A 70,390-nucleotide genomic window follows, 5' to 3' on the forward strand; every position below is an offset into this window, starting at 1 on the left:
TAGTGAAAAAATTTGATTCAAGAATTTGATCGGTAAAAACTGTGTCAATAAAAATCGGATATTGATTTACTGGTAAAATTGTACTTTATTAAAATGAAAACAAAGAAATTAATTGAAGAGCTTAATTGTTACATAATCACTGACAAGTAAATTATTTAAAAAAATCATTGTCGTAGTTGTTGGTGTTGTTCCAGATAAAATCTTAGTACTGCTACAACTTCGTCGTATGTGTATGTACCATCTTCATCGGCTGAGTCGGTAGCTTGACTCTCGATAGATTCTGGTTCTCCTGAGTTATTGTCTCCTTTGTCTTCTTCTTCTGCATCATCATCATCTTGATCACTTTCAGTACCAACATTGTCGCTTTCTTGATCATTATCGCATTCTTCAACGTCTTCGTCACTATCGTTTTGGATATATTCTGAATGTTTTCTAGAAATATGCCTTTTTAAGTTGTAAGTGGTGGCAAGAGTGCTTGAGCAATGCGGACAGGTTACAGCCATTCTTTATCTTTACTCGTCACCGTTTGGAGTAGAACTGAGGTAGTATTATTCTGGAACTCCTTATTTATTACAATGATGCTTATGAAACCGAAGAATTGCTTGAAGCTCTTTATATGTATAACTTTGGGAGGTCTCTAAGAGTCCTATCGCGTAACATCCCGTTTCCAGTTGTAAAGTCTGTTTCGAACTGTTTTGTTTCATTTACTTTCAAAGTGTTTATTCGCTGGATATACAATCAAAGGTGGTCTGCCCAGACGTCTAACATTGCGGGATGCTCGAGGTCTAGGATCGATCCATACGTTTTCAGGAGTACCGTACAAATATTGTACTTCAGGTTTGGTTACGTTTACGTGTTTCTCGTAATGGTGAGAATATAAGTAGAAATGACTTATAAACACTTCACCGCATATTGGACACTTCATTTTTCTTCGTGGAGCGTTGTGGCATGTACAAAACCCAAAGTCCTATAATCTTTACAATTTTGTAAAGATTTTTATTTATATTAATATCCGTTCTCGCTACTGTGTCAACTGTACCATACCTTATCATTGACTGAATCATATCTAGCCGTAACATTTCATTTATAAACAAATCTCCGAGATACTTGGTTTTTGCAACCCTATTTAGTGTTACTCTGAGATTTCACTAGTTTAGGATAAAATATTTTAGCACAGACGAGTTCAGTTAAATGTTTCAACCCCAGGCCTATCACTCCGACGGCTGAATGCCAATTTTTGTTTCTTAGCCAATCAATGAGAAACGCTAAGATGGCCTTTTTGTCAGCATTGTGTACGTCATCACTAGTACAGGCAGCTTTGTAAGCTAAATCGTGTTCTTTCGCAATTAAGTCGTCACTATCAACCGGTGACCCATTATTCAATTCATTGCCTGGACCAAGATATCTGTGCCCCGGAAACAAGAATATGTTACCAAATGTCATTCTCATCAGTCTTTAGTAGTTGAAGCTTTCATTATCTTTAACACTTTTTGTGTTAGAAAATTATTTATCGAGACTTTTTTGTCAGAAAATTATTTTTTCAACATTTTTTTGACAGAAATTATTTTGTCAATATTTTTTTGTCAGAATTTTTTTTTTTCAACCATTTTTTTGTCAGATTTTCTTTTTTCAATATTTTTGTGTTTACTTTTCAACTCTTTTATGTCAAGTGAGAAGATTGCACCGCAATGAATAAACTACGTGTGTGTTGTACGCACACCGACGAATCACTCAGTAATGAGCTGCTAAATGATTGTAGCTCTTTATAAAATGAAACTTGTCCCCTTCCATCGTTGAAGAGGTCAAAGACCAACCCCGTCCCCCGACCAATAATATATACACGCTTCAGCCATGTGGACGGGGGACGGGGTTGGTCTTTGACCTCTTCAACGATGGAAGGGGACAAGTTTCATTTTATAAAGAGCTACAATCATTTAGCAGCTCATTACTGAGTGATTCGTCGGTGTGCGTACAACACACACGTAGTTTATTCATTGCGGTGCAATCTTCTCACTTGACATAAAAGAGTTGAAAAGTAAACACAAAAATATTGAAAAAAGAAAATCTGACAAAAAAATGGTTGAAAAAAAAAAATTCTGACAAAAAAATATTGACAAAATAATTTTCTGTCAAAAAAATGTTGAAAAAATAATTTTCTGACAAAAAAGTCTCGATAAATAATTTTCTAACACAAAAAGTGTTAAAGATAATGAAAGCTTCAACTACTAAAGACTGATGAGAATGACATTTGGTAACATATTCTTGTTTCCGGGGCACAGATATCTTGGTCCAGGCAATGAATTGAATAATGGGTCACCGGTTGATAGTGACGACTTAATTGCGAAAGAACACGATTTAGCTTACAAAGCTGCCTGTACTAGTGATGACGTACACAATGCTGACAAAAAGGCCATCTTAGCGTTTCTCATTGATTGGCTAAGAAACAAAAATTGGCATTCAGCCGTCGGAGTGATAGGCCTGGGGTTGAAACATTTAACTGAACTCGTCTGTGCTAAAATATTTTATCCTAAACTAGTGAAATCTCAGAGTAACACTAAATAGGGTTGCAAAAACCAAGTATCTCGGAGATTTGTTTATAAATGAAATGTTACGGCTAGATATGATTCAGTCAATGATAAGGTATGGTACAGTTGACACAGTAGCGAGAACGGATATTAATATAAATAAAAATCTTTACAAAATTGTGAAGATTATAGGACTTTGGGTTTTGTACATGCCACAACGCTCCACGAAGAAAAATGAAGTGTCCAATATGCGGTGAAGTGTTTATAAGTCATTTCTACTTATATTCTCACCATTACGAGAAACACGTAAACGTAACCAAACCTGAAGTACAATATTTGTACGGTACTCCTGAAAACGTATGGATCGATCCTAGACCTCGAGCATCCCGCAATGTTAGACGTCTGGGCAGACCACCTTTGATTGTATATCCAGCGAATAACACTTTGAAAGTAAATGAAACAAAACAGTTCGAAACAGACTTTACAACTGGAAACGGGATGTTACGCGATAGGACTCTTAGAGACCTCCAAAGTTATACATATAAAGAGCTTCAAGCAATTCTTCGGTTTCATAAGCATCATTGTAATAAATAAGGAGTTCCAGAATAATACTACCTCAGTTCTACTCCAAACGGTGACGAGTAAAGATAAAGAATGGCTGTAACCTGTCCGCATTGCTCAAGCACTCTTGCCACCACTTACAACTTAAAAAGGCATATTTCTAGAAAACATTCAGAATATATCCAAAACGATAGTGACGAAGACGTTGAAGAATGCGATAATGATCAAGAAAGCGACAATGTTGGTACTGAAAGTGATCAAGATGATGATGATGCAGAAGAAGAAGACAAAGGAGACAATAACTCAGGAGAACCAGAATCTATCGAGAGTCAAGCTACCGACTCAGCCGATGAAGATGGTACATACACATACGACGAAGTTGTAGCAGTACTAAGATTTTATCTGGAACAACACCAACAACTACGACAATGATTTTTTTAAATAATTTACTTGTCAGTGATTATGTAACAATTAAGCTCTTCAATTAATTTCTTTGTTTTCATTTTAATAAAGTACAATTTTACCAGTAAATCAATATCCGATTTTTTATTGACACAGTTTTACCGATCAAATTTCTTGAATCAAATTTTTTCACTACTTAAACCTTAAAAAGGCATATTTTGGCTTACGACCAAACTTCATCATCTTTTTCCTTAAGTTTTTTTTTTCTTGATCCGCTTTTTTTTGTGCCAAAAGGTTTCTGACAACGCAGTTTTGTATATAATAATTGAATTTTTTTTAATGAAAATGTCATTAAGATGTAAATTTAAAGAAAACTTGTCGATAAATGATTTCATTGAACCACCGTTTGACATATGTAGGACAAAACACGCAGCATACATACCACAAACTTTTGATTCAAGTTGCTCGTTTGATTCAAAAGTTGAACAATTTCTAATAAAAAAATCTGTCATGTCATAGATGTATGGGGGAAATCCAAAACTGTCGAAAAATGAACCTTTACGATTTTTATCCACATAAAATCCTACCCAGTGAGTACCGGGTGAATACGATGACGAAAGGTTGATTATGAAGCCGTACTCATCCTTTTCCGACAGTATAACATTCTCCAATTTGTCCATTGTGCAGACTTTAAATTTCCGATTTTTTGCTGAATTATTGATTTCCAAGATGGTATTCATTTTATCTTTGGCCAATTTCAACAAAGCGATTACAGTGGTTGACCACAGCTGTAGTACGGTCAAAGTGTAGGTCTAGAAAGATGTTCATTCATCAGTACCCCCATTTTACCGTTCTTCATAAAGTTTTACAACAGAAAATTTCTTCTTACCTTCCAAATTGTCACCTTGATTTCACCACTGATATTATTAGTTTCGTAAAAATGCAAACAACCTGCCTCTACGAACCCCAGAACAAAACTGTACTGATCTCACTTCACAGGGTCGTTTCATATTCAAATATGTCCATTTTAAAGACAGTTTCTCACAGTTTAAAAAAAAAGAACCATTATTTACTTGGAACTATGGACGATATCGGCGATGTGTACGAATCGCGATGTATGAAAAATACTAAAGAAATTGATCCTACAAAAATTTTGCAACTAAATGTCACTCCGCAAGCCTTGTCAGCTTATTTTTAATGACCTTCCACTTCCACTTGTCACAAAAACATAACAAGACAACAACAATTCTACAATCAAACGAGAAGGCAAGTAGAGCATGCCACAACAGAAATAGACTGTGCTGGTCCTTCTACATAGAGTCCGTTTTATGGCAAAATATTATCGAAATTGTGAGAAAGAACCATCGTTCCCATGGAAGTATTCATAAACTCAATTTTCCTTCACAGAACACAGAAATAGGCTGTGCTGTTCATACTGGACCGTCTCCTTTTTATACAGAAAATATCACAAAAAATCTAAGAAAGAACCAACATTCACAGACATTTTTTTTTCCTTCTAAGGCACATCTGAGAATATGTACCGAATTAAAAAAAACTGACATTCTCTCAAGAGTTATATTCAATACAAAAGACATTGAAGAAACACAGCTTATGCAAAACAGGATCTTCACTGATCGTCTGCATAGTAGTGCAGTTATATAGTATTTGCAATCAGAAAATTTGTCCTTACCTTCCAAATAGTCAGAATCGTACGCCTTGTTTTCACCACTTATTTTTTTTAGTTTGGTGAAAATGCAAACAGCCTGACTCTACGAACCCCAGAACAAAACTGTATCGATCTCACTACACAGGGTCGTTTTATATTCAAATATTTTTATTTTAAAGACAGTTTCTCACAGTTTGAGAAAAAGAACCATGGTTCTATGGACGATATCGGCGCTGCATACGAGTCACAATGATGTAGGAAAATACAATAGAAACTGATCCTATAAAATTTTTCCAACTAAATGTCACTTCTCCGCAAGCTTTGTCAGCTAATTTTTATTGGCTCTCCACTTGTCACAAAAAACATAGCAATACAACAACATTTATGAACTCAAACGAAAAGGCAAGTACAAATTGCCGCAACTGAAAAAGACTGTGCTGATCCTTCAACATAGAGGCCTTATTAAGACAAAATATAATTAAAACTGTGAGAAGGGACCATCGTTCCCATGGAACTATTCATAAACCAAATTTTCCTTCACAGAACACATCTAGAAGTAGGCCAAAGCACCTAGCAGGGTAATAGAAAAAAATAAAGTAGTACTTTAATCGAAGTATGCGAATACCTTTTTTTCATAATGTCATTGCAAAATTACCATTAAGGCTGTTAATGGTATTATTGGTATCAAAAATCTACTCTATTTGACATGTAAAATCCTCTATTACCCTGCTAGGTGCTTTGAATAGGAACTTCATACACTCGGTGCGGTACCTTTTTATACAGAAAATATCACAAAGACTATGAGAAAGAACAAACACTCACATGAACCTATTCTACAGGCAACTTTTCCTTCTAAGACACATCTGAGAATATGAACCGACTTTTAAAGAAAAAACCAACATTCTCTCATGAGGCATATTCAATACTCCTTGTCCGGGTATATATTGGCCAGTAGAAGGTGCACAATCGCAAAGATTACTCAACCACGCACCACTCGAATCTACAGCTGCATTCGTACTTACAACATTACCAGATTGGCCACTACCGTATTGTATACCAGAACCAGTCACCTCTCTCAGTGGGTGCATCGACCTCTTCACAAATAGGATGATCGTTCCGTGCATCCATTTTTTACAAAGTCAGCTGTTTCAACACAAATTAGGTTAAATAGTTTTCTGATGCGATTTTTTCTTTTCTTGTTAGAATCGTTTTGTGAGATTTTTTTCCACCCTAATTAGTTTTACTAATCCGATATTTTCTCTCAACGAATTAGATTTTATATTTTCATAAACCTTTTTCAGCTACCAGAAACTCTCAGCACCAGGTGTCACTCAAATATAGACAAAAACAATTTGATGACAGCAAGACAACACCGCAAAATATTCAAAAAATAATAATAACAACAAAAAAACCAAAACACAAGTACAACCTATCGTACCTCTATCCAGAAATAGACTGTGCTGTTCGTTCTGCACCGAGTCCTTTTTATACAGAAAATATCACCAAAAATGTGAGAAAAAATCAACGTTCACACGGATCTATTCCACAGACAATTTTTCCTTCTAGGAACACATCTGAGAATATACACCGACTTAAAAAGAAAAAAAACGATATTCTCACAAACTATTCAACACAAAGGACTTAACAGAAACACCGTTTATACACGGAGTATATGTGCGTATAGTTCAGCGCATAGTCTTTGCAAAGGATATACACCGCCTATAGTAAAAGGTACTGTGACTATACCGCCTAGAATAAGTGAAAATAACACAAAAGGATATGCGCCGCGTATATAAAGTGGTATCACTGATATATAAATGAAATACACCGCATATATAAAGTGGTGATATAAAGGAAATTTACCACTTATATAATGCGGTGATATAAAGAAAAGTTGGCGCTTATATAAAGTAATTAATGTGTGATAAAAAGCGGCAATCTCTTTATATAATGTGGTGATATAAAGTGAAATTTACCGCTTAAATAAGGCGGCGATATAAAGAAAATTTGATGCTTATATAAAGTAATTAATGTACAATAAAAAGCGGTAATCTCTTTAATATAAAGCGGTGATAAAAGGGAATTTACCGCTTATATAAAGCAATAAATTAATAAATGGGCAATAAAAGGCGGCAACCCTTTAATTAAAAGTTTGACAGCTAGGCCACTAATCCCCGTATTACTCTTCTAGTGTATCTATGGACGTCCAGGACATCCAACTTTTGTGCCAAAGATTTCTTGTCCTGTCGTTCATCATAACACAAATCCTACATTTTACGACGAGATCAAACTGCGGCTTCCACTAAACATTACCACCCAACATCACATTTTGTTCTCATTTGTACATGTTTCGTGTGATATGTCCAAGAAACGCGATACGGGTGCGTCATTCGAAAATCCAGTCGGCTACAGTTGGTTGCCGTTGTTGGCGAAAGGAAAAATTAACATTGACGAGCAATGTATACCTGTTGCTGCCACGTTGCCACCTGGATATCTAGCCATTCAACCGTTGGGGTTGGGAAAAGGGGTGAGTTCAATTTCCGCGTCACATATCTGTTCCGTCATTCATTTCATTTCGACAAAGATATTCAGAACAAACTCACTTAACCATCAACCTAACTAACTAACTCGTAATTTTTCATAAATTCCTTTCGGACGCTACACACTTAAATTTCTTAGCAGAACGCTGGACCGGACATTCAATGGATCGATAATCAAAAACCGCTGTTTTCCGTTACATTTAAACTGAATTCAACTGTTCTGACAACCGATCAGCATCTGCACAATTTGTTCTCGCACACAGAACGGATACTACAGCAGCCAAAGACATCTGCCATTCCTGCCGAAACGGAAACATGCAAAATTCTTAAAGCAGCACATGCGATTCATTTGTCAGCCGTCATAACATTTTTGCCAACCATCTTGAATCAACTCTTTACGTTGCTTGTTAACACGACAAGTGACGAGATTGGACTGAATGTTATTCGTTTGATCATCAATTTGATTCACACGATATCCGAGGAGGCATACCGCAAGGAGCTACTATCATCTTATGTAAAGTATGTCTTTCAAACGACATCTTTTGAGCAGAAGAATCAAGGCAGTCCCAATTCGATGAACACCGTGCATGGTGAACTATGCAAACACTTGCCTACTCTACTTCATCCAAACAACACCGACTTCTTGATCATCAACAAATTTATGAAATACTCGAGCACCTTCTTTGACATTATCATCAAAAGCATGGCCCAGCATTTAATTGGAACGGGTCGGATACGGATGCATCGAAACGAACGATTTCCGAAGGATTATTCCGCAAAAATTGAATCTCTGTTCCTCGTTCTCGTTCCATATTTGTTCTCCCGACACAAAGATTTGCCGCTGGAAACAGAACTGCTGAACAAAAGTCTATCGATATTCATCAAAAGGTGTCTGACCTTCATGGACAGAGGATTCGTTTTTAAACTGATGAGACTGTACATGAATCAGTTCTCAACTGGCGACCCTCGCACATTGTACGAGTACAAATTTTCATTTTTGCAAGAAATCTGTGCACATGAACACTATGTCCCGCTGAATTTGCCATTTTTATTGAGCCCACGGCGACCACCAGATGTTTTGCAACACTTCACACTGTCCGAAGAGTTTTGTCAGCAGCATTTCTTGACTGCCTTACTAATGCAAGAGGTTAAAAGTTCCTTGAATGAAGTCAGTCATATTCGACGTCTAGCGCTGCAAACGTTGAAAGAACTTATAGCCAAACATGATCTCGATGATCGCTATCAAAATAAGGGACAATTAGCTCGAATCGCAATGCTATACATTCCCTGGCTGGGAATAGTACTCGAAAATCTGAATCGAATCTCCGATGGTCGAGAAAACAAACGCACCGACTCTACATCAATCATGTCAAATCGAATATCTAGCAGCAGTAGCTACGTTTTTGCTCGAGATTCAACACCTGCCATAAGTCACCACAATTCAATTGTGTCGAATTCCAGTACGCCAAAGATTCGCAACCGTTTAACGTTGAACTTTGATCACCCCAGTCCCGTGCGCGCATCGTTACACTTAAAAGACAATGGTTATTTGGCTGTTATTGCCGGTCAAAAGTTAACCAACGGCCATTCGCACACATCCTTGGACTCGGAAAGTTCAAATCAATCGCAGGATACGACCATCATTCGGCGGAATCCTGACTATGATTCCAGTATACGTCCATCCCACAATCGTTCAATCAGTGTCACTCAACCGTCTGTCATACCAAGACTGGACAAATTCTCGCCGAGTGAAACGAAAGACATGCTGATTTGTTTCCTGTTTGTTATCAAGCATTTATCACCCGATCAAATGGCGATGTGGTGGCAGAACTGTACCGAAAGTGAAACGGTGTCCTTTTTCACCGTACTCGAGATGTGTCTTATCTATTTCCGATATGTTGGTAAGAAGAACATAGCCGTAAATGAAAAAAGTAATGACATCAAAACTCGAGCCACTAAAGCGAGTACATTACCTGCCCGAATGGTGCCACCGACGTCCGAGTCTGTAAATAATTTACACGACACTGGCACATTGACCCACGCTCAAAATCGACAATGTCTTCTGGAAGAAGCTTCAAGATCCTTTCAAGCGTTAAAAGAATCGAATTTCGCAACTGAAATGGGACTGACGATTTTGGATTGCATTGGTCTGTACACACTTCAGTTTCGCGACAAAATGCTCGATGGGATAGTGTTACCAAAACTCCTGCGAGTTTATTTAAAATTCCTTCAATTGGGACAATCGGAAACGTTGTCCAAACACGTTTTTGCATCGCTTCGCGCATTCATCAATAACTTCTCGCCGGCACTATTTAAAGGGAATGCAATTCTTTGTGGCCAGTTGGTATTCGAACTGTTGAAATGCTGTGATAGTCGGCTGGCGAGTCTTCGTCAGGAATCCTGTGCCGTTCTGTATCTTCTAATGCGAAGTAACTTCGAGTTCAGTGGACGAAAGGGTTTGACCAGAGTACATTTGCAAGTTATAATTTCGGTTTCACAGATGCTTGGCAACGTAATTGGCTTAAATAATGCCCGATTTCAGGAATCCCTATCTCTCATAAACAGGTAACGACGCGACATTTTTCTTGCTTCAAATTGACTCTGCTAATAATTTTCATTCTGACTCAGCTACGCAACAAGTGACAAAGCAATGAGAGGAACTGGTTTCCCGTTGGAAGTTAAAGATCTGACGAAACGCGTACGAACGGTTCTAATGGCTACCGCTCAGATGCAAGCTCACCATATGGACCAAGTAAAATTATTGGAGCTGCAATACTCACTGGCTAATTCATATGCCTCCACACCTGAACTACGTCACACCTGGCTAGTCACAATGGGTCGGAATCACGAACAGAATGGGAATATTTCGGAAGCAGCATGCTGTAATTTGCACATCGCCGCATTAATGGCAGAATATTTGAAATTACGCGGCGGTGGTTTCATAAAATGGGGTGCTGAGTCATTTGACCGGATTTCCAGTAATATTTCGCGAGACGAGAAAGGTTTAAAATTGGACAGTGGAGCACAGGATTCGAATCAGTACACCGAGCAAATGTTGCTCGATCAGTTGAAGGAATGTGCAGAGTATTTGGACCGTGCCGAACGATTGGAATGTTTAGGTGAACTGTATCGGTTGATCATTCCGATACTCGAGAATCGGCGTGACTACCTCGGCTTGGCACAATGCTATTCGCATTTGGAACAGGCCTACAACAAAGTGACCGAATTCAATAGATCGGGTAAACGGTTGCTTGGTCGATTCTATAGAGTCGTATTTTATGGGCAGGTTTGTTGATGCGAAACTAAATTTTGATGGGAGACCTTATCGAACTTTGTTCTCAATATTTCAGCTTTACTTCGAAGGCGACAGTGGCGTTGAGTATGTGTATAAAGAACCGAAAATTACGTCGTTAAGCGAAATTTCTGAGCGATTGCATAAACAATACCGCGACAAGTTTGGTGCGGAAAATGTGAAAATGATTATGGACTCGTCACCGGTAAGTTGTCTTGCAAGATCTCGTTTTTAAAGATCGAACACTAACACGACTCGTTCTCAGGTAAATCCGTCCTCGTTAGATCCATCGAAAGCTTATTTGCAAGTAACCCATGTCATACCATATTTCTGCAAGGACGAATTGGAGTCTCGTCAGAATGAGTTCGAGGTAAAATGTCAACAAAGTCAGTTTTGTGTAGGATATTCACTCTAATCAAATAATTGTCCTTAACTAACCAGCAAAACCATGATGTTGATACGTTCATGTTCGAAACACCATTCACTAAAAACGGTACAGCCCGTGGATCGGTTGAGGAACAATGGAAACGACGAACAATACTACGAAGTAACATCCGAATGACTTGACCAAAACTTTTCGTTTTCTGACCAAATCCATTTCACAATTTCAGCTCTGTACTCGTTTCCCTATGTTCTCCAACGTATTGCGATCAAAGACAAGCAGTTCATTGAACTGACACCGATTGAAGTAGCTGTTGATGAAATGCAAAATCGTGTGTCCGAGCTGGAAGAGGTGGTCCTTCCACCGATTGATGTGAAAAAGTTGCAGCTAAGATTGCAAGGAAGTGTTGCGGTTCAGGTCAATGCTGGACCGTTAGCATACGCAACAGCATTTCTGGAACCACAGCGATCGATGCAGTATCCCAGTGATAAAGTGGAAGATTTGAAGGAAGTCTTCAGGTATGTGTACACATGGCACACTTTGCGTGCTAGAGAGCAAATATGGCAAATTAATTTCATTTCCATCCACTCTCGTTTTACAGAGAATTTGTGAGCATCTGTAACACAGCTCTGCAAGTAAATGGTCGAATGATCTCGTCCGATCAACGTGAATATCATTCAGCCTTACAGGACAACTACAATAAACTGTGCAGTGCATTGACCGATTTACTGAACGAATCTTTTCTACCGGTCGATGAGTCCGGTATCAACGCACACCGCAACAGCATTGCATTGTTCAGTGCCATCAGCGGTGCTCCGAGTAACTCGAGTACAGCATAAGGCTTAGGATTAAAAAAGTTTACATTATGATAATGTGTATGGGTCATGGACTGAGATTTTTTGTTTTGTTATTATAACGATCGTTATACGGTGACCGATAGATAGCATAGTTAAACTATGGACATATTGTAGCTTATTATGATGTAGGTAAACGTTAATTGATTGACTAATTGAAAGAAAATTTGCGCATTTATAATAATCAACAGACCTCATTTACACGAAATAGATGTTTACATAAAAAGCTTGTGTGTCTACATAATACAATAATGTAGAATGTCCATGTGGGAATGATTGACAGTGGCAATTTGTGGTACAGAGCTTCAGACGTTCGATAAGTAAATAATTAAGAGTCAATTCGCCAATTTTTCGACCACTTGGAAAACAAGCTATCCCCGATATTATTGAGTTATAGCTCATTCGATTCGTCGTTCAATTCTAGCGAAGGGGTGTCTGTCATTTTTTTTTTTCTTCAAAAAAATCCATTTTGAGTGTAATGTGCCTAAATGTCATGTAATGTCAGAGGGTGGTCAAAACATTTTTTTAGCATTATAAAAGTTGACCTTTACGGCTGGTATAAAAGTGTAAATTTGAACCAAATTCTTGTCCAAAATAGTTTTTTTTTATTAGTAACATGTCTGGGGGACAATTCTAGCCCTGATGTTGTAGAGGTTCCGTACTATTTGAAAGTTCACCATACTTTGACTGATGGCTGGCCATGGGTGGTGAGTGCGGACGTCAGAGTGGGCTCAAACTGTCGGCCGTGGATAGGCCAACAAACCCACAAAGTTTCAACTTTTTGTGTTGCTCCTTCCTCAAGTTAATGCTAAAAAAATGTTTTGACCACCCTCTGACATCACATGACATTTAGACACATTACACTCAAAATGGATTTTTTTGAAAAAAAAAAAAAAAATGGCAGACACCCCTTTGCTAGAATTGAACGACGAATCGAATGAGCTATAACTCTATAGTATCGGGGATAGCTTGTTTCAAAAATTGAAAATTCGGCTGACGAATTGGCGAATTGACTCTTAAACTGAAAACAGGTGCTTCATCATCATCCTTCGGTTGAATGACCTGGAAGTTACCGTTTTAGTAGCGGCATCCCATTCCACAATTCGTAACTTGAAAAGTTCTTCCTGATTAACGTGAGAATCATTTCAATTCTATTGCTCCTAAAATTTTCACAATAAATTCGGAGAAGACTCAAAATACAATTTTCGAAAATTAGAAGGATTTGTAAAGCATCGGCACCCTGAAGCCTCACTACGATTACTTGTTGTATGGAAATGCAAGATTTCCACAGGTTCAATATTCCTACAAGGTTCCTCTATTGGGGTTGGGTGTGTATGCCATTGTGAATTCGAGGAAAAATGTAAAAATTCTAAAGCGTCCATTAGAAAGAGCTTTGGACTTCGTTCACATTTACATTTTTTGATTGCAAATGTTTATTTTTGCATTTAAATGAAAGTGAAATGATTCATCGCCTGAGGCAATTCATCCAGATGATTTGTGTATTTGGGCAATCGAAACTATGGCATTCACTTCAACTACATCACCACAATATGCGATTACGTCTTATCACAACCGCACATTTACTGTTTGTCAATCAGCTCGAAACTAGAATTATGCAAAATTTATACAAACAAAAAAATAATCGAAAATTTTTAGACAATTTTTACCAGCTGAATTATGTGAAATTAGCTAGAAATATAGTTGTTTCGATCGTACTGCAAATGATATTATGGTATTTTGTACCCAAAAACTAGGAGATGAATAAAGAAAATCAGTAAAAATCACAAAAGAAATGTGTCTTTTAAGTGTGGATGGAGACCGTAGCGGTGCCAAAATTCAAGTGAGATCGGGTGCAACGAGAATCTGTCTTTCTTTATTTCTAATTACATTAAAACGTGAGAAAAAACTATACCAAAAAATACAATCCGTAAAAGGAAAAGTTAGGTTGCGTAGCTTCAATACGCAATTTTAACCATTCAAAGAAGCTACGAAACTTTATCGAAACTTTATACATTTTGGCACTAAACGATGACACCAGCTTTGTTCAAATACAGATAGAAAGGGCAGCGCCGGGTTTTTTACGTTACGATTTAGCGACGGACTAAATGCCACAGTAGAACTCACCCACAGCGCGAGGCTATTAGACTAAAAACTTTGAAAAGATCTTTGAAGACTCGAAAAATCAAATTAACACAGCTGAAATGCCTACAAATTTAAGGTACTAAAAGGGTGGCGTAATGCCTACAAATCCAAGAAGCTGAAATGCCTATAAATTTAAGCAACTTTAAGCTGAAATGCCTACGAATAAACTCTTAAGAAATCAGTCAAAACATTTACAAACGAAAAGCGAAAATGAAACACGAATTTTCAAGCAAAATATCTACAAATGCGATGGCAAAGCGTCTACAAATTCAAAGGTGAAATGCTTACAAATTCAAAGGCAAAAGTCTACAAATTCAAAGGTGAAATGCTTACAAATTGAAAGGCAAAAGTCTACAAATTCACAGAACCAACAGAGCAAGAAAGCTCTTCCCTTACCCTCACGGATCACGTGAAGTGAAAACAATGAAGCAAAGACGCTGTTTCGACCTCGGGATTAAGTGGCGGTCTGAGACTAGCGTGATCTAACCATCATCAGTTGTTTCCACTGATCCCTTCCCAAGACAGCCGTGAGTTTGCAACGTTGAACGAGTTGCTGACAAACTCACTAAAAATTGTCATCTACTGATGGAAAGTTCGGAAATACGTGGGAAAACTGCTCAGAAAATCAACCTAAAAAACGCAGCGAAAACAAACATTCAAGTAAAAATCACAAATTCAGACAAAATCAACGCAACGATTTGATCTACACGGGATCTTCGATCAACAGTATAAGGGCTAGTTGAATTCCAGACGTCATATTCATATGTACGATCAATTCTCAATTGGGTGGTTGATGGCGATGAAATTACTGAGCTGCATTTCTTTTGGTTCAAAATTGGATTGATCGGAGGTGCATTAAGAAAATGAATTGTCATGTTTTCAGTAGCAACGCAGTTCCGTCGTTTTTGGTGGTCGATCAGTGCTCATCCTGGCGTTTCCAAACTTTTTTTTTATAATTGTTATTCAGCTGTGGTGTCATTTATGAAAACTCGTTTGAGCATTTGCTGTGAAAGTGGAGATTTAATAAAGCGGTACAAGTCTTCGGTATGCGGTTCCTGTGTATGGCTGTGAAACAAGTGACGAAGGATGAATTGAGATGACTGACCTATGGCATGTGTATACGTGAGCTTAATTTGTTGTTTTGATTTTGTCTGAATTTGTGATTTTTACTTGAATGTTTGTTTTCGCTGCGTTTTTTGGGTTGATTTTCTGAGCAGTTTTCCCACGTATTTCCGAACTTTCCATCAGTAGATGGCAATTTTTAGTGAGTTTGTCAGCAACTCGTTCAACGTTGCAAACTCACGGCTGTCTTGGGAAGGGATCAGTGGAAACAACTGATGATGGTTAGATCACGCTAGTCTCAGACCGCCACTTAATCCCGAGGTCGAAACAGCGTCTTTGCTTCATTGTTTTCACTTCACGTGATCCGTGAGGGTAAGGGAAGAGCTTTCTTGCTCTGTTGGTTCTGTGAATTTGTAGACTTTTGCCTTTGAATTTGTAAGCATTTCACCTTTGAATTTGTAGACTTTTGCCTTTGAATTTGTAAGCATTTCACCTTTGAATTTGTAGACGCTTTGCCATCGCATTTGTAGACATTTTGCTTGAAAATTCGTGTTTCATTTTCGCTTTTTGTTTGTAAATGTTTTGACTGATTTCTTAAGAGTTTATTCGTAGGCATTTCAGCTTAAAGTTGCTTAAATTTATAGGCATTTCAGCTTCTTGGATTTGTAGGCATTACGCCACCCTTTTAGTACCTTAAATTTGTAGGCATTTCAGCTGTGTTAATTTGATTTTTCGAGTCTTCAAAGATCTTTTCAAAGTTTTTAGTCTAAAAGCCTCGCGCTGTGGGTGAGTTCTACTGTTGCATTTAGTCCGTTGCTAAATCGTAACGTAAAAAAACCCGGCGCTGCCCTTTCTATCGGTTTTTCAAACGAAAGTTGGTAAAAATGAATTCGAATGGTCCAGATGACGGTGCGAAATCAGTTGTTGCAAGAAGTGAGTGTCCTTTAGATAAGTTGAAGAGTTTTTTCCTTGTGTTTCTGCCCTCGTTGTTTTCGACTCTGTGTTAGCAAATAGTTTTTCAAAGTTACGTAGAGGCAAGACACGCCTCGGTTAAAAGTGTCACCTTCGTTGATTCCTACGTGCTAGATACCTAGCAAATTGTTTCAGAATGTTACATATCACTTCGTTCAAGAGGTAATATTCGCTGTCTTGTGAACGAATATGGTGGCAACAACTGACGATGGGTTGGCCTATACTGCCCTGTGACCACCACCATATTCGGAGGTCGAAACAGCTTCTCATCTTCGTTGGCTCGTTCCATCAAAGCGACGTCGCAAGACGTGATTATTGGTTCTCAGTCTCTTCCCTTTTCGTTCTTACTTTGTAGAAGACTTCTTGTACGTTTTGTGATATTGGTGGTTTGGTTCGTTGCAAAATTGTGAAAATATATTTTTATAATGGGTCCAGAGTATAGATTGTTCCTAAATTCACGCCGTAAGTGCGGTCGAAATTCAAAATGGAAAGTGCGGAGGTCTTTCTAACGTAGCGTCATTTTCATACAATGAAGCGTTGAAATATATTTTTCGGTTCACTTTTTCATCAAATCGTTCACTTTTTCATCGAATCGTTCACTTAAAATTCAAATTTTAGTCACACTTGCGGCGTCAATAGGGATCAGTTAGATTTAATAAAATTTGTGATCAAATCAACCCATACTTCAAGCAAAATTGCTTCGAGTGACAGCTGCCAAATAGAGTACACGTACGGAATTTTGAAAATCAACACATTTTCTGTTTTGTGATTTACTGGTGAATTTTGCATGTTTTTCATATGGAGAAATCAATAACTTAAGTAAAACACAGACTCAGCGAATCTTTTTTCAAATGTAGCACTGAAACTAGTTTAAACCGTGACCAGTTTAATTCCTGACTTATTATACTATTCATTGGAATCAAGCAATTCAACTCAAAGGCTGCGGCATGGTGTTAACAATATTAACAATGGAATCGGTAGTTTACCGTCTTATCTAGCAACCTTTCGAAAATTTGTAGTAAATAACCTTATCGCACCAGGCTGACGCCTTCCGATATGATATGATATCAATATTATGGAACAACAACTCATGAGAGGCTAAGCCTGAACTAAGGGCTAATGGATGTTAACGATTTCATAGTGCATTTTGAGCCTACAGAGGTCTTGAAAAAAAAAGTTGGTGCCAAAATGCAGATTTTTTCCTTCTTTCTGGGGGCTCTATACCTGGAACAGCATGTGGAACGGTACAACTGCAGTCATTTTTTTATCGTCTACTATTCTTTTACCTTATTATGTCGTTACAACAGATCCAGCGTTCGTAAAATATAAGGAGAAAAATTATTTCATTTTTCTCGGATGATTTTAGTCAAAGCGTATGATCTTAGGCAACGCACTTCAAGCAAAAGTGGTATTCTAAATAGGGTACTGACACTTGACAGTGCTCCTGCTCCATACAAAATTTTACACTGTAAAAAGAGTGGGGATAAAATATCATACAAAATAGTACCCTATTTGGCAGCTGTCATTAATAGCACTTTTGCTTGAAGTGCGTTGTCTTAGGACTTCTGAACAGTTATTTGTTTTTCAATTGGACCAATATTTTCTACGTGATAGGAGTTTGGAAAACCGTTTGTTCCCACTTGATCATATCAGCTGAATCGAAATAGTGCACAAACTTGAAAGACGGCCACTGTAATTTATGCAGAATTTAATTCATTCATCAAAAGTGTATTTGTTTATTCGCATATTCGTATGGTTGGTATCATTGGAAAGCCGAGACATGTAACTGGAGAAAATTGTGTTAGAACAGTGCATGTTTTTGGTTTTTGATCACCTTCGACCAGCCACACAAGCTTCGAAGAATTTTTTTGAAAGTGGTTTTGACTCCTAAGATCGAGTACCTTTCTGGGCACAAATAAAAAATTCTACCGATTTCGGTCGGCCGTTTTTCAAAATGTGAACGTTTTTCATCGCTGATAAATTTACCTCAACATACTCAGCAATATTCATGCAACTCTCTGTGTTTTTCTTAGTCCTAAACTTTTCCCTTTGTACTCGGCCTTACTTACTGCTGACACCGCGCACTTGGCGAGTGAAACAACTGGCACAATATGCATAGAATGTATGCTTGTGTGTAACTATTTTGAGGTGAGTGTAACTCGACGATAAACTGCAAAAAAAACCTCGACTGTCAAATAAACGCTGACGGAAACACACCTGCTGAAATGATCGTTATTTATTGTCTGTGATATTTGGAGCATTTTTTCCGTCCATCATTTTGAAGACTACAGGCAAATCAATTCTTTATTAATCAATTCCAGATTCCACCCTGGCTGATCTCCAATTAACATATGTCCAGCGTTTCGTATTAGATACAACGTCAAGTTGGTCACCTCTTTCTTGTACCCAATAACTCGACCGTTTGCACCTTTCCATATAGTTCGATGCGACCGATTCCATTCATTTTGTCCGCTCCAAACCAAATGATTTAACATTTTCTCGACACCGTTGTGTAAAACCGTTAAATCTAACTGACCGGTAGCAACGACAACTTTATATTTCTTAGCATCAAGCAATTGCTCAATGTGGTCAGACTTCGAAGCCATAAATTCTTCAGTCATTGAATTTTGTATGGCTGCACTCACTAATGTGTACGTAAGATTTCCTACATGTATAGCCTGACGAAATTCAGGCAATTCAACGTAATTTGCGAACAGATAACTGCTCAGATCCAATTCATCTTCTAGTAAGGTGAAGGCAGTTGTAAACCCACTAGCTGCATTAAATGTAGAGTCAGGATTTAGAAGCATGTCCGCCCAAACCTAAAACTCCGTACTAAATCACTTGACACATTTCACTCAGTGGCTGATGCTAATGCATCTAATGCTTGTTAAGCTGTACTTACATCCTTTGCTTCAACGTATTTCCTTTCGGTTATAAGCTTTTTAATAAATTCTTGGTTTACAACGAAATCATCTCTTGCCATCTCGTCGATAAGTCCTGTTTGATACATATAGTCTGCATACGAGTCTACTTGAGCGAATGGATTTGTCCATGGCGCGATCAGTAACATTCCTTGGAAGTTTATACGAGTTTCCCGCTTACATTCGTTTCTTTGGTGTAGCGCAGTGCCTACAGCTGGAGCAAAATGTCCTCCATAAGATTGTCCAGCTAAGTAGAACGGATTGGTAATATACTCAGGAAATAGCAGAAAGAATTGCCGCAGAAACTCTACGGTATCTTCTGCAGCCTCTTCACTCGTTTTTGGTAATCCGGCAGGATTGGAAGAGAAGCTGAATCCTGTAACCATCATTCAATTACCAAGCGGACACATTAAAGTAAACATATCGAGCTACTATACCAACATCAACAGGACTTTCCAAATAGATGATGGATCGATTAACTGTCCAATCTTCCAGTCGGGGCTCCAGACTGAAAATGCCATCTACATTGGATTTAACCGAAAAAGGTCCATTTTGGGTGAAAATGCTCAAAAAATTTGACACACCCGGTCCACCATCCAACCATAAAACGATGGGTGCGTTATCGTCTTCTCTGCATTTCGCCGTTGCAGGAAAGAACCAAAAGAACAGATTGGAGTTGTTAGTTTCGTTCACCGTAATAAGGCCTGAGTAACTGGATCGGCTTGGAATGTCCGGTGACGAATTTGGAAGTGGCAGCACCAGAGATAAATTCCTAGCAAGGGAAATATTCCCAGATGCTATCAATGGAGTCAAAAATAACGCTTCACTTTGGCCATGCACGATTGTTGTGCAGAACAGTGTGAATGTTGTCAGGAGAAATATTGAGCCACACATTACAGTGAGTGTTGTTCGATCTACGAATCTATTGACAGTACTGACACGAACTTTTGATTGATATTTGGATAGACGTTAAACGTAAGAAATTATCAGTTTTATAGGCGTGTGTAACGAAAACCTTGTCATTATCTTATTTCAATTTTAATCTAATTGTTCAGATTATCCGTCCGGTAATGTTCATTTCTAGCTTTTAGAGGTACATTTTTAACTTTAACAATTGAAAAAGTAATTTTATAAACTCAGCCGAGTGAAGAGACTATACAGTTTCCCATTTTTTTATATTTTCACATTTCCCCTTATTTTCCCAATGAGTGTCTCATACTGAGAGCGATACATTTTAGAAAACTCAAACAAAAATTAAAAATTTGACAAAATCAAATGTACTAACACTCGTTCCGCTGCACTCGTTATAAATATTGTTTGTTTTGTGGTCTGCTAAAGTACATGTGTCAAGTCAACTATGATAGCCAAAGAGGGATTCTTTTGAAAAACGCCGACTGAAATCGGATGCATTTTCCAGTGGGCTTTTTATATGTGCCCAGAAAGGTATTCAACCCTAATAGCCAAAACGACTTTTTAAAAAATTATTCGAAGCTTGTGTGGCTTGTGGGAGGTGATCAAAAACCGATAACCTGCACTTTTCTTACAGAAATTTCTCCAGTTACACTAGCCGTACAGGGTCGTGTGGGGTGTCATTAGAAAGGTAATTGCATGTTCTTCCGGGGCAAATAGGGTCTTAATGGGTTTAAAATTCATCCACACTGAGATGGGTGTAGTTGAAGTTTTCTACCGAAAAGGCAGAAAATTTTCACTTTTCTCACTGCAATTTCTCGAGAGACACGAAACGTATATAGTCGTGTGGGGCCACTGTTTCGATCTATGAGAGACAGTGCAATGCAATTTCATAATTCTGCAAAAGTTTTAAAGAAATATTTTTGTCAACATCTCATCAGGCCATGGCGACAGTGGCAACAAGCTTCGAAGAATTGGCTTATAGGGTCGAACACCTTTCTCGAACACTCATAAAAAATTCCACTGGAAAATGCATCCGATTTCGGTAGACTGTTTTTCACCACAATCCTTTAAAGTAGCTTCAAACTGGTGACAATTGGATGGTTTATTCGGCTCGCGTCGAGAATTTTATAACAAAACATTAATGGAGTTAATTTTTCCGGAAGAAACCGAACCAAAAATGTATAAGGAAATCTGCACTCTTCCAGACATGGATGATTTTTCCAGTACACTTTTTGACGAACCCCGATAAGGATAAAAGAAATTTTTCTAAAAGTTCTTGTACAATTATTAAACGTAAAACTTGGGCAGAATCAGCAACAGCTGATCAACAGACACAATCTATTTGTATAATATACAATCGAAACACCTTTGGCTTTGTCGACCAGCTGGAGACGTTCAGCTGTTGCTGATTCTGCACACGCTTTACGTTTAATAATTGTAGTTTGGAGATTAGACTAAAGGTTTTCATATGAATGGCTTTAGTAAGTGTTAGATTCCAACACTTTTTTACTTTCATTCACTTGCTCATGTAAAATCACTCTCTAAATTATTGGTAAATCTACTACATCAAAGTGTTCTTTTGAATCGAACGGTGATTTTGCCTATAAATACAATGTAATGCAGGAAATAAACTCATTCAAAAACGAATAATCAAAATGTTCACATCTTGGTATAAGTAGAACATTGGGTAGAAGTAAGAGTCTGGTGCTTGAAAGCGGGGACAATATCACACCAGACATATACGTCTTTGAGGTTTGTGCTCGACCTGTAAGGAACATAGTCCTTGTGGTTCGTGTTCGACCTGTAAGGAGCATAGTCTTTGAGGTTCGTGTTCGACTTGTAAGAAACACTGCTAGAGAAAAAGCCGTTCATACTTTTACGAGGAGGTAAATTTTCCTGAACGCAACAGTAAGAATCATTGAATGTGGATGTGTGTAATCAAGTAATTAGTAAATTATATTTGTAACGCTCATCATTATGTACAACTGTTTTAATTCGAAAAAACTTGTAGGTTTTCGAAAGAAAATTTACTTGAGTTCTCCCTCTGTTAAGCATCAACAAAACTTTTGTTTGCTTATAATTTTCTTAAGTTTGCGGACACGACTCAATGATAACATTCATCGTTTGAAATCCATCCTCGCATATAACACTGTCAATATTCAACTTTTCCGAATACACTTCAACCAAACGAAGAAAATCACTACCACATTCACATACCAACGGATTGGATTGGATGAACAAATACTTCAATTTTCCAGCATTGTCGTTTAATCGATTCAGAATACGGTCATCAATGGTTTTTAGGTTGTTGCCATTGAGTCGCAACCATATAAGTTGCTCCGGCAGAATATCTAGACAGAAAGATCATTAGCGAAAAAAGACCTCTGATTGAAATCCGCTCAGCATACCGTTCGATATTCGCTGAATTTTGTTGAATTCCAAATTCAAATCCGTTAATTCTTCGTTGGATGCAAACAAATTGACTGGTATGGTTTGTAGTGCATTGTATCCAAGATTGAGTTTTTTAAGTTTTTTATTTGCTTTGAAAATAGTCGCAGGCAACGATTCAAGTGAGTCGTAGCTTAAATTCAATTCCATTAATTCAATTTGATCTGTAAAAATGTTACTAGATACCGTGGTCATTTCAATGTGAGTCATTGAAATCATTTTTATGTTTGATGATCCAGTGAATAGATGCTCTGGCATCGGTAATTCACATAGACTAATGTCCACTGTACTGAGTGACGTTAAATTCTTCAGGAGATCGTTAGACATCAATGCATTACTCTTCGAATAAAAATCTTTCAATTTTCGATTCTGCCGGAAAATATTATCGGGCAACGTTGTCAAACGAGTAAAGTAGAATTTGATTGTCGTCAGTTCTGTTAAATTATCGAATGCATCGGTGGTTATTAACTCAATCATGCTATATCGAAATTCCAGATTCATCAACGATGATGCACCACCAAATATTTCGTTGCTTAATTTTCGAATTACAACATCGGCCAGCTGAACAGTTTTCAATTTACTCTGATTGCGAAAAATGCCACTTTCTATCATTGTCGATCCACTTCCATCTTGCGATTTAAAGTGGAACGATTCCAAATTCGGTAACAAACTCAACAAATGCGTTGGAAAAAACTCAATTCCGTTTTGCGCCAAAATCACTTCCAGCTTTGTTATGTTGAGAGCGTCTTTAAACAAATCTCTAAATAGTTGTTCCGTTGTAATCGTAAGATGATCGAAACTATTGATTCCCATGCGATCGGTAATGTTTTTAATTGTCGTTTCGTAGTCCATTGGACAATTTATGATTACAGCCGGTATGACGTCAACGTTCAGTTCTGGTATCAAATGATACAGACTTTCTCTTTCGACACTCGTACACGTAACCGACACTTCATTTCGTTCGTTTTTGATTGAAACGAGCTTTCTGTAATCGTTTCCTTGAACACATTCAAGTTCGACAAACGATCGAAAAGATCCAACCATAAATTCGTGCAGAAATGAACATTCACAATTCACATTCACCACTGTAGAACAATTGATGCGAGGTACGAATTCCGTTGACGTAAAATTACACACAACTGTCAATGTCATATGAAACAATGGAATAATGAACTTTATTAACATTATACCCGAAACGCAACAAAAAGTGTACATTCAAATACTCCTCTAAAATGACGACTGAATTTCATTTGGAGTTTACTAGTTACGATAAGACGAGCTACAAAAAAAATCTGTTAAATGATTTGTAATTAATTTTGCTCTGAGTATGGTGTCATAGGTTACCTTGAAAAAAAAAACTGAGCTACATAACAGTTGTATTTTTCTGTAAAACATATTTGGATTATCGCATCGATCGATCAACTTCTATTTTCTGATGAGAGTTTTTTTTTCGCAATGTGGATCGTCAATGTTCTTGCTGCCGAAACTAAAGAAGACATCACAATATGTTCTTGAAAACTTTGTTGAACTAGTGCAGGAACCTGCTTTGCTCGGCAATATTTCAATGACAATAGTATATTTCAACATACCCCAATACACACAAGATGTGTGTGAACGCGCGGGCGAAGCCCAAGCGAAAACACATATCTTGTGTGTATTGTGGTATTTTGATAGTTATTTGTCTGTAATAGTGAGAGTGTGTTGGTTCCTTCCCAACCGTTACTTTCCTTCTCGACCGTTTACTTTCCCTACCAACCGATTCATATCATAGCTCACCAATATACTCTCACGTATACAAAAAAATATTTTCACGCGCAAAAAAAAAATTTTCCCCAAAAGTAATTTCACACGGTGAAAATATTTTGATGAAAATATTTTCGCCATCTGAAGTTCTTCCGGACCATAATCTAAAACGTGGTTTTCGCCAACACGCCGTCGTCCGTTTTGCATCCGTTTACGTCATCTTGAATCCTGTTTGAAACATCACACATCACGAAAGATTAGCAAAAGAATTTAAATTAAAGGAAGTTCCTATTAAGATTTTTGGTCCTCATACTTATGCTGTTTAGGCTTTAGTTTATGTGACAGTTCGTTCAAACAATGAAAATTACGCCTTTTTTCTATTTTTTGAACGAATGTCACGTGAACGGAGAGCTAAACTACGTCAGTGTGCAGAGGCGTTAAAATTTATCAGTAAATGCAACGCACTTCAAGCAAAAGTGGTACTCTAAATAGCAGGGCCTATTTTCGAGAAAGTATTTTCTTGAAATTTCTCGAAATTTCTTGATTTTCTCGAAATTTCTCGAAAATGCTTTTCGAGAAATTCGAGAATGTTTTCAAGAAATTTCGAGAAAATCAAGAAATTTCAAGAAAATACTTTCTCGAAAATAGGCGCTGCTAAATAGGGTACTGAAACTTGACAGTGCTCCATACAACATTTTACACTGTAAAAAGAGTGGGGATAAAATTTCATACAAAATAGTACTATATTTGGCAGCTGTCATTAATAGCACTTTTGCTTGAAGTGCGTTGATAAATGTGATTTTGACGTTTCATAAAAATGAAAAAGAAGTTGAAAACAAAAGAGACGTTAATTTTGAATTGCTATCTAAACCAGTAGTATTGTTGTTGTTAATGATCAAACTCAAAATTGTCTTTGTTTTGTTTAAAAAAATAATCTCACTTTATCACTGTCTATATCGTGAATTTAAATACGAATAGAAATACCCTTATTATGATGTCATAATAAATCTTTACGTAAATATGTAAAAAAGAATCTCTTTAAATATAGTAGGGCTATTAGAAGAAATATTTTCTTTTTCAGAAAGATTGGTTTCATTTTGTTGCCATAAACATTTCATTTCTAATATTCAATGACATACTGTAGCCGTTAAGCAAAAACAATCGCAACTGCACAATGATATTTCTATGCTTCTAGTGTCTTCGAAAGTTTTGAAATTTCCCAGGCCTATGAACAAAAACAAAACCTTCCAAATAAATAGATAAATATTGATGGAATTGTTCATTGATCAAAACTTAGTTGATGATCATGCCTGCTCTTTTTAGATATAGGAATCATCTTCAAACTTGTAGGGCTCTATAATTTTGACAGTTTTACGACAGTCACTCGACTGCCACTCTGGACTTCTGGGATTATTGTGGTGTGAGGTGATAGTGGGTTGGTTCCAACAATTACATCACTCCACAATGCCCAAAATCTTCTCTATTGTAGAACTTCAGTTATTTAAGGGATTATTTAGATTTTGGACTCCCTTTTCTGGATTTCTTGAATTATTGAGACGGTAGTTGGTTGTTTCCCACACAGCAGTTGATTCAAATGGTAATGCAACTGTTGTGGTAATAACGAATCAAGTGGGAGCCATTTCTTACTTTTAAGGTTTTATTAAATGAAGAATCACACAGCCCATCTGAAACAACATACATCCGTCAAAAGCCCCTAATAAGGGAAATGTGATGCAAGTCGTTGTGTAAATATACACATTTAGAGTCATCGATAAAAATCAATCAAAACCTTTGACAAAGCATATGTGATGCACGTCACTGGTATACTTAGAACTAATATCATTTTCGATGATGCAACTCGATGAAAGGACCAAGTTTTTATCCTGCTAGGGTCTAATTGATTGGATCAGAGTTTTAAAAAATCGATTCAGATTTCCGGTTTTATTTTGTTCCATCGTACGATAAAGATGATTTTTGACAAGCTGAAAACGAACGATAGCGTCCACAGAGCCATAACCTCAACGCTTTTGCAACTTCTCTTCAACATAGTTTTTATGTCTCTATTATCTATGGATAACGTTTTAACAGCTGAAATAAGAACTTCTGAAGGATATATCTGACGTTTCCTTGGGTTCCCTTCTGAACTTTTGGGATTATTAGGGTGATAATGTTAGTTCCTTAAATTCCACCTCTTCACAATCAGAGCCGATGATTCCTGTTTCAGGCATGCCATTTGACAAACAATTACTAGTCGACTGTCGACATGAATACGGTAGCTAAACGGTCATACCAATACAATGTGCCTTAAAAATTATATTCGACCAGCTGAATAAATATGAGAAAAGTTCTGTGGCTCAAAAGTGTAGTTATGTTCCACAATCGTCCGTTTAATTGTAACACATTCGGTTTTCGTAAAACCGGCGATGCAAATACAGCAAGAACTATACTTTTCACAAAATTTTACCTCCTTACCTGCCTTACCTTCTTATCCTTTATGTCAGCCGCATCATTGCAACGTTGCATGTGTGTTCCAACAATTTTTGTTATGATACAGTCGAGAGGTCAGTGAAATTTAGACCTGAATTTGAATATCAACTGTTTTTCAGTTGGTCCAAAGTGCTTTTGCTTTCAACTTGACAATTTTGTAAAAGTTCTAAATGTTGCTGTGTTCTTCTTCAGTTTTTGATTTCTCTGTTTAAAGTTGGATTCCGTTTTGCCTTCACAACCTCTGCTGTCGCTCCGACTATGATAAAGGCCAGTGTCGACAGTTAATCTTATCACTTTTGTTTACAAAATGGTATATAGAAAGTTAAATCGATCGCAGTTCGCCTGACTTTCTGTATCATTATATATATGTTCAAGCATATTTTGTGATCAACAACAGAGAAATACGGAACGATGACTGTAACATTTTCTTTGTTTTACATTCTGTTAATTCCACACATAATTTGTAGCGAATTGAATGTCGTCTACGATGAGTCCACGGATAATTATTCGTTGCTTGAGGGCATTGGAAATGACGTTAATCGAGTGGGATGGGCTTCATTTGTGGACAATATAACTGAAACTGGATGGTCAACACTTGAAAGTAAGATAACATTATCAAAATTGCTTTCATCTATGTGGGACCGTTGCAGTTCACACGAATCCACATTTTCCGGATTCGATTCAAGCATATTATGCTGGCTTAATGGAAGGTGCGATCACCCGCAACCTGATCAAAGATCACTATGAGAATACCATTGGCGATTATTGTAAAGATAAGTCAACGTATTGTGATAAGCTAAAGAAGTTTTTGGAAGAGAATGTTTCGTACATGAATGGAAAAGGTAAGAAAAATGTTGTTTGTTAAGGCGAATGACAAATAACGTTGACAACAAAGTTGATAAAAAGCAACACAAGTGCTCCTTCTGGTACCATGTTGGATTGATTCTTCAACAAGCTGCCGGTCTCGAGGATGGTTTTTTGGGACGAAACAATTTGAAACCGCATAGAAACATATCAGTTTTTGGACTTTATTTAATTGGAATATCAGGAGATATGGAAGGTACTTCTAAAGTGTTCATTCCACTCAACAAAAAGTACTCCATGAGAGAGCCGTGAGAGAGCGAGCTGTCAAATAAACAAAGGAAAAATTGAAAAAAATCAATTTTATCTCTCACACGGAGTACTTTTTTGGTAAGAGGAAACTAAGCATAACTACATGGTCTAAACAGACCGTGGCTTGTCATTTGGTGGCAATATTTGACTGAAATGACTGGTGATTTACAGATCTAGAAGTAGTTCTCGATAAACCAGCCGATTTAAAACGTATATTGGGAGTTGGTAAATGCTCTGCTCTTATAAAAGGTACAAATTTGCTCTTTAAAATACAATTGCACCAATCTGCTCCGCAGCAGAACACTCGCTTTAGCATCTCATGGATGTGATTGCTTCTAGTCTTACCAAATTACCAGGATATTTACACGTCACAAGTAACATGGAGCGATCTGGTTTCAATGCTACGCATTTTAAAACATTACAATCTTGGATACCACGTGCTACCGACGAAAACTGCTGACCTGATTCCCGGCCGTTCGACGTCGTTTTCTTCGTACCCCGGCACATTACAATCGGGCGATGATTTTTACATCATTTCATCGGGTTTGGTAACACTCGAAACAACAATTGGCAACAGCAACAATAGGTAGGTGAGTCGAGGGGGAAACAGGAACGAAAAATCCTGTACCACCATTCGCATTCGCATGTCATTCGCTCATATTCTCCATGCACTCGCTCATATTTTCCCGTCGTTCGCTCTATGCATTCGTTGATATTTTCCGTTCACTCGACCATGTTTTCCATTCATTCGCTCATCAATTTGCCTTCGTTCCACTCATTTGGTCATATTTCCCTTCATTCGCAATGGCAAATGCAGGCTGTCCCACCATTCGCTCTTGTTTCCCGCTCGAGGTGAGTGCAGAAATTTTCCGAATCGTCTACTAAAAGCCAATCGATCGCAGTTTATATAGTTCAATCAAAGCAAATGGAATAGTTCTCGAATGGATTCGTTCTATAGTTGCAAATCGTCTAGCCACAAATGGTTCATCGTGGTCATCATTGTTTTCAAAATTCAACAGCGGAACTTACAATAATCAATGGATGATCGTTGATTATAACATGGTAATTAAGATGTCCTTCATTTTCAATAGGGATGATCCATAAATCGCGAACTTTTTGTAAGGATTTATGGTTGTTCCTTCGAATTCACACGTATCTTGCCTTAAGAAAAATCTTCTCCCAAAGTTTGTTCCTGGACAACCGATTCCTGAGTCCGGAATTTTGACTGTAGTGGAACAAATACCAACACTTATCGTGACTGCTGATAAAACGGATGTCCTCAGAAATCAAGGCTATTGGCCTTCGTACAACGTTCCATATTTCAAATCTGTTTTCGATTTGAGTGGAAATCAAGAGAGTGTTGACACCTATGGAGATTGGTTTACATATGATTACAATCCACGAGCAAACATTTTTCGGCGAGATCAAAGTAAAGTGACTGATATTGAGTCAATGATCAAACTGATGCGCTACAACAACTACAAAAACGACGAATTATCGAAATGTAACTGTACACCACCATATTCGGCCGAAAATAGTATTGCTGCGCGAAGTGATCTCAATCCGCCTGATGGTATTTATCCGTTTGGAGCACTCGGTCATCGATCGCACGCCGCTACTGATGCCAAGATAACGAACTATGAAATGTTTAAGCAAAGACAATTTATCGCCGTCGCCGGGCCACCACATGACAATGTTCCACCGTTTCAATGGTCTACATCTGATTATCGAAATTCAAGCCATAAAGGTCATCCGGACCTGTGGCTTTTTCAGCCAGTTGTTCAAATTTGGAACACAACTGGAAACTTTTGATTCGAAATCTCCCATTTTTAGTTTAGTTGAAATGCATACCCTGTAAAATAAACATGACTTGATGCCACGGTAAGCTTGAAATAAGCTTAACGCGAAAAAAAACTCTTCAAAAAATAAAGTCAGTTTTTGTATTAAAAAAATCCTCGGTGCTACTGTGTGCTACCAATGCAGCCGGTCGTCATTCCACCAAGGGCTGTGAATTTCCACTAAGACGAACGTGAAAGTTTCCTATATACGAGTGGATATCAAGCAGATATTTTTGTGACAAGAACAAGAAATGTGCAAAAGCGACCAAAGAAACTCAAACAAAGGGAAACTTAAGGAGAAATTGCGAATGTTCGTTTAATGAACGCACTTCAAGCATGAGTGTTATTCTAAATAGAGTATTGAAATTTGACAGTATGTCATACAACTGTAGAACACCATTTCATACAAAATAGTAATCCATTTAACAGCTGTCGACTAGTCTGATAATCCCGAGCCATATAGAGGTCTATTCCAACGCCATACGAATTGTCACGTTACTGTCAAACGTCATCCATAGAGATATAACCTCATCAATATTTATATGCGAACCTATCGCTGTCTGTGGATGAAATCATGTTCATTCGGCCAGTGAAAGTACTTGGAACAAACCTATTAAATGATGAGTCATTTTATTGACTGTCATAGACCCGCAATACCGTGTTCGACAGTTCGGCTATTACTTTCGAAGATATAGGTGCGTTGACTATAACTAATGTTCTCCTACGACAACTCGATGTCGGTTTAATTCGCTTTTGTTTTTTCATATTTTCAGTTACAGGGTCAGAAAAGTGAAACTCGACATGTTTTATGATTTGGGACGTTTTGTAGTCAATGATTCTACACAAAATTTGTTTAACAAATGAAAATCTAGATTTTTGATTTTAGTATTTCATTCCTGTGAAGAGCTCGTGCCTGTCAAAAATGTAAAAGATTTTCATTTGAACAACAAAATTCTTGCGGAATCAATTACAAACCCCAATAACTCCCAAATCAGAAAACATGTCGAATTTCACTTTTCTCTTCTTGTAACTCAATATCGCAGTGAGACTGCACTTTGAAACTCAACCGCAACACAAATAATTCGCTTCATCAGGTTGTTGTCCACAATGATGGCTGTTGTGAATGCAACAGCCCAGGCAGAGGAGTTGTAATGTTTCGATAGCAAAAATCCGAGATTTGAATTTTTTGTTGATTTATTCAAAACGGAATTGATAAGCTTCAAATTTCCTAAATTAAATACAAAACAAATTTAGTAAATTTTCTCGATTCTAATTGACATTAGTTTCTTACATTTAGTCCTCAACCGGACTTCTAATTAACTTTCGAGCGGATGTGTGTGTGAAACGTTTCGGACGAGATTCCTTTGAAAATAAACAATTTTTTTCTAAATAACTCTTTCAGCGGTAAAGTACATTTTTCCTTACTCTAATGTAATACGTCCAACTTATATCGATGTCGTTGGGACACGTATTCTGAATGACTGATGGATTCGAATCTAAATGAACCAAATTTGAGGTTAGAATAGCGACACCTCGAAAATTCATGAAATTTTTCTTACTCTAAATATTTACGCCTCCTGTACAAGCGTAACGATGAATCGGATCTTGATTTTACGTAACAGAGCCGACCTGAATAAATTTAATGATCGAATTGTACAAATTGCCGGTTTCGTTATCTGAGCAACGTGAATTTACCTTATTTCGAAACCAACCGTTAAATCTATGTCCGAAACTTGAAATAAATATTTGTCTACTGTAGCAAACACAACCGTGATCCTAATTTACAATTTTTGGCAAATTTTCTTGCCGATGAATCAAATTATTTGCAAATTTAAAATCTACTCGCGACAGATGATGCGACATTGACAAAAACTGAACTCTTTGTTTATAAAGGCTTCCGGGAATTCATTTAGGTCACTCAAGCATGACAACTTAACTAATGAAAAAAATATGAGAAAAAAATTACAGCAGCTCAGTGGTGACATAATTAATCAAATTACAACAATGACATATGATTAAATCTGTTATTAGCTTGCGTCTTGGATTTAGTTCCGATACATGTAATTGTTCGTTGGTAATGTCATTCAGTCAGTTAGGCGAAAAGTCTTTTTCATACCTAGAACCCGAAAAGTGCGACTTCGTCGCACTTTTTCTCTGTCCAATATAAAAAATACTATTCGTACTTTCGACTAAAAGACTTTCTTTAGCGTATTCGATTCCAGACCTCGTCTTCGGCTCTGTCTGGAAACTTCTCAAACGCTAAAAAAGACTTTTAGTCCTGGGTACGAAATGTACCACATCCTCACGAAAAATGAATTTGTCAAAGGAAAAGAAACCCAAAATGACTCAGTGCACTTTTTACAGGAGATGTTTCTTTATCACATGCGGGATTCTTGTTTCAACAATGAATTGACAATTTTATGCAAAGACAACTTATTGAAAGCACGGCAGAGTGAAATAAACCAGGCAGGAGCGGTTCATTTTCGAAACGTCAAATAAGGGACCTAATACACTGTATGAAAATGAACTCAAATGAACAGTGACATAAATTGAAAATTTTTATTCGCAAAATATCAAGGGCTACTAGATTATTCAGGTCCCTAGTCAAACAAGCGCTCCTGCCTCGTTAACTTGGCAAAAAAAAAAAAAATTATTGGAGAATTGAGAATCTGTGGAGAATTGATGGAAGTTTCTAATTTGAGTTTGAGGTCTTACCATTCTAAAAACACTAAACTTGTCCTATTCGCTATATGACTTACATTCTTTACAATATCAAATATGTGGGTAAGTCCAAGGTAGATATAGTGTGGAGGTAATGCCATACATTACCTCCAGACTATATTTTCCTTGGGTACGTCAACCGAAATAAAGTTTAGTCGTCAAAGTATGTTGTTAACTAAATGATATATCACCCATTCATGAACAGTGCACATTGAGCACATATGCATAAATAGTTGAAGCGAATAATTATCAATTAATTATTTAATCAGCAAAAATACATACGCTACGTTATACTTAAGAAATGGGCGTTGAGTGTTTTACTTTGTGTGATATGGGGTTATTGACTCCTTCCATTGTGTCTATACCACTAACACGTACATTTATCGTTCACAATAAATTACCGATTCGGTGTTCACGTCGACCTCCTGCACACATTCGGAACTTTTGTAAAACGTCCAACATTATTGTTCGAAGTGATTTCCGATGGATTGTTTCAACGGTTCGGTGGAACACACATCCATACTACCAAACGTATGCCAACCTGCTCTGGGGTACCATACTTTTGTGTTCATGTCGCTTATTGAAATGGTAATAAAATGTATGTGCTCTATCACGGATCCGAACCGTCGTGTCGTACCGCCCAAATCACCAGATGCAGAAGAATTCGATGACAAAAACTACGATTTCATTATTGTAGGAGGCGGATCAGCGGGTCAAATAAAGTCTTATTATTTGATTAATTTGTTCATGCAACAACAATATTCGAAACAGGCTCGGTTTTGGCAGGAAGAATTAGTGAAAATCCGACGCACAAAGTTTTGCTGATTGAGGCCGGTCCAGAGGAACCAATAGCTCCATCGATTCCGATGTTTTTCTTTACAGCGTCGGACACTGAGCTTGACTGGAAGTATGAAACTGTTCCGCAGAGAAACGCTTGTTTATCGAGTGGTGGCATTTGTAATTGGCCAAGGGGGAAAATGTTGTGCGGCACAGCTTGCATGAGCGGTAAAATGAAATAAATTTTCAGAAAAGTGATAGATTAAAGCAAATCCTACAGGGATGATGTATACCAGAGGCAGCCCACAAATTTACAACGCATGGAATGCTGCCGGAAACGATGGATGGAGTTATACAGAAGTTTTGGAGTATTTCAAAAAATCTGAAAACAATACGCAACCTCCGTCTAGTATCGAACCCGAGTTTCACGGTTTCAGTGGACCAATGACAGTTGGCACATTTTCCCACTTCCCTAAGTTGGGCACAAACTTCTTCGAAGCGGCTAAAGAGATCGGTTACAGTGTACGCGACGTTAACGGCAAACATCAAACTGGGTTTTTTCAAGCATCTGTAATGATAAAAGATAGCGTCCGCGCCAGTCCCAACCGAATGTACGTACGGCCTGCATTGAAGCGAAAAAACCTACGCGTGTTGCTCGAATCACATGTCATCAAAATAAACTTTAACAAGAAGGGAAACCAAGCCACTGGAATTGTGTTCCGCGACAGATACGGTAACATACGAAAATTTACAGCACGCAAAGAAATCATCGTAGCAGGCGGCGTTGTCGGCTCACCTCAATTGCTCCTTCTATCTGGTGTCGGACCCAAACAAGATCTTGAAAAGCACAACATACCAGTCGTCAAAGATCTACCAGTAGGGCACAATCTTCATGTTCACTACGGGGTTGCTATCACTGTAAGAATGAGAGAAAAACCGGAGTCTGCATTTACACTAGAAGAATTTTACGAATATGTTACCAACCGTACAGGTCCCTTTTCCAGTACCACATTAACTCAAATTAGTGGCTTCGTAGAGAGCAAATACGCCAAGGAAAATATTCCAGATGTACAGATTTTCATCGACGAATATGCCGATGAATGTGGGAAATTTAAACGAGGTCAGAATGTCAGTGAAATAGCTCTACGTCCTGTTTATCTTCTCAGCAAATGTCGGGGAACTCTCAAATTAAGGTCGCCTGATCCCTTTGACAAACCAACGATAGATCCGAACTATTTATGCGACGAAAATGAAATCGACGCTCTAGTTGATGTCATTAAGATACTAAAACGACTTATGAGCTCGCCGACCATGAAAAATTCCGTTATTCAGTTCGACGTAGGCGAATACGAAAATTGTGATTCATTGCAAAAAGATTCGGACTGCTACTGGCGATGTAGAATCAAACATTACACTGAAGAGGAAAACCATCACGCGGGAACGTGTAAAATGGGTCCGTCTGATGATCCAACCACCGTTATAGATCCGAAATTCAAAGTTCACGGTGTAAATAATTTACGAGTTGTTGATGCGGCCATAATGCCATCGCCGATTAACGGTAATCCTATCGGTCCTATCATCATGTTCGCTGAAAAAGCGGCGGACTTGATAAAAAATCAGTGGAAATAACAAGAATTCAAAGCAGTTGACCGATATTTTTTGTAGGACATATGAATTTAAAGCTGTTTACAGTCCCTCGATTTTGTATACAAAACCCGAACCACTACGATTTCATCCATAGACGCATGACCTTTGCGTTTTGCTGAAATTTTGAGGCGCCGTATACTTATAGTGACAGCTTTCAAAAAATTTTACGTAACTATAGGTTTGTTCCAAATCCAAATAGCTGTAAACACGAACTTTGACAACCCAAACCACGATGATTTGATCCATAGCAACGTCGTCTACGAGATGTTTCATACAAATATGGCAACGTCGCCTACGTGATTTACACACAAATATTATTGAGGTTATGGTTCTATGGATCAAATTTGACAATTCATACAGCCTTGGAACAAACCTATTGAAGCTGCTTCGCGCTAATTTCGGCAGCTCATTTTGCATGAGAAATTGTTTAGGTTATGTTGTCTATGGATGAAATTTGACAATTCGTATGGCCTTGGAACAGACCTATTTCATTAATCGTTTTTTCTTAAAAATTGACAGTTTTTAGCTTTCATGCAGAAATTAAATTTTCGTTTCGGAAGTGAAATACATTAATCTTTGGAGATTGTTATTTTGCCACGACGGATTATTAGCCCTTGCCTTAGTTTTTGACATTTATTATATGACGTCAGCGTTATTTTGTCCAACTGTCAGTTGTAAATATTTAAATTTTTAGCGCACTCACACGGAATACTTTTTTGGTAAGAGACGATTAAGCATGTCATAGAGACTCTTGGACCATAATAATTGACGCCTTTAATGGTCCAAGCATTGATATAATATAATATACTGTAGATAATGAGACGCGAAGAACGAAATTTCGGAATTAGAGCAAGTGTAAAAAATACGAATCACAACACAAAACGAAAGGAAAAAGGAAATTGAGAAATGCAGAGTTTCAATTATTTTCAAATATTTGTATGATAGTATTTCACGCGCTTTCTCAAAACGTAAGTTACGTTACACATACATCCATGTGATCTTTCCGCATAGAGTTGCTTTGACATTACTTATCTACCCTATATTATATCGATGGCATCGATGGGTCCAAGAGTCTTTATGACGTTAACGCTTAATTTCTACTTAACCAAAAAAGTACTCCGTGTGATAAACAAAATTGAATTTTTTCAATTCTTGCTTTTTTTTAAGTGGAATGGAACTTAACATAAAGTTTCAAGTTTATTTTTGAGTTCTTTTTATTTCTAACTTGTACACAAATGTCATAGATACTTTCGCAGATAACAAAGCTTTTGATGGAATCTTCTCGTTATGCAAAAATAGTTTTCATGCTCATTGCGTGAATGGCTTAGATTAATCGCTTCTATAGAAAAAGGGTCGGGAAGTCCGTTTTGTAGTTCTTTAGCTTAATACTGTTTTCGACCATACTAAGGCGAACCAGGTGTAATCGGTAAAGTAAACATAATTATTCTGTCAGTGGATTGACAATAGGATTGAAAGTAACACGTTTCTACAATAGGTTTGTAGGTAACTGTAAGCACGAATTTTCACTGGCCGAACGAACACGATTTCATCCACAGAGATCTATTTTCATGTAAATATTGATGATGTTATATCTCTATAGATGCAATTTGACAATTCGTATGGCTTCGGAACAGACCTATCGAATAAATTTTTTTATTTAAATCGAAACGTCGGGTGTTTTATTAAGCGGAATAACTCATCCAAACACATCCATAGACATTTGGAGTGCTCAGCTCATTATTTTTAGCATGGAGATACATTTGCTAAATGAATTGTTTTTAAGTTGGGCCCACATTGTTTGGTTATAAAAATAAAGTTTAATACCGAGAAATTGTATTGTGTGCCTTTCTAGAGAAGACCAGGGCCAAATTACCAACTTCATTTGAACAAATCTAGAAAGGGTATACGGTTCTTAATAGGTAGCATCACTAAACATTGTGACCTAAACGAGCATATTTAAAGGCTCGGTCTATCACAAACCAAAATATGCACGATTTGTGATAAAGATGACGAAACACAAATACACCTCCTGACTTCTTGTCCTTATCAACCGCAGAAGACATAGCCTTGGTCATGAGTTCCTGAATCAAGGACAAATCAAACGCTCACAACTCAAAGACATCTTCAATTTCTTGAAGGAAGAAACTGTACGACCAATCGATTAAGACAAACTACTACTTCATGGCACACAAAAGAGAATCAACCGAGAGTTCTGATTGTATATATTGATTTGTAAACTTTTTAAATTCATAACTAGGCCTTGTTTTGTTTATTGCAAGTGTTAAAGTGCAGAAAATCACACGCTCTCGAGAAGTGACTCTCGACTCTTGTAAAAACACCTAAGACTGAAGACGATCAAGTGTGTGAAATTCGGGTAATTCCGCAATGGTTGACAAACCTTTATAAGGTTTTGAGTGACAAAGTAGAGTTGGAACCAATACCACTCAAGGAAAGGATTTTGATATTTCGAACAATAACCATTTCGAGAATGATAGATGAACGTTGGACCAAAACCATAACAAACTTGACATAACATGACGCATGAGCGAAGGAAAAACGGTGTCAAGAGAGCAGTGTTAAAGATATTTACATTGATTTAATCATCCACTCCATACGTATAATAGCGGCCAATCTACTAAAAGGTTATACTGTCATCTAAACATAGTCTAAAACTTCTATAATCTCTATAACAGAATCTGTCTTAGCACTTGACCTATTTATTTTAATTTCGCAAGCAAGAGATAATGGTGTGATTACAGTAAATGGACAGAATGATTTGCACTGAAAAGTCGACAACACGAGAAACGACGACTTTCTGAAGACACGGCGAGGTCCTTAAAAAGAGGTGAGTAGTCGACGATTCTTCAAGAACTCACCTTTTCTTCAGAAAGCTGTCAGTTCTTCTTGCCTTTTTAAAATTTCTTCAAAATGTTAAAAAAAACGTTGATATTCTGAATAATCACCGCTTCTTCAAAGTCATCGTTTCTCGAGTCATCGATTTTTCAGTGCAATTGAAATACACAGCTAGCGAGCTCATTCTAAAATTACCATTTCTATTTTTTGGTCATGGATGTTGGATGTATTTTTACAATTGTGTCTGTTGGAATCAAAGTTTAACTTTTCCATCTGTCAAAGTGACGTTTAAAACGTCAACGAAAATTTTCCTTTTCTGTTTCTCTATTAGAATTACGGAAAAATAAGAGATTTTCCGACCATTTCGCATATTTATTTTCGTTTGACATTTAAAACGTCACTTTGAAAGGTGGAAAGGACCGAATTTTGATTCCAACTGATACATTATCTGATGATATTTAGCCAAGCAAGCTCTTAGCTTATGACTGCGAAAAGTACATGATACTGGAAATAAACGCAATATTAAATAATTGCTCACTTTGTAAGCTACACTGGTAATGTACAACGTCTTATCTATCTTCATGCTTGAATATTTTTTGACTATTACGAACCCGTGTAAAAAAAAATGAATTCACAGTGTCATTTGTCAAACAAAATTTCTTCACAACCTCAGTGAAAGCCACGGCTTCTATGCGTCCTTTTTTTCACACGGGAAACTATAGAATCTCGTATCAACGTCTTATTAGTCGCAGAAAATGCGACCATATATCTACACAAAAAATATTGCGCCCATTTGTCAGATTTAAAAGAGAGAGAGAGAGAGAGAGAGAGCAAAAGAAATATATTGTCGCATTTTGGGCATTTCGAACAAATACCACAATATCTTTGTGTTTCCCAAATTGTTGACCATTCGAACAATTTCGCATTTGTGGTCTTGTACGGAAGAGAATAGTCAACTTTTAGAGAAAGCTGCGACGGTAAATATTTGCAAATTGAGCTAAGAATAGTATTTACACTGTAAACTTTAGTTTACGAAATCAGCACTGTTTTAGTTGGTGAATGAATAATCAACAAACGTATGAACATAAGTAATATTCAGAGGCCTATGCAATCAGGCCTTGCATTTTCTCGTAAAGATCGGAGTCATGATTTCTTGGTGTAAACAAAAATACACAACACATGCATGAATATTTGAAAATTTGTAGGCTTTTTGAAGTTGGAAAAATGATTTGTGCATCCCACAACTGAAATACGACCTATTTTGCCATGATTTTTCATTAAGAAATGTCAGTTTTTCCCGAACTATATATCGTGCGGGAAAAAACTTCATTTCTTTACGATAGTGCGGGAAAAGAATTACATGAATTTTTCTATGACTATACGATTGATTAAATTTAATATGGTGAATGTGAAGTGTGTATGTTTTCAAGTAAATTGATGTGTTTTGTCTATTTCAGTTGTCCGATGCACAAAACGTTGTTCGTACCTCGACAGGAAATGGATTTTTTCAGCACCAGTCCTAAGTTTTCCTTACGAGCGAAGCGAGAGAATCATCATTTCCTGTCTTGGTACGAAAAATACTATTATGAGTGCTATGATTTAAACACACCGCATTATAACTTTTACGTTCAAAATATTTGTAAATATTTGTTTGGTCCACAAATCTAACACATAGAAATGCATATGGAACGAGTGGAACGAAGAAATAAAGATAAACGAATGCGGTACGTTTAGTGTAAATTAACAAAACGTCAATTAGGCTTGCAGATAAAACTCCTTGTAATAAGGAGTACCGAAATCAATTTTTTCTTCAATTTTTTTGCATTTTCGCCTATCAAGCGGCAAACTACTGTAGAAAATCGTAAGTGTTGCCAACAGAAGTAAAATTGATTATAAGTCACATGAAATTCTTAACAACTTTCGACCGCGTTTATTTGAATGCATGTGCTTTTCCGGGGAAAATATTTAGTTTCCTAGTGACGGCTAATTGTAAGCTCTGTGATGCCATCACCGTTTTAAACGCGTTGTCTATTGTTACTTTTACTAATTTTGATTACTGTGCGTCTTTGTGTCTGGTACCATTCTTGTTGGTAAATTTAATTAAAGTTTAGTAATTATTACCAATTCTTCGATTTCGGTTGTGTTTCTTCTTATAATGACAAACTAGAGTCTGTAATCATTACAAATTCTTTGAAATGTTTACGAACTTTTCACCGAGTGCATGCGGAGGTTCATAACATATCCACTTTTTGGTTTGTATCCAGCCATACGCTGAATACATTTCCAGAACAAACACCGCCAAGCACATACCACTGTTTCGATGGTGCGGGACTTTCTGCGATGCAAATGGTAACATATTGCATAAAACGTATTAACCTTTTCCACATCTCACCAGGCAGCGGTATATGGTATCAAATATACGTCCATAGTCTAATGTGAAGATTTAGCGAATTAATACAAAAATGAAACTTGTCTTCGAAAAATTCACAAAAGTTTGGGTGAAACTGAATTGAAATTTGGGAAAAAAATAAATTACTTTACGCCCATGTATCTGGCGGTGTGAGTGAACATGGACCACTCGATTATCAGTCTAAACCGGGTTGATTTTTGACTTTGACTAAAATTGAGAAGAGTTATATGTTCCATTGATCAGTGGATTTGAGTCTGTTAGAAGTCATGTTCATTAGGATGTGAGCACACATAATCCGACTGTGTGAGGACATTTAAATATATTACCAGTAAAATACTAACTTCGTTTGTGATACTAATTCTAGTTATTAAGAAATGAACAAATTTCTTTCTTGAAATGTTGTTCCAGCCCCCCAAAAAATGTCAACCAATAATGGAGTCAGTGGAGTTCAAATGGAGGGATTTGCTTATGTAGCTGAACAGGATAGTGGCGCCTACAAGGCTAATTACAAAGCTCATAAGAAAGGAATTTCACATGATGAGATGGTAGTAGCGTACAGTGAATGGGCTAATAATTATGATGAAGATTTGTGCCCAGGAAGGTACTTTAAATAAACAAATGTTTATTTTATTTTTTTCGCATGCGTAGTAGACTTATATAGGACTGCCGAGTCTATCATTTAAAAGCCCAATTTTTGGACTGGGTGGACTAGTTTTTTATCTACCAAGGTAGGTATGCAGGTATTTTTCGCACTAGACGTCGATTGTCTACCCAAGGCGAAGCCGACATACAACACTTTTCGAAATTTTGGGGCAAATCACCCTTCCAATGTTCTACATTTTGCACCAAAATTCATGTGTATACGGAAATTGATTTTAACGATCAAGAAGACTGCATGATAATACACATGGTAATGTGATGTAAAGAGACAGGTTGAATGAAATGAAGTAGTCAATGCTTAGATGATTCAACAATACGTTCGGTACAATTGTGTGACTCTATAGCCAAATGGCTTTATTATATTCAAAAACGTTTTCGTGTCGGGGGTTCGAATTCTCAAGGCTGTATACTTTGAGGAGGTCACGCAGACCGCCATTTTATTAGATAAGCGGAAACGCTCACCACTTCTGATGATTTTACATGTAAACAAAATTCACCACATCATCAAGACGACGAGAATCATCAGAGTTTGTGAATTTTTGTATGAAATCGGCCATTTTATCATCAACTGTGGTGTATAACCCGCGTATCTGTATCTGCGTGACCTCCCCAAAGTATACAGCCTTGCCAGAATTCGCCAGGTGGCAGACGATTCGGCTTTCTTCTTTATGAATGTTGTTCTTGTAGGACTCGTTTATTTTCATATTTTCCTAAGAGTAATTTCCTCAACATCTGCCGATTTGCAGATTTTTTTTAGGAAAATTATCTTTGTAAACTTTTTTGTTTGAAATTTCTTGCGTCACCAAAACCGATATCAAGTGTTTTGAAAGTTCACATCCGGAACTGTGTCACCTATTACTGTAAAGGTTTTTGGGGGATATCAGGTGTTTTGGAAGATAAACTGTTGAAACTGCGTCACCTATTCCTGTTAAAGGTTTTTGGGGGATCCGTGAATAAAGACTGGTCTCGGCTTCGCCTCGGGTATGATTTGTGTTGCAGAAATAACTATAAAGGCATTAGACATGTAGATTTTTACGGGTTGACACAGGCCAAGTCTGACAATACATATCGTGTGCCCAAAGAAGTATATTTATGGCAACGTGTTTTACTTTCGTATCTGAGCTGATAAAATCTAATTTTAGGGCTTCACACACTTACGCAGTTTATCTCTCATAGATTAGATATATTGCAACATCATCAACTCTCTTTTCACAACGACTCACTTTACTGCACTGCAGATACAATGGACCACAGATCGCAGCAGACGCCTTGGCAGACTATTATATTCCAGATGTAAGACAAAACGTGAGAATTATAGATGTAGCAGCCGGCACGGGACGAGTAGGACATGAACTGTACAACAAAGGCTTCAGGTATGACTATTCTCAATTAGACAAGACACAGCGCGTCGGATCGGGTTTTCTTACAATGAACACTTACCTGTTGTGTTTAATTACATACAGACTTTTGGATGCCTTGGAGCCTTCTGGTGGTATGCTGAATGTCCTGAATGGCCGTGGAATTTACCAAGATACTTTCGAAGTTCCGATTGGTTTTGATGAAATCGACTCCATTCCTAGTAGTAAGATGAAATTGTTGTTCGGTTAATTGCTTTGTTAAGACTACAATTCGCGGCTTTAAAAACATCATTAATAGATACGTATGACTCTTTGGTAATTGCTGGAGGAATGGGTGAAGGGCATATTCCTGTGGGAGCTGTCAATGAAATGATTCGTATCGTTAAACCAGGTTGGTATCACAAAACTGTAGTTAGTATATGGCGGAATGGCGGACGCATTACTACTGAATTACATGATGGCGAAATGATATCGACAATGACCATTTTCTCTAGTTAGTGACGAAAAATAAAACTTTCGTTGGCATTTTTGAGAAAAGTGTTGCATGCAACTCGGTGATGAATGCTTTTTCAGGCGCACGATTTGCATCTGGTGCCTAAAAAAGCATTTATCACTCGGTGGTCAAATTAACTATTTATCAATAACATCAACAGGCGGAACGGTGTTCATTGTAATGCGAGAAGAATATTTGTCCTACGTAGAAGAATATGTCGGAAAATTGGAACCATACATGGACAATTTAGAAGCGAATGGACATTGGAAAAAGGTACACAAAAACGAATTTGCGAAAACTGCATAAACTATAGAAGAAACTCATGTCATCCCCGATCGGCAGGTCGTAGTGAGAAGTTAGCGGCTTTTGTGCGCAGTGCTTCCGGAAAACTATAAAATTACCGGAACCACCGGTTTTCTGGAGCTTTAACTTTTAAGTTCTAGACCCTTTTCGTCACATAGAGTTGACAATATTGGTCTCATTCTTCCAACTTTTCAGTTTTAAGTTTTTGTTCAGGTAAATGATAAGTGACGTGACGATTTTCTCGGTCCTATTGAGGATCATTTTCTCAATTAATGAATTTCTCAAGGAGAACTAAAGGTTTCTTTTTGTGCCTTAGGATCATAATTCGACGCTTATCGTTTTTTCGTCACTGCACTAACGCTCGAAATAGTAATTTATGCAACTAGTTACGAAAAGTGGTCCCTTTACCATATATTCTGCTGTATGAACGAAATATTGTATGAACGATCAAGTATACTGTATTTATGTTCGCTTCAAAAATTGGTCCACTCCGATTATATACCTCAATAGCCGAATGTTTAGAGGTGTTGCTCGATAAGCATTGGGTTTTGGTGTCGGTGGCTCGAAATTTTGTTGAGGCAGAGTGGTTCAGATAGAGTGGTGAAAAGTAAGTCCATTTCACCACTAGTGACGAAAAACTAAAATATAGACAAACGGAGAAAAGACCCTTCGATCGCCACCCAAATCATGCATGAAAAAAATCAGTTTTTGCAGCGCAATTGCAGAAAATACTATTACGTCATGAAATATTAAGATCGGAGATGATATTGAGTTTCGACTTAATATAAGCTGACGACATTTTCGCCAATTCATCAATAAAATCTGATAATTTCGGGACATAATCACCTGAAGATTTCTGATAATTTCGGGACATAATCACCTGAAGATTGTGGTGCTTCAGGTGATTATGTACCGAAATTATCATATACGCAAAATACGATAAACAAATTAACTTTGATGCAGTTACGCCGTGTCATAGTGCCTGAATATTCCTTCAACAAAAATGGAGTGGTCTACAGTTACCAAGTGTTGACTGAAAATTAGGTTGGATGGATACTAAAAGTATATCTCTAACGCGCATGAATTCTTATCATTGAAAAAATAAAATATTAAAGCTTTTAGAAACTTTTATAAATGTTTATCCATTTCTTCTCAGCTCAAAATTATTGTAACTTTCTGTATTCTGGTTGAAACTGACCACAGAACGGTCTACAAATGTCTTGAAAGCATTTCACTTAGGAAGATTTTATTGTAAAGCAACTAAGCTGCAAACAAAAAATGATAAAATGATACTTTGACAGATCGAAAAGTGCTTTTATTGCCTGCCCCATGCGAAAATTGACTATTACACGGCTGTTACCCCCTGCGAAAATGATCCATCACCACTAGTGATATTTACGGTTTATTTCACGTTGACAGTTCTTTCAAATTTGCCTCGATTGCATTTTAAATTTTTTGTTGAACGCATCAACCAAAAAAGAATGCAAAAAGTGTCGCTTCAATAACATTTTTTGGTAAATATATTGATGACGAACAGTTATTCGAGACAAAAGTGTTACGCAAGCAATCTGATTCCAACAAACTTTTATAATTATTTGCAACACACAGCATTAGAGCAATGCGCCGTTCAGCCACGCCGAGGCCGCCGCCGAAAAAGCACATCGACCGGAACTGCCGCCGATACCCCTCTCAGCCGCCTCAACTGTGTTAAAAATCGGCGTCGGAAGATGGCTTGTGAAAGTTTTGGTTTTAATACAGTTTAAGAGAATTTTGCAGCAATTTTTTTCGTTGGCTTACAAAATTGTGTACGCACCTGTCGACTGGTAGAGGGCGTACAATAAAGTCATGAATGTACTACATGTGAAATGGTAAAACGTGCGCGTGTTGTAGTTGTAGTACGAGTGAGATCAGCTTAAACAGCTAAAGCCTTTGTTGAATGTTTGATTCCTTTTTTGAATGGAAGCTGTTTCGCCTAATCCATACGAAACAAATATCTCTGTAACTAAATTCTGACTTGCGTACTTCTATGAGATTTGATTCGATTGTAGCAATACAGGAGAACAAAAGTGAACATCGTCAGGTATTTTGATTTGGGACTCATTGTGGATTCCAAATGATTCCACACAAAATGTTTTTAACAAAAGAGGACCTAGATTAATTTCATTTCAGCTGGCGATCGCGTGCCTACCAAAAATTCCGAATATGAAATTATTGGTTGAACAAATTTTGTGGAATCATTTGAAATCCAAAACTAGTCCCAAATCAGTAAACCTAACGGTGTTCACTATTCTTCTACTGTATTTTAATTATGTTATTCAGCTGGCTGAGCCGGCTAGCCGCCATAAATATCATACTAGCCGGCCGCCGAAGGGTGTCGGCTACGTTTTAGCCGCCAACTGTCCATCGGCTGAACGGCGCAGTGCTCTACACAGCATTGAAAATGTCGGCCATATTTATTGTAACAATAATTTTGATGTTTTGAAGGAACTTATTTCAAGGTATTTTTCACTTACACTAACCGTGGATTTACATAGCAACGTAAAAGTGACAGATGCAATGTTTTTTAAATACTGCAACCCGAAATTTCATTCATAAAATTAAAATTATGAATGAAATTTCGAGTTGCCGTATGAGAAAATTTTTGCATCTGTCACTTTTACGTTGCTATGTAAATCCACAGTAAGTGCTTTTGCTTATACTACAAAAAAAATCAAATAGAACAATGCGTCCTCGCACTGCTAACACTTACTTTCTAATTCAGTGCTGTGGGCTTCGTCTATACAAACTGCGAAAAACAATTCAATGCCAACATGTCACCAACGCAATAGTAACTACTGTTGCAACATTACTAATGTGACACGAGTGCTGTTTTCGGAATCAATTTTTTAGTAGAGATGTAGCGTGTGATCCGATTTTCGTAAATCGCAAAAACAGATTTATTTTGTTGGTTTTTGTTTACTCAGATACTGAATTTGTATAGAATTTTTGCAGAACAAAATTGTATCCTTGTGTAATGAATTACTTTCACAGCATCCAACGTAATCTACTATTCTAGTATGGCTTACACAGTAGCTGTTCACAGGAGGAGGAGGACATCATATTCGCGAAACGTACAATTATACCAAATAGCGATAGAAAAGTTTATGAAAATCCGTTTCCAGGCTTCCGCACCCCGATTATTTTTGTACTCTCATATCGATCTCAACCTGTAACACCCAAATCCGAGATTGTTGCCTAAACTGTAATTCGGCGCAGGAGATTCCAAGTAATATATCAGTACTTAAGCATGATACGAAAGTTTATGTACTCATTTTGTAGAGGATTTGTTTGATAGGATTCGTTTTTACGCTGTCAAAATACAGGCTTTAACATTTTAAATGTCTCACTGTAATTTTTTTTTCAAAGAATGCCATTGTGAATTCGCAATGACACAATGAAATTCTCAGAAAAATTTGACAGTGAGACATTTGAAATGTCATAGACTGTACCATCTTATTCGTTTGTTTGTAGAACACTGTTGAATGATTTCTAATTTTACATGTAAATTGCAAAGACTGCGCTGCGTTGCATTTTTAATAAATGTAGTAAGATTGCTAGATTCCTATTGACATAATGAATTTTTCGTTACCCGTTTATCGTTAAAAGGATAAAATCGGTAGGATCAAGACCCATTACCCTGAGTAGTAATGTGAATTCACTGTTAACTGAAATGCTCACGATTCCTTAAACAGATGAGATCATTGAACAGACAATGCTGGTTTCAAAGGATTGACTTTTATTATTCAGTAAGCATTGGTGTGTTCCAAATTGGCAGATCATACTAGAGAGGCTAAATATCCGTTAAAAAAATCTGTTATGGTACTTGGTTAATTGCAATGATTTCATCCACAGAGATGAACATATAGATTTATCAGTTTGAGACGATCATTTAAGATCTCGAAACACAGATCTGTTGATCCTTTGTTTCCAAGAGATGAACATAACCTAAACGTCAACAAATTTCTTTTCGTCTAAATTTTCGTCAACCCGAAAGTTGAGGTTAAGTTGCTTTATGTGGATGGAATTTGACATTTCCAAATGACCTTGAAACATACGTTTTGCTCATGCTTTTAATATGTCACATTAAACGTATTAGTGCCCAGCGTAGCTGTATGCGTTATGTAATTGCGTCCAGATTAATTATTTAAATCTACTACAATGAAATATGACCAGAGTTAATTCAAATTTCTTTGTTATTTTATCGACACTTCTAATCCAAATCAAATCCACTCGGAGCTGCGGGAATCCATAGTTCTTCACTGTAGAACTTTAAATATTATTACAACTCAAAAAAAATATTCGTCAAAAAATCAAAAAAGAAGATTGCATAAACAATGATACTTTGTTATAACACTAACACAAGTGTCTCGAAATTCTATTGTGTCCCATAGATCAACTGTACTAACTTGACCTGCGTACCACAGCTAAAACTGTGCAAAATGTTCGAAGTAAAACACTCTATTTCCTCCGATTTATACAGACATACCGTACCTGGTTTATACTTTCATTGCTACGTGTTACATAGAATTTGATTTCTATTCATTCAATCCGTCCAAAACTGTGATTTCCCGCATTTCCTTGTACCATGCCTTAGGAACATAATACTTTTTTGTTATTTCCCCGGAGCAATTAAAGTCAACACTGATTACAGTTAGTGTCGCTATGGCTGTGCTAAGCATGACACCTAAATATAAAATTGTTACGCTTTTGTATGGAAAACTATTTCTGTTCACAACTGTATCAACTTTGAATCATAATAACTTTGAATTGCAAGTAAACCCGAACCAGGACAAAATGACCAATTACTTGTCAACAGTCATATGCTCAACTGACATGAAGTTTGCGAACATATACTTTGACAAGCGGTTCGAAGGTCGAATCCTTGACGGCATTATTGGCGAAAGTTCGGGCTGTGGCTATCCGTCGATGAAAATTATTGCGTTAGTTTCGGTATCCAGAAATTGCTGCCACAATAGAAAATTTCCATTATTCTATTTCAGATATAAAAGGGGTGACAAAAGTATTTCACCAAGCACAAGTGGCGGAGCCCGTTTGTTAATATTACTGGTGAGAGAATTGGAATTCAGAGGGTCGGAGTTTCAAATGTTGTTTCGCATTAGACAGAAACATATTTTCAATTTATTCTACTTGATCGTCTCTGAACTGAAACTATCGGTCGATCACGAGGATCTGCTCAAACTAATGTACATGAACTACAACATACTGAACGCCGTCTTAGTGGCTATGGAAAACGATAATCTGGAGCCAAGCGTTATCACATATAATCCGTTCAAGAATGAAACTATCCGAATACCGAACGACGTCTACAAAAAGGACGACCTGTTCGTTGAAAAAACTTCAAACATTTTCGGCAATCCCATCAACATGGTCATGTACAAGGACCTGGTTTCAACATTGACCCGTTTTCAAGGATCCAAAATGATAAATTTCAACTACGATGCTTTCCTTCCTGATCTAATATCATCGGCAATGAATGCTACACTGGTTCTAAAGAATCCGTTCACGAAAGATTCAAAAATCGAGGACATGACGGTGGCGGATCTAACTTTGAATGGTAGGAGTTACTCTATAGATGCAGTTATAGAGGCCGGAATAGAAGAAACCATAACGGTAAGGCGAGACGATATCTGCATATTTTTGCCGTTCAACCGAATTCGAAACACGTTCGACATTATGTACAGAACAGTGGATCCGTTTGTGTGGATGTTGATGGTTGTGGTAGTATTTCTGACGTGGTTGAGCTTGTTCTTAATTAGATGGTCTCAACGGTGGAACACATGCAAGCATATCTTTCTACTTGATCTGTTTGGATTCCACATAAACCAAGCGTTACCACATATGCCGAAGAAGGGGGCATCTAGATTGATCATTGCTTCGTGTTTGGCTTATTGTCTTGTCATTAAATCAATATTTGAAGGTCTAATGTACACCAGTATGGTTAAAACGAAGGACGCCCGAATATCAACAATTGATGAGCTATTGAAAATGAATGAACACGACATAGTAGTTAGCGACATCTTCTACAATTATTCGGAATACTTTTTGAACATGTCGCCAATTAAAGGTCGTTTCAAAGTCATAAACTTTATGGAGTACGTCCAACGAGTTGATTCGAATGAAATTCATTACGCGTACGTAGCGCGAATGAGGGGAGCAAAGTTTTTCGAAAATATTAACATAGTCGAGGGACTGCCAGTTTTTTACACAATTGAAGAGTGTATAGTACCTCACATGACGTTGTACTTTGCTCGACGAGGCTCGCCTTTTTTGCATCGCATAAATCAATTACTTCGAATATCGGAAGAGAGTGGCATATTTCATTACTGGGAGAGGCAGCTAAACAACAATTACGACAAAGTTAAGCGATTCAAACCGCTCTTTCGTCATCATTCAGCAAAAACTTTGGAAAATTTAGGTTTTGCTTTTCAGATGTGGAGCTACGGACTTTTAATAGCCAGCGCAGTTTTTATCGTTGAAAGGAGCTCGTTAAAGATCAACGAGCACATCAAAAAGTTAAAAATTAAATTTCAATTTTGATTAAGATCGATTGGTTTGTCGTTGTAAAGTTGTCTAAAACTGATAAAGGCTAAATTGTCTCGTAAAGAACAATTTTGCCAGGTTATTTTGCTGTTTTTTTCTTCTATAAATAACTTATTAGACAATAGAGTGCATTAACTTTTAATGAAAGTTGCTCACATTAACATTCTGAGCACAAAATTGCTCTACAGACCATCTTCAAGGACGTTTGAAATGCCATCCACGTTACAAAAATTTGAACTGTGAGTGAAACATTTAACGAAACTAAAGTGAGGTTACGTCTGAAAGCACCATATCTACACTATACCTCGAAAATGCAATATTGATTTTATATTAATTTTAACAGCAGCAAGAAACCTATACCAAACAACAAACTGTGTGTGTCAATAGGTCTCTTCCATCGTACGGTAAAAACAAATTTTGACAGGCCGAAAACAACCGACCGTCATCTACAGAAGCAAACATAACAGCAACTTAAACAAATTTGTTCGTTAAAACTTCAAAGTGAGGTTGTGCTGGCTTCTCTGGGGATGACGATTGACATTTTGAATGGCCTTGGAAGAAACCTATAGATTGCGGAAATCGCTCTCGTCACTGCCGCAAAAATCAGTGATGGCACTGCCTTCGAGTCGGTCTTTTGAGATACGAAATCTTAAAATTAAAATCATTTGTTAGGAAATTTAAATTTTTGAGATACATCGTTTTGAAATTGGTCACTTTTCATACTAAACACACCAAATTGACTTTTTCCAAACAATCATAACCTTTCAACTTACTCTGTATGCTGTATGTTTCTGTCTATCTATCTATCGATGGTCGATCTCGGAAAAACCGCATGAAACTTTGCAGGAACCTTAGTCAGGCCATTAGAACTTAAGGCCAGTTCATGGTCGCATATATCGCAAAAATGTATGCGAGTATGAACTGGCCTTAAGGCGTGCGAATGTGATGCTATTCGCACACGAGTGCGAATAGTAAATTGTGAGACTATTCACACACGATTTCAAATTGAAAACGAAATCTATTTACGTTTTGATGTTATATAAATATTCACAAGTATCGGAAACAGCTCAATTTAATCATATGTATCATTTAAAGTGAGATATTTTATGATTCCTTTTACAAAATGATCCCGTTTACAACATGGAACATAAGGAGCTTATGCTTCCTTATACAAAAGAGAACATAAGAAGCTTATACTTCCTTTTACAAAATGGACCATAAATAGGCTATGCTTCCCTTTACAAAGTAAATTATAAGTAGTTTATGCTTCCTTTTACAAAATGTATCATAAGGAACTTATGTCACCTTTTACTTAATAACATATAAGTAGCTTATGCTTCCTTTTACAACATAAGGAACTAATGCACCAATTTGCAACATGTAACGTAAGTAAATTATGCTACCTTTTACAAAATGGAACATAAAGAGCTTATGCTTGATTTCACAACGTGGAATATTATGAACTTATGCTTCCTTTTACAGCATGTAACATGAGGAACTTATCGTGCCAACAACAATATAAAACATATGGATATGTAGTAGGGGAAGTTGTGTGGATTCAATACTCTCTCTAGCAAGCAAACTACTTTTATTAAGGTGGTGAAAGAATCAAGTAGCCTTTGGAATTTACATAAATTACAGCGTAGTCAGTCAAAATGTAGAATAGTGTTAGTAGAATACAAAGAAAAAAAGGTATATATTTAACACAGAGAGTTGAGAATTTTTTTGCTAGAGACAGTATTGCATAACAACAGATTGCTACAAAGCATCTTTCAGGTCTTTTTAACGTTGCGATTTGGCAACGAACTATACAGACAACAATGAAGACCAACTAAAACGAGAAGCTAAACTACTTTGACTATAAAGCTGGAATGCCTCAACCTTCAAAATTTATTCTTAAAAAGCGCTTTTATTAATCTTTCATTTGTCAAAACCGCGAGCTTAACCATTTTAACTACAAAGCTGGAATTCCTCAAACATTAAACTCCTAATTCCAAAGGATCAATGCAATTCTTATACTAAACGGTCAGATACTCGAAAAAAGGGTTTATTGTGTTTCATTTTTATTGAACTGGATGTGTATTGTTTAATCGTTGAACGAAGGCTGACTTAAGTGTTAATTACCAACGGAGAAAAATGGAGGTAAGCCGAACTGTGTGTCGATTAAAATGTTGGGTTCATTCGTTTACAGAATGAACGTTTAACTGTGTGAAACGAGACCCGTGTCACTGTATGAAGTTTTGTGTTTTGGTGGTTAGAGCGAACGGGTTTGCTAACTTGTGTTGCGTTAATGCTGCGCTTCTGGGATTTCAAAGCATTTCTAATACTTCCGTGTTTTCCATTAAAAAATGGCAAATTTTCGTAAACACCTCATTACTCGTTCAACAGAGAAGTTTACTGCTGTCTTGTGAACGAATACGATGGAAGCAACTGAAGATGGGCAGTTCTGTACTGTCCTGTGACCGCCATCGTATTCGAAGGTCGAAACAGCTCTCTCTTCTTTAAATCATTCACTTTACGTGAACCTTGGGTAAGGGAAGAGCACTAAAGCTCTGTTTGTTCTACGTTTTGTTTTCTTTTTCTTTTTAGACAAGAAAGTTCGTAGGCATTTCAGCTGTAACTGACCGTTTAGTATAAGAATTGCATTGATCCTTTGTAATTAGGAGTTTAAAGTTTGAGGAATTCCAGCTTTGTAGTTAAAATGGTTAAGCTCGCGGTTTTGACAAATGAAAGACTAATAAAAGCGCTCTTTAAGAATAAATTTTGACGGTGAGGCATTCCAGCTTCATTGTTGTCTGTATAGTTCGTTGTCGCAACGTTAAAAAGACCTGAAAGATGCTTTGTAGCAATCTGTTGTTATGAGAGAGTATTGGTGGATCATTTTAATGAATATAAGTTGGTGTCGGAGGAGTCACTTTAAGGCATCAGTGCAGGGTAAAAAAAAAACTTTTGATATGTTGTAGTGGAAGTTGTGGGTATCATTTTAACGAATAGATGTTTAGGTCAGGCGAGTCACTTTAGGGCATTTTTTTTGTAAAAAATATTTGGCAGGTGATGTGGAAAACTAAGCCAGCTTGTTTGAACTAATTGGGTGTAAAATTTAATTTTTGGGTAACGAAGTTGAAAGCGTCAACTCTAGCCATATCATTCATTTTAGAAATTTTACTTCAAAGTCTGCGTTTTCTCGTAGAGATTTTTGTTGGGATCGATTATACGCAGACAATCGATTTATCGATATTTTCAACATATCAATTTAGTGAACATGCATAATTCGCTGATGGTGACGTACTCTTTTCATCTATTTTCCACCTGATAATCCTGTCTCGTTAGTGTAGTTCGTTGAACCGTAGACTCGAAGGGAATGAACTTATTACTGTCGCGACGGTAAATGAACTCAAAAATAATGTCATTTTCTGCACTGATAACCGATCAGCAAATGTACACACACCAATGACTTATGAATTGAAAATAAAAATTCGGAAGAAATTATATGACTAACTCTGAAAGCGATTTATAATTTTCTTTATTTTGAACTGATGCTTTTGAACCGATGTTTTTGAACTGATGTCTTTGAACTGATGTTAATTGGTGCGAATATAAGTAACCGCAGAACGTATTGTTTACAAATAATGTTTTGATCTCAATTGTCGCAGCACTTCAAAGAGAAACCTTCCAGTAGACTTTGCTTTTGGTGTGACACAAAAAATATTTACACAAACATCAAGTTGATTCATTACCATTTTTCACTAAATTCGGATCAGCCTTTTCTGATTAAGATAAAAACATCAAATAAATATTCACCACAAAGAATTTTTATGACCTTTAAATGGCAGATATGAATTATTACCCACTCGCAATGTTTTCCAATTTCCAAAGAAAAATTGCTTCAAATTTCGGTGCTTATCGGTATTCGGTGAAACGACCTTCTTGTACCATTTTTAGTCTAGTGTTTAAATTTACTGTATCTTGAGTAAATCTTATGCTTATCGGAAACAGTTTAATTTGAAAAGATCTTTCAAGTCGTACTGCTCGGCCATGATCACTAACTTTCGACATGTACTCTACGCTGTAGAGTTATGACGAATACTATTTTACATTCAGTTTAGGACTTTAAGTTTAGCTGCTAAACTTTAGCACTTGGATTAGATCATGCGATCGGTTAAGCCAGAAAAAATTCTCAACGGAGTAAATAGGCGAAATGCGTTTCGCCACTCAAGACGAATTAAATTGGCCGTTGGACAAAGCAATAACATTTGCTGATCGTGAAAATCGCCAATAGAGTTATGCATGGTGGATGAATTTTCCCTTCGACGAACTGGACTATTAATTTTATTGAACCTACAAAGGAAAATTAACAACAAAATTAAATCAAAACATTTTATGTATCACGACAGATAACGTTGTGTTTACAGAGTAAGATTACAAGTGGACAAAGTGATGATCTCAGTGAAGTATCGACCAACTTTAAACCTACCAACTTTTTTATAGTCCGGTCGTCGTGACGAAGATTTTTGCGAGTTTTCCAAAGTCGGTAGATTTGAACCTCCGACAAAAAGTTGGTAGGTTTAAACCTACCAACTTTTTTCCAAACATACCAACTATTTGTCAAATCTACCAATTTTTTTGTCCAACTTACCAAGTTTTCAGTTGGTAGGTTTGGTTGGTAGGTTTAAACCTACCAACTTTTTAGTCTCGCTCGATGGGAAAAGTTGGTAGATTTGACAGAAAGTTGGTAGGTTTGACAAAAAGTTGGTAGGTTTGACAGAAAGTTGGTAGGTTTGACAAAAAGTTGGTAGGTTTGAACCTACCAAAAAAACCTACCAACTTTCTGATCGAGCGAGACTAAAAACTTGGTAGGTTTGGCAAAAAGTTGGTAGGTTTGACAAAAAAGTTGGTAGGTTTGACAAGAAGTTGGTAGGTTTAAACCTACCAAAAGAACCTACCAACTTTCTGATCGATCGAGACTAAAAAGTTGATAGTTTTGGCAAAAAAGTTGGTAGGTTTAAACCTACCAAAAAATACATACCAACTTTCTGATCCGTCGAGACTAAAAAGTTGGTAGGTTTGAACCTACCAAAATAACCTACCATTTTTCTGATCGATCGAGACTAAAAAGTTGATAGTTTTGGCAAAAAAAAGTTGGTAGGTTAAAACCTACCAAAATAACCAACCAATTTTCTGATCCGTCGAGAGTAAAAAGTTGGTAGGTTTGACAAGAAGTTAGTAGGTTTGAACCTACCAAAAAAACCTACCAACTTTCTGATCCGTCGAGAGTAAAAAGTTGGTAGGTTTGACAAGAAGTTAGTAGGTTTGAACCTACCAAAAAAACCTACCAACTTTCTGATCCGTCAAGACTAAAAAGTTGGTAATTTCTTTCTAATTTTACAGTTTTCGCGTAATTGTCGTGTTATCGGTGTGGTGTACCATGTTGAATTTGATATTGATTATATTTAAAGTGAAATGGTGGACCACAGAGTTAAAAGTGAAAAAAAGTTGCTAAGAGACAGTAGCTCGATTACGGATTACGCAACAGGGCCTATTATTGGTAATTGGAATTACCGAATTTAACTAAATTACCTAAGTGACCGAAAAGTAAGTTTCGTAATTTAATCAGTAAATTATCTAATTTCATCGGTAATTTGGGTAAATTCGGTAAAATTAAAATTACCAATAATATGTTACGCAACATAGGTTGCAATGTGTGATACATGGGCGAAAAACGAGGCGGAAATGTTGCTCTATCATCACGTACACGGAATCATCACACCTACTCCGTAGCATTTTGTACAAGGAAGCATCATTCCTTCTCCGCAGCACAATTTGGAAACCTTTGCGGAATACGTCTGATGTTGTCTTGTCAGACAAACCAACATTGAATCAATATCTAGTCAATCTGTTGCCCTTTCGGTTGCATGGAATTATGGCAGCTCCGCATGAAATATCGATCATACATTTATTGGAAATGATTTTGGATCTGGACAAAAGTAATGCTTCCGTCGAAAATAGCTGTAACGTCTAGTGCGGTGACTTCAAATTGGTCGACCGTTTGCTCTGTCATCCTGTTTCAGAGCACAAAGCGTCTATTTAATGTGGAAGCGGAGGACTACAAATATTGTCAATTGCATTGAGGTAAGACCTTTTACATGTACGCGCTTTGTTTTCACCTCATAATTATTCAACTAGGATGTGTAAACGAAAATTATTTTTCGCTTACACGATAATATTTATTACTTGCGAAGCCCTGTGAAAATGAAAATTATTGCAAGAGTCAACGGTGTGCAGGGTGCTGCAAGTAAAATAACTTACTGACATTTAAGGGGAAATCTCGGCAAGCCTCGATGTTCCCCTTAAATGGCGTTTCTTGATTTTACGATTTATTTATCTGTTAGGTATTGAAAACGTGTTTTGGTCCTAGTTTTCATTGACCAGATGCAGGAATCGCAATTTTCGATAGAGAAATTTCTAACTTTATTTGACAGTTGCAACAATTTCTTCATGAAAACAAGGACCGAAACACGTTTTGAATGCCTCGTTTGTTTTCAGCAATTGAAATTAAAAATAAAACACAAATTCCACGCGCAAATTTAATTCGCAAAGATAATTCAATTTTACCACGCAAAAATAATTTCGATTCTGTGACGCAACAATAACATCGAATAAATTGAGCTAAAAGTTTTATGCGTCGAATACGTCGAATATATCGACTCACAGTCTTAGCGAGCCACATCATCGGCACGCCATTTCACTAGCAGCACTCGCACACCGAACAAATGTTAAACTCGTTTTCACTTTTATTCAATTTTTTCTGCGGGACAGAAATTATATGGTGATATCTGTGTAATTTGTTCATGATGGACAATGCAGCTCCAATTTTGGTAAGCATCAGTGAACGTTGTCGGCATTAAAAATTTGTGGCACGCTTTCGAGCATTATAAACATTCCGTGTACGCAAAGCAAACAACAGACATTTTTCTTATATTGGACGGTGTTATGTTTTTATCAGTGTGAATCTCGTGCATTCCAAGCCAGTTTATTTTGGCTTTGTTGATATCGATCATACTTTCCAATTTTTTCGCCGAAAAAAATCTTCAAATGCCATCGGAACGACATCAAATTTATTTTTAATTCGGCAGTCTTCTATTATTTTCATGTAAGCTCATTTCCTTTCAGTATTTTTTCCTCCACAAGTTTGTCCCCGGTCGTCAGTAATCTCATCGCACTCCCGCCCCGGTTACAAACTCGATAACCGAATATGTTGTAAGTATGCTTACCGGGCAGCATTTTGTTTTCTTCAGATATACAATTTACCAAAACCTTCGTCCTGGATCCGTATCAGTATCACAACTATTCATGGTCTTTACGAATTGCTTACGTAATGGCAATATTAAAGCGTTTCTTATGTCTCGTACGCTTTATTAGGACTTTTACTGTGACTGTTATTTTTTTAGCCTACCATGACCAGAAACTTTATTTTTGCGTCAATCGAATGCAAATTGTTACGATGCAAACAATGTGAATAGAGTTTGATGTCTGAGCTAATGCAAAGGGCTACACAGTACACAAGGACAATAGTTATTTACGTATCTGTTGTGGACGGTATATTTTAGGCAATTTCGCGAGTTGTAGCCGAACAAAGTTAGGGCGACAAGCGAAAGTGTCTAAAATATACCGTCCACAACTTTTCATGCTGAGGGCCTGTTTGAGTAATAGAATTTGCGTCAATCAGATGAAAATGGCAGACGAAGTATTAATTTAAATAGTGTCCTAGTAACATGATCGCCGGGTATATATTCTGTGATGGAAAATTCTGAATTTATTTATAGACTAAACTCCACAAAGAGAATTAGTTCCAATGAAAAAGTTTATAGTATTGCGATTGGGATTGAGTTTTATAAATTTTCATTCTTCGTTTCTGTTATTCCTTCGCCTTAGTGAAAGGCAGTGCCGAACTGACTCAAAAAAGCCCTTCAGGAAAAACTCAAAAGGCCCAGCTATTCGGACAAACGTTTCGAAGAAGGCCCAATGACTCATGCGATTTAGAAACTATGAAAAGTATACATCATTCCCGCACGTTAGTAAGTCCACTACCAAAAATGTTTAAACAACATTTTTTTGAGGACGGCGGAGCATATTTACAGCAACTTTTTGAATTCTCCCCCTTAACTCCAACGATCCCCAAACTTAGATATTTAGATGTTGAGGAAAATACTTTTAGGAAAATAGTTCAAATAGAGAAAAATATGTCTTGAATTATCTGCCACTTGTGACGCAATTTTTTTCTAAAATTTTCTAAAATTTAACCCTCAGCGGTATCAGTTATTTTGTAAGTAAAACCAAGGACTTGCGTCACACTTTCACCCTTTAGGGTTTTTTGGCGGATAATCTGTACTCAGCGAGAGATTTTTATTTTTATTTTTTGAAAGAGCAAAACTGTACTCAAGGCCAGACTGCGTTACTTCGCTGAATGCTAAAGACAATATATGCGTCATGTAATGCTTAAACTGACTTCATTCTACATATCTTATACCGAATTTCTTAACATGTTTCATTAAGTACCATGGTTCGAATATCTCCATCACAAAAGCGACGAAGTGATTTCTTGTAACGAAATAAAATTTGCTGCCTACCGAAGTCTAAGATAATCTCTTTCTTTTTTTTATTTCTCGGAATTCTAGAGAATTATTATTCAAATTACCGCAGTATGAGAAAATTTTTTAGTTTATCTTTTTCTTCTATGCTTTATGTTTCATGTTTAGCTTGATAGAAAAATATTCAAGGCTTAGATATCTATTCTATCAACAGCCAGATGGCTAGTTATAGGAGAGTGATGTTTAGAAACTAAGAAGAAATGTAATAAAGTTTTCCCATATTTTAGTACATTCTATCATAAAATTACTGCGCTTATTTTCATGTGAACCAACTTCATATGGTGACATTTATTCTGTAATGACAAATGTGAAGTTGGTTTATGATCGTCCAAGAACTATCATCAAATTGTTACATTTTTAAAATATTTTGTCTGAAATGTTCGAAATACTCCACAGGTCAAAGAAGAGCGTTGTAACAACCAAATTATATGTTTAGACGATTCTGATGATGATTCATCGACCACTAACTCAAATTCTCTCGCTGAAGTGAAACATGAAATTGCTGTACAGACAGCCCCTGCGAAGTTGACCGAAATTGTGGCGATTTCGAATGCCTGTATCAAACAAGTAAGCTACTTTTGGCTGCATGTCCGTCGGACCGTTTTGTAATTATTTTCGTACTCTTTGCTCCACAGGTCAAAGAAGAGCGTTGTAACAACCAAATTATATGTTTAGACGATTCTGATGATGATTCATCGACCACTAACTCAAATTCTCTCGCTGAAGTGAAACATGAAATTGCTGTACAGACAGCCCCTGCGAAGTTGACCGAAATTGTGGCGATTTCGAATGCCTGTATCAAACAAGTAAGCTACTTTTGGCTGCATGTCCGTCGGACCGTTTTGTAATTTTTTTCGTACTCTTTGCTCCACAGGTCAAAGAAGAGCGTTGTAACAACCAAATTATATGTTTAGACGATTCTGATGAAGCTTCATCGTCCACTAACTCACATTCTCTCGCTGAAGTGAAACATGAAATTGCTGTGCAGACAGCCCCTACGAAGTTGACCGAAATTGTGGCGATTTCGAATGCCTGTATCAAACAAGTAAGCTACTTTTGGCTGCATGTCCGTCGGACCGTTTTGTAATTTTTTTCGTACTCTTTGCTCCACAGGTCAAAGAAGAGCGTTGTAACAACCAAATTATATGTTTAGACGATTCTGATGATGATTCATCGACCACTAACTCAAATTCACTCGCTGAAGTGAAACATGAAACTGCTGTGCAGACAGCCCCTACGAAGTTGACCAATGCTGGATCATCAGATGAGCGAACAGACAACATAAATGGTGACGAATCAGAAGACGATAGCACCGGTAACGTTCTCCAAAAGGTAATTCATTCGACAGACAATTGGATTCACAATTCCCTGACCATATGTTTGGCTTCTACAGAAACGTTCCATTTTATGGATATCATCTGGGAAAAGATTCGACATCCCGAAGGATATATGGCAGAAAGTGTTCGTAGATGGTTCCTACTCCGTTGCTGCGTGGACATACTACAAAAACAAAATAGCCGATATATTTGACTCCTTGTGGAATTGCGTACTGATCTTCACACACAAAAACATCGGCAAGAGAATAATTTCGCTACGCGGGCACTGCAAGCATGAGGGATGTCGACTATATCACTTTCAATTGAAAAAAATCGAATACGTGCACGACGACAATCCGTCATTTATGGTCAGATATAATCAGGAAGAAGTGAAACATGGTCCTCCGTTGACACGTCAATTGCGAGGTGTTCTCCGTGACGAGTGCAAAGAACGTTTGAAACACACAATGCCGGCCACTCTTAGTCGGGATCTGCTTATAGAAATGGATGATGATCAGTACCATAATGGTAATGCTAATGTGTCAAAGTCTGATTCAGTTATCATAAAAGTTAGATCGGAGCTACTTCAATCAAGTGACTTAGCCAAAGACGACTTTGAAGATCTAATGGCATTACAACGAGCCACCAAAGATGATCCATACATACAGAAGGTAATATCACCTTTCGCTGTGTTCATGCATAGCAAACTTCAATACAACGTGCTAGCGGAACAACACAGGAGAAAAAAACCTGGACAAGAAGTCCCTGGCTATCTAGATGCCACTGGAAACGTTGTAAGAGTTAGGCCGGAAACGTCGACACATCCAGTATTTTATTATCCGTTGCTAACACCAATAAAAGGTGATCCAGCTGATAAGCACGCCGTGTTGTTCCCGGTAGCAGACTCTGTCAACTCATGTCATGGCGCTCCTGATGTAGGTGCCTTTCTGCATGACTTCAATGCAGGTTTCATCAAGGAACATCCAACAATATCGCCATCATTGGACAGGATCATATCAGACTTTAGCTACGCCAACTTCCATGGCGTTCTGCACGGGTTCCACTGCCAACGTATACAACAATACATATACATGTGCTACAAGTTTGCGGTCGGTCTTAGCGATTACAGTGCTCTACAACAAATTACAAAACTTGAAATGTGTAAGACGCACTTGACGAAAACGTTCGTGGAATTCGTTCGAAAATTTTTCCCATCAAGTAATCCCAACAAGAAGACAACTTACGAGCAAAAGTTTATCGTAGAAGTCTTATGTTCGATGATTCTCTGCCGTTCATACAATGTGTTGAAGGAAATCTACAGAAACATGGCAATAATATTGTTGTCTCAGTACGAGTCACCAACGTTCAACAATGCAAAAAAAAATCTTGTGTTAATGTGCACGTCTGACGGTATTCTCAATGGCGATGTGAAACAAACTTACAAGTTCGATCGTCTACTGCAATCCGACATGGATAAGATGTCCGAGTGTACCACGGCCTACGAATATAATGAATCTATCTTAAAACTGCCAATCTACAAGTCCAGCTCTTTCTACTTTGATCTACAACAAATCACCGACACCGTTGCATTTGATTTAAAGGAAGAGGAAAGACAACACATCAAGGACACCGATCCGACCAATTTGAGAGAACATAAAATTCAACCTGATAAGGACACCGTGCCGGCCGATTCGAAACAACATCAAAGTGAACCTGAGCGGGACACCGTTGCGTATGATTTAAACGAAGAACAGAGACAAAACATCAAGGACACCGATCCGTCCAATTTGAGAGAACATAAAATTCAACCTGATAAGGACACCGTGCCGGCCGATTCGAAACAACGTCAAAGTGAACCTGAGCGGGACACCGTGGCTTCCAACAGTTTTCACGATGCCAAAATTTTACCAGAATTTTTGAAGCAGTTTGGTGGTATTATCCCCTTGTGGACATCGATAACCTTGCCTAAAGGTATAAACAGATCGTCATTGCCACTATCAGAAGAGCTTACAGCTGACGACACAGACCAAATCGAGGTGGAAATAAAAAGGAGTAGCAACCAGTCCGCTGAATCACACATGAACATTGTCAAATCATTGATGAAGGAAAAATCATTACAAATTGGTTCAGGCCCGGTGAAGCCATCAAGATTTGTAAAACTACTTCGCACTCTCATAATAAGTCACGGTAAAAGATACTTACTAAGAGTTCCAAGAGGCCGCCTTAATTATGGTCCGAAAAAAACAAAAGATTTTTCCAAAGTAAATAAAAAAATCGTGAAACATTATAAGGTGCGTCACCAGCAGACTGCTGGCATCCGAAAAGTGTTACAAAGAGTCAAACGGAAGCGTACAATTGACATTGACCTAACGGCCATAAAAAACTGTAAAGAGTCTTGGGGAAAAAAATCTAAGCAAAGAAAACGATTTTCGTACTTCAACAAATCCACGTTATTAAAATCAATAGATCAGTCGTCCACCGAATTGCCAAAGATAAAAAAATTGACTTCGAAAGGAGCCTCTGCAATCGATCAGTCGTCGACCGAATTGATGGACCAAACATGTGAAATGGAATCAACTACGAATTCTACCCAGCTGTCAAATCAAACATGTGAAATGGAATCATCAACGAATTCCAGCCAGCTGTCAAATCAAACATGTGAAATGGAATCATCAACGAATTCCGGCCAGTTGTTAGATCAAACTTGTGAAATGAAGTCAACTACAAATTCCACCCAGCTGTCAAATGAAATCTGTGAAATGGAATCAGGTTCGACCTCCACTGATCGATTGGACACGGATTTGGTAACCGAGGTGTCACATTTTAAATTCCGAGTCAATTCCGAAAACGACTCGTCACGTAAAGAAACTTCTTTAGCGGCGTACACACCCAATGGACTTTGTAGCGATGTTAATTACTATATGAACTGTGATCCAGCATGGCCGTTTGTAGTTGGCAGATTGTTTATACACACACTAACGTTGGCCGACTATCTGACATTGCAAGAAGGTGTAAAATTGTCTCTGCCAGTTATAAATTACATCTTCGAGTATATGATGCCCGAGTCATATGTAAACTTGACACTGTACGCTAAAGAAATCTTCAATGGCATCGATAATTTGCCATTCAGCATAGCCGACAGGTTATGTTATATGCCAATATTGGACCATGGCTCGTGGATGCTATACTTCTTCAATACAAAGAAGCGGACGTTTACATATTATAACCCACGGAACAATTTCAACTACACCATGGAATTTATATATAACTTCATCGATGTTTACAATTCCTCGTCGCGCCACAAGGAAAAACTGAGATCGGACAATTGGAAATTCTTTTCTTTCACGAGTACTAACCAAGCCACAGACCATGATTCCGGCGTGCACGTCATTCGAGCAGCGCATCGTTTCATTACATTAAAAACTTTGCAAGACGAGCCATTTGATTCGATCGAGTATCGCAGGTTATTGCAACGCGAATGTATTCAGTTCTCTGATAACATGCAAGATGTTTGTTTAATCTGTGGTTTAGAAGATGATTCTTCAACCTCTGATAGCATCAACTGGTCAAACTGCGCAAAGTGTCAACGGTGGATCCACGATACCTGTTATGGAGGTAAATTAGGTGAAGATACCTGTCCTCCTTGCATAAAAAACGGTCTGTGATGCTGGACTTTTTTTTGCAATCTTTTGTACTTTTATATTTTCTTCAATTTTCTTTTTCTTTCTAAAATGTTAACAGCTTTATTCGGAAATAAACAAAATTCTGAATTCAGATCTGAGTTCCAGCATTTTTTTCTTCAACGAACAGCAAGCTGAAATCCCTCGAATTTATTACCTTTGACAATTCATTTGACTGTTGAGACTATCAGAGTTGCAGCGAATCATTCAATTGACAAAAATTGTCTCCCATCAGAAAACGAACCCCGCTATGTTTATTGACAAAACAGAACAGCAAGCTGAAATCCCTCGAATTTATTAACTTTGAAAGTTCATTTGACTATTGAGATTATCAGAGTTACATCGAATCATTCTATTGAAAAAAAAATGCCAAAATAGAACTGCGACGACTGTCTCGAATAAAATATTACTTAGTCCACAACGAACAGTTTACTGAAAAATCAGAAAGAAATTTCCAACTTTGTAGTCATGTACGATTAGAAAGTTGGTAGCTTTGGTAAAAAGTTGGTAGGTTTAAACCTACCAATTTTCTGATCCGTCGAGAGTAAAAAGTTGGTAGGTTTGACAAGAAGTTGGTAGGTTTAAACCTACCAAAAAAACCTACCAATTTTCTGATCCGTCGAGAGTAAAAAGTTGGTAGGTTTGAACCTACCAAAAAAACCTACCAATTTTCTGATCCGTCGAGAGTAAAAAGTTGGTAGGTTTGACAAAAAGTTGGTAGGTTTGAACCTACCAAAAAAACCTACCAACTTTCTAATCGTGAGCGACTAAAAAGTTGGTAGGTTTAAACCTACCAAAAAACCTACCAACTTTCTAATCGTGAGCGACTAAAAAGTTGGTAGGTTTAAACCTACCAAAAAACCTACCAACTTTCTAATAGTGCGCGACTAAAAAGTTGGTAGGTTTAAACCTACCAAAAAACCTACCAACTTTCTAATAGTGCGCGACTAAAAAGTTAGTAGGTCTGGCAAACATCCTAACTTTTTGCCAAAATTGTCGTCACAACGACCGGACTATAATCAGAAGTTGGTAGGTTTAAGTTGGTCGATACTTCAGAGAGATAAAGTGATGCATTATGCACCACTTACTCGAGTTGTGAAATAGTATCTCAACAGGATAAAATTGTAGTCTCGATTGCGATACTCAAACGAACTCTTTGGCAAGTTTATTACAGACAACTATGTCATTGGAAAATTAGCGAAATGGTTTCTGCCACTGTCTAAGGGACGACAGTTCAATCGTATTGTTGGTATAAACTCTATCATCGCTCTTACCAGAACAAGTTTCCATCTTTCGTAACAAGTTATGAACGAAAAACTAGTCCCCCCAAAATTCGACCCTTCTAACGCATTATTCTACTATTTCCGAACGGATCATGTTTTCTCGATGTTTCAGATCATTGCCTACAGCAAATGAAAGTGTCCTTGCTTCTCGACGGTTATAGCTGGGCCCAAAAGAGAGGCTGTATTCACACTCGTCAAATTAACATATGTACTGTATTTTACGTGATTAAGCAATTTGGCAGTTGAGGTGCATTCTGGCGACACAATTTAGCAAAGATAATGCTATTACAAAAATATGTGGAAAAATTAGAGACATGACAACTCGTAATCTTTGCCCATACCGCTTAAGTGTTAATACAAAGAGAATCAAATTTCTTAGCTCTCGCTCTAATTTTTTTTCGTATTTTGCTCATCAACGTATACGAGGCAATTATACATTTTGTAGACTAATATGGTAATATACATACCAATAATACTCAAATGGTTGATTCACTAACGCCTTTTGCTAATTTTTATCTCTTTGAGTCTATCAGATTGATTGAGTGAACTGTTTACATTTCTATGCTGCACAACGTAAATTTTTCTTATCTCTAGTCCGTCTGCTCAAATTAAGAGAGACATAAAAGTCATTCAAAAGCAATAAAAATATTAAAGCAGAATATTGTCCTTTTGATTTTGCCTACTCAAATCATTGTAATGCAATCACAAAATTCAAATCATAAATTCGATATAATAAGGGCACTAAAAAAGAAAATGATTTCATTTGAAAACAGTAAAATTTTATGATCAAGAAAATGATATCTCTGTACAAACATCGAAAATTTTAATACAAATTATTTTATATAAATCAGAATGGTCACGTTTTTTTAAACTCAAACCACTCAAAATATTCCAATCGAAAACATAATCATGAGAGCGAAACTGAAATTAGACCGGCCAATTTGGCTATTGTGTTTTTTACTCTTTCGTGGTGTATACGCCAATTTTAATTGCCCAGGCAAAGGGCGTTTTTTGGATCCATTAAGTGATTGTTTAAGATATTTTTTCTGTTACGAAGACAATGGTGAACTTGTGTATGTTACGTTTAAATGTCCAGACGATCAACTCTACAGTGTTGAAGAAACAAGATGTGTAACGGCATCTAACTTGGAATGCAAAGAAATAACGGGAGCAACCCTTATTCCACCAGATGCAGAGATTGAACCAATTAAGGATTTCCTTTGTACCGCTGAAGGAAAATACGTCAACGATTTTGACAAAGATTGTAAAAGTTACATTACTTGTACGCGGATATCAGGCCACAGCTACACTATGAGTCTTCACTACTGTCCAACAGAAACAATATTTTCTCATATCATTTTTGAGTGTGTTTCTAATAAAGAATTCCAGTGTCCCAGAAATTCGGAGAACACCACCTCTTCCACACATTCACCCACCTCGACTTTAGAACCAATCACAGAAGGTAATCCACATGAAACCGAACCTACAGAAACAACGCCTTCACCTCCTACAATTTCAGATGAATCTTCAAGCAGTGGTTCAGAAACAGCCACAGAATTCGAAACGACTACTTCAGCTGTCACTACTCCACAACAATCTTCAAGCAAAGATCCGGAAACAACTAGTGACAGAGAACTTACAGAAACGACCCCGACTGCGACTACTGCAGAAACATCATCAAGCAATGAGCCAGATACAACAGTGACAAAGGTCGAATCAACTACTTCACCTGCGACTACAACAACAGAAGCATCGTCAAGTACTGAGCCAACAACAGTCACAGATGTCGAATCAACTACTTCACCTGCGACTACTACCACAGAAGCATCGTCAAGTACTGAGCCAACAACAGTCACAGATGTCGAATCAACTACTTCACCTGCGACTACCACCACCGAAGCATCGTCAAGTGCTGCGCCAGATACGACAGTCACAGATGTCGAATCAACTACTTCACCTGCGACTACCACCACCGAAGCATCGTCAAGTGCTGCGCCAGATACGACAGTCACAGATGTCGAATCAACTACTTCACCTGCGACTACTACCACAGAAGCATCGTCAAGTACTGCGCCAGATACAACTGTTACAGATGTTGAATCAACTACTTCACCTGCAACTACTACCACAGAAGCATCGTCAAGTACTGCGCCTACAACAGTCACAGATGTCGAATCAACTACTCCACCTGCGACTACTACCACAGAAGCATCGTCAAGTACTGCGCCAGATACGACAGTCACAGATGTCGAATCAACTACTTCACCTGCGACTACTACCACAGAAGCATCGTCAAGTACTGCGCCAGATACAACTGTTACAGATGTCGAATCAACTACTTCACCTGCGACTACTACCACCGAAGCATCGTCAAGTGCTGAGCCAGATACAACTGTTACAGATGTCGAATCAACTACTTCACCTGCGACTACTACCACAGAAGCATCGTCAAGTACTGCGCCAGATACAACAGTCACAGATGTCGAATCAACTACTTCACCTGCGACTACTACCACAGAAGCATCGTCTAGTGCTGAGCCAGATACGACAGTCACAGATGTCGAATCAACTACTTCACCTGCGACTACTACCACAGAAGCATCGTCAAGTACTGAGCCAACAACAGTCACAGATGTCGAATCAACTACTTCACCTGCGACTACTACCACAGAAGCATCGTCAAGTGCTGAGCCAGATACGACAGTCACAGATGTCGAATCAACTACTACACCAGCGACTACTACCGCAGAAGCATCGTCAAGTACTGCGCCAGATACGACAGTCACAGATGTCGAATCAACTACTTCACCAGCGACTACTACCACAGAAGCATCGTCAAGTACTGCGCCAGATACGACAGTCACAGATGTCGAATCAACTACTTCACCTGCGACTACTACCACCGAAGCATCGTCAAGTGCTGAGCCAGATACAACTGTTACAGATGTCGAATCAACTACTTCACCTGCGACTACTACCACCGAAGCATCATCAAGTAGTGCGCCAGATACAACTGTTACAGATGTCGAATCAACTACTTCACCTGCGACTACTACCACAGAAGCATCGTCTAGTGCTGAGCCAGATACGACAGTCACAGATGTCGAATCAACTACTTCACCTGCGACTACTACCACCGAAGCATCGTCAACTGCTGAGCCAGATACAACTGTTACAGATGTCGAATCAACTACTTCACCTGCGACTACTACCACCGAAGCATCATCAAGTAGTGCGCCAGATACAACTGTTACAGATGTCGAATCAACTACTTCACCTGCGACTACTACCACAGAAGCATCGTCTAGTGCTGAACCAGATACGACAGTCACAGATGTCGAATCAACTACTTCACCTGCGACTACTACCACAGAAGCATCGTCAAGTACTGCGCCAGATACAACTGTTACAGATGTCGAACCAACTACTTCACCTGCGACTTCTACCACCGAAGCTTCGTCAAGTGCTGAGCCAGATACGACAGTCACAGATGTCGAATCAACTACTACACCAGCGACTACTACCGCAGAAGCATCGTCAAGTACTGCGCCAGATACGACAGTCACAGATGTCGAATCAACTACTTCACCTGCGACTACTACCACAGAAGCATCGTCAAGTGCTGAGCCAGATACGACAGTCACAGATGTCGAATCAACTACTACACCAGCGACTACTACCGCAGAAGCATCGTCAAGTACTGCGCCAGATACGACAGTCACAGATGTCGAATCAACTACTTCACCAGCGACTACTACCACAGAAGCATCGTCAAGTACTGCGCCAGATACGACAGTCACAGATGTCGAATCAACTACTTCACCTGCGACTACTACCACCGAAGCATCGTCAAGTGCTGAGCCAGATACAACTGTTACAGATGTCGAATCAACTACTTCACCTGCGACTACTACCACCGAAGCATCATCAAGTAGTGCGCCAGATACAACTGTTACAGATGTCGAATCAACTACTTCACCTGCGACTACTACCACAGAAGCATCGTCTAGTGCTGAGCCAGATACGACAGTCACAGATGTCGAATCAACTACTTCACCTGCGACTACTACCACCGAAGCATCGTCAACTGCTGAGCCAGATACAACTGTTACAGATGTCGAATCAACTACTTCACCTGCGACTACTACCACCGAAGCATCATCAAGTAGTGCGCCAGATACAACTGTTACAGATGTCGAATCAACTACTTCACCTGCGACTACTACCACAGAAGCATCGTCTAGTGCTGAACCAGATACGACAGTCACAGATGTCGAATCAACTACTTCACCTGCGACTACTACCACAGAAGCATCGTCAAGTACTGCGCCAGATACAACTGTTACAGATGTCGAACCAACTACTTCACCTGCGACTTCTACCACCGAAGCTTCGTCAAGTGCTGAGCCAGATACGACAGTCACAGATGTCGAATCAACTACTTCACCTGCGACTACTACTACAGAAGCTTCGTCAAGTACTGCGCCAGATACAACTGTTACAGATGTCGAATCAACTACTTCACCTGCGACTACTACCACAGAAGCATCGTCAAGTACTGCGCCAGATACAACTGTTACAGATGTCGAATCAACTACTTCACCTGCGACTACTACCACAGAAGCATCGTCAAGTGCTGAGCCAGATACGACAGTCACAGATGTCGAATCAACTACTTCACCTGCGACTACTACCACAGAAGCATCGTCAAGTACTGCGCCAGATACAACTGTATACACAGAATGTCGAATATCAACTACTTCACCTGCGACTACTACCACCGAAGCATCGTCAAGTGCTGAGCCAGATACGACAGTCACAGATGTCGAATCAACTACTTCACCTGCGACTACTACCACAGAAGCATCGTCAAGTAGTGCGCCAGATACAACTGTTACAGATGTCGAATCAACTACTTCACCTGCGACTACTACCACCGAAGCATCGTCAAGTGCTGAGCCAGATACGACAGTCACAGATGTCGAATCAACTACTTCACCTGCGACTACTACCACAGAAGCATCGTCAAGTACTGCGCCAGATCAAGTACAGATGTCGAATCAACTATTACTGGACTACTACCACAGCATCGTCAAGTGTGGCAGATACGACAGTCACAGATGTCGAATCAACTACTTCACCTGCGACTACTACCACAGAAGCATCGTCAAGTAGTGAGCCAGATACACAGTCACAGATGTCGAATCAACTACTTCACCAGCGACTACTACCACAGAAGCATCGTCAAGTACTGCGCCAGATACGACAGTCACAGATGTCGAATCAACTACTTCACCTGCGACTACTACCACAGAAGCATCGTCAAGTAGCTGAGCCAGATACGACAGTCACAGATGTCGAATCAACTACTCACTTACTACCAGCGACTCTACTCCAATACCGACAGAACGATCAATCCGGATACAAGAGTATGCTGAGCCAGATACGACAGTCACAGATGTCGAATCAACTACTTCACCTGCGACTACTACCACAGAAGCATCGTCAAGTACTGCGCCAGATACAACTGTTACAGATGTCGAATCAACTACTTCACCTGCGACTACTACCACCGAAGCATCGTCAAGTGCTGAGCCAGATACGACAGTTCACAGATGTCGAATCAACTACTTCACCTGCGACTACTACCACAGAAGCATCGTCAAGTACTGCGCCAGATACGAACAGTTCACAGATGTCGAATCAACTACTTCACCTGCGACTACTACCACAGAAGCATCGTCAAGTGCTGAGCCAGATACGACAGTCACAGATGTC

General features: G+C 37.9%; 8 protein-coding genes and 2 long non-coding RNA genes across 14 annotated transcripts; 7 read left to right on the forward strand and 3 right to left on the reverse strand.

The window, feature by feature from the left end:
- The first annotated feature begins 7,261 nt into the window (after positions 1–7,261).
- LOC119069460 (dedicator of cytokinesis protein 9-like) lies at positions 7,262–12,445 on the forward strand. Of its 2 annotated transcripts, none has more exons than XM_037173511.1 (8): positions 7,262–7,681; positions 7,834–10,259; positions 10,323–10,980; positions 11,045–11,191; positions 11,252–11,356; positions 11,428–11,533; positions 11,598–11,886; positions 11,970–12,445. In XM_037173511.1, exons 1-8 carry the CDS (start codon positions 7,514–7,516, stop codon positions 12,205–12,207), a joined length of 4,137 nt encoding a protein of 1,378 aa, XP_037029406.1. In that variant the 5' UTR covers positions 7,262–7,513; the 3' UTR covers positions 12,208–12,445. The 2 variants fall into 2 exon arrangements, with proteins under 2 accessions (XP_037029406.1, XP_037029407.1); XM_037173512.1 differs by having other exon boundaries at positions 7,264–7,681; positions 7,837–10,259.
- Positions 12,446–18,655: 6,210 nt separating this feature from the next.
- Positions 18,656–20,335, reverse strand: LOC119069465 (probable serine carboxypeptidase CPVL). 2 transcript variants are annotated; one of them, XM_037173518.1, is made up of 3 exons: positions 19,760–20,331; positions 19,304–19,698; positions 18,656–19,220 (listed from the first exon to the last, which is right to left on the reverse strand). In XM_037173518.1, the coding sequence occupies exons 1-3, from the start codon at positions 20,214–20,216 to the stop codon at positions 18,684–18,686; spliced, it is 1,389 nt and encodes a 462-aa protein (XP_037029413.1). In that variant the 5' UTR covers positions 20,217–20,331; the 3' UTR covers positions 18,656–18,683. The 2 variants fall into 2 exon arrangements, with proteins under 2 accessions (XP_037029413.1, XP_037029414.1); XM_037173519.1 differs by having other exon boundaries at positions 19,045–19,233; positions 19,760–20,335.
- Positions 20,336–22,165: 1,830 nt separating this feature from the next.
- On the reverse strand, positions 22,166–23,950 carry LOC119069463 (protein toll-like). Its single transcript, XM_037173516.1, has 2 exons — positions 22,643–23,950; positions 22,166–22,585 (listed from the first exon to the last, which is right to left on the reverse strand). Exons 1-2 carry the CDS (start codon positions 23,895–23,897, stop codon positions 22,320–22,322), a joined length of 1,521 nt encoding a protein of 506 aa, XP_037029411.1. The 5' UTR covers positions 23,898–23,950; the 3' UTR covers positions 22,166–22,319.
- Positions 23,951–27,248: 3,298 nt separating this feature from the next.
- Positions 27,249–32,341, forward strand: LOC119069462 (putative phospholipase B-like 2). Of its 3 annotated transcripts, none has more exons than XM_037173515.1 (8): positions 27,249–27,513; positions 27,563–27,754; positions 27,808–27,972; positions 28,197–28,274; positions 28,365–28,611; positions 28,928–29,087; positions 29,211–29,867; positions 32,307–32,341. In XM_037173515.1, the coding sequence occupies exons 1-7, from the start codon at positions 27,324–27,326 to the stop codon at positions 29,835–29,837; spliced, it is 1,659 nt and encodes a 552-aa protein (XP_037029410.1). In that variant the 5' UTR covers positions 27,249–27,323; the 3' UTR covers positions 29,838–29,867; positions 32,307–32,341. The 3 variants fall into 3 exon arrangements, with proteins under 3 accessions (XP_037029410.1, XP_037029409.1, XP_037029408.1); XM_037173514.1 differs by having other exon boundaries at positions 29,211–29,879; positions 32,307–32,337; XM_037173513.1 differs by lacking the exon at positions 32,307–32,341 and having other exon boundaries at positions 29,211–29,955.
- A 724-nt stretch (positions 32,342–33,065) lies between these two features.
- LOC119069454 (glucose dehydrogenase [FAD, quinone]-like) lies at positions 33,066–35,000 on the forward strand. Its single transcript, XM_037173507.1, has 3 exons — positions 33,066–33,296; positions 33,356–33,589; positions 33,642–35,000. Exons 1-3 carry the CDS (start codon positions 33,068–33,070, stop codon positions 34,988–34,990), a joined length of 1,812 nt encoding a protein of 603 aa, XP_037029402.1. The 5' UTR covers positions 33,066–33,067; the 3' UTR covers positions 34,991–35,000.
- A 376-nt stretch (positions 35,001–35,376) lies between these two features.
- On the reverse strand, positions 35,377–49,914 carry LOC119069457. Its single transcript, XR_005086333.1, has 3 exons — positions 49,876–49,914; positions 40,230–40,237; positions 35,377–35,491 (listed from the first exon to the last, which is right to left on the reverse strand). It is a non-coding gene; the product is annotated as an uncharacterized LOC119069457 (long non-coding RNA).
- LOC119069455 lies at positions 38,681–44,195 on the forward strand. The gene is made up of 7 exons (XM_037173508.1): positions 38,681–38,838; positions 40,680–40,872; positions 42,170–42,304; positions 42,395–42,513; positions 42,588–42,680; positions 42,943–43,055; positions 44,049–44,195. The coding sequence occupies exons 2-7, from the start codon at positions 40,691–40,693 to the stop codon at positions 44,127–44,129; spliced, it is 723 nt and encodes a 240-aa protein (XP_037029403.1). The 5' UTR covers positions 38,681–38,838; positions 40,680–40,690; the 3' UTR covers positions 44,130–44,195.
- A 1,287-nt stretch (positions 49,915–51,201) lies between the features above and the next one.
- On the forward strand, positions 51,202–52,678 carry LOC119069456. The gene is made up of 2 exons (XR_005086331.1): positions 51,202–51,237; positions 52,551–52,678. It is a non-coding gene; the product is annotated as an uncharacterized LOC119069456 (long non-coding RNA).
- Positions 52,679–56,269: 3,591 nt separating this feature from the next.
- LOC119069459 lies at positions 56,270–63,386 on the forward strand. Its single transcript, XM_037173510.1, has 6 exons — positions 56,270–56,560; positions 58,730–58,900; positions 58,969–59,139; positions 59,208–59,378; positions 59,447–59,665; positions 59,727–63,386. Exons 1-6 carry the CDS (start codon positions 56,534–56,536, stop codon positions 63,312–63,314), a joined length of 4,347 nt encoding a protein of 1,448 aa, XP_037029405.1. The 5' UTR covers positions 56,270–56,533; the 3' UTR covers positions 63,315–63,386.
- Positions 63,387–65,501: 2,115 nt separating this feature from the next.
- LOC119069446 (flocculation protein FLO11-like) lies at positions 65,502–69,184 on the forward strand (the record flags this gene model as incomplete). Its single annotated transcript, XM_037173500.1, has 5 exons — positions 65,502–66,074; positions 66,132–66,397; positions 67,772–67,841; positions 67,986–68,153; positions 68,397–69,184. Coding segments are annotated over exons 1-5 (1,845 nt in total), but the record flags the coding sequence as incomplete, so codon positions are not given.
- Between the last annotated feature and the right edge of the window lie 1,206 nt (positions 69,185–70,390).

Source organism: Bradysia coprophila, assembly GCF_014529535.1.
Source record: "Bradysia coprophila strain Holo2 chromosome X unlocalized genomic scaffold, BU_Bcop_v1 contig_35, whole genome shotgun sequence".
NCBI classification, from domain to species: Eukaryota; Metazoa; Arthropoda; class Insecta; order Diptera; family Sciaridae; genus Bradysia; species Bradysia coprophila.

Excerpts from the sequence above, each read along its gene's own strand:
- LOC119069465 (XM_037173518.1), bottom strand. The coding sequence starts at position 20,216 with ATGTGTGGCTCAATATTTCTCCTGACAACATTCACACTGTTCTGCACA. Across the intron at positions 19,699-19,759 it reads GGAAAGTCCTGTTGATGTTG|GATTCAGCTTCTCTTCCAAT; the intron begins GTATAGTAGCTC and ends TGATGGTTACAG. Across the intron at positions 19,221-19,303 it reads AATACGTTGAAGCAAAGGAT|GTTTGGGCGGACATGCTTCT; the intron begins GTAAGTACAGCT and ends ACGGAGTTTTAG.
- LOC119069454 (XM_037173507.1), top strand. The coding sequence starts at position 33,068 with ATGGATTGTTTCAACGGTTCGGTGGAACACACATCCATACTACCAAAC. Across the intron at positions 33,297-33,355 it reads TGTAGGAGGCGGATCAGCGG|GCTCGGTTTTGGCAGGAAGA; the intron begins GTCAAATAAAGT and ends TATTCGAAACAG. Across the intron at positions 33,590-33,641 it reads CGGCACAGCTTGCATGAGCG|GGATGATGTATACCAGAGGC; the intron begins GTAAAATGAAAT and ends CAAATCCTACAG.
- LOC119069455 (XM_037173508.1), top strand. The coding sequence starts at position 40,691 with ATGTCAACCAATAATGGAGTCAGTGGAGTTCAAATGGAGGGATTTGCT. Across the intron at positions 40,873-42,169 it reads GAAGATTTGTGCCCAGGAAG|ATACAATGGACCACAGATCG; the intron begins GTACTTTAAATA and ends ACTGCACTGCAG. Across the intron at positions 42,514-42,587 it reads AATCGACTCCATTCCTAGTA|ATACGTATGACTCTTTGGTA; the intron begins GTAAGATGAAAT and ends CATCATTAATAG.
- LOC119069463 (XM_037173516.1), bottom strand. The coding sequence starts at position 23,897 with ATGTACACTTTTTGTTGCGTTTCGGGTATAATGTTAATAAAGTTCATT. Across the intron at positions 22,586-22,642 it reads AATTCAGCGAATATCGAACG|ATATTCTGCCGGAGCAACTT; the intron begins GTATGCTGAGCG and ends CTTTCTGTCTAG.
- LOC119069462 (XM_037173515.1), top strand. The coding sequence starts at position 27,324 with ATGACTGTAACATTTTCTTTGTTTTACATTCTGTTAATTCCACACATA. Across the intron at positions 27,755-27,807 it reads TTCGTACATGAATGGAAAAG|TTGATAAAAAGCAACACAAG; the intron begins GTAAGAAAAATG and ends TTGACAACAAAG. Across the intron at positions 29,088-29,210 it reads TGATCGTTGATTATAACATG|TTTGTTCCTGGACAACCGAT; the intron begins GTAATTAAGATG and ends CTTCTCCCAAAG.
- LOC119069459 (XM_037173510.1), top strand. The coding sequence starts at position 56,534 with ATGATGGACAATGCAGCTCCAATTTTG. Across the intron at positions 56,561-58,729 it reads ACAATGCAGCTCCAATTTTG|GTCAAAGAAGAGCGTTGTAA; the intron begins GTAAGCATCAGT and ends AATACTCCACAG. Across the intron at positions 59,666-59,726 it reads CCGGTAACGTTCTCCAAAAG|AAACGTTCCATTTTATGGAT; the intron begins GTAATTCATTCG and ends TGGCTTCTACAG.
- LOC119069460 (XM_037173511.1), top strand. The coding sequence starts at position 7,514 with ATGTCCAAGAAACGCGATACGGGTGCGTCATTCGAAAATCCAGTCGGC. Across the intron at positions 10,260-10,322 it reads TCCCTATCTCTCATAAACAG|CTACGCAACAAGTGACAAAG; the intron begins GTAACGACGCGA and ends ATTCTGACTCAG. Across the intron at positions 11,357-11,427 it reads CTCGTCAGAATGAGTTCGAG|CAAAACCATGATGTTGATAC; the intron begins GTAAAATGTCAA and ends TTAACTAACCAG.